Genomic DNA, 72,089 nt, shown 5'->3' with positions numbered 1-72,089 from the left:
CTGACTGTGTCAAGACTCTGCTGCAGTTTCACACAGCTCATTGCTTTCATGCAGATGATTTCATTCATCTTATAGACTGACTGAACCAGTTTTCAATCACTCTATAACATTATACAGATGTATCATAGAAAGATCTGATTGATAAATATAAGAACCTCACTTCTATACAAGATTAGCAGATTACTCTTTCTTGATAATAAGGCATCACTGAGGTATCACTCTGACTATTCTCACTCATGAAATAAGAGAAGAGTATCTGCTCATTGTCTATATAGAATAGCTAGATGCTGACTCTTTATTAAAGAAGTCAGCAATTCATCTTTTTCTCTGACTGAAATATATATGAGAGTTACTGCATGTTTTATACAATCTTCTTAGTATACTAAGTATCATATCTGTGATATTCTTGCAATAACCCTGTAGCCTACAAGCTCGCTATTCAAGCAAGATAGTCAAGCTCACTTATACAGCTTCTCAAACAACTACCTCTACATGACGCCGCTGACTAGCCACCGCTTCGGTTCCGTCACGTTACAGAAAAACAGAATGAATTAATTTCAATTCTGTGAGTAATTTCAACTTATATATCTGCTTACTTATCACTCTTATTACTGAGAAAGATTCTAGTCATCACTCACTGAGCTTCTTACACAGTCTCATTGTCTTGATATTCTTTGCTGAAAGTAGCACTTAATTCTCTATCAAGAACTTCATTGAAAGATGTTTTCAATTATAGTATTTCATCTATCACTTCTAAGCACAGTGAATGCTTTTTATCATCTTCTCATGAACTTTGTTTAAAAGTTTCAATCTTGCTTTTACTTCTAGCACTGAGAAATACTCTGTTCTCTGTATCTGTCTGACATTCTGACTGTCTATTCTCTTCTTTGAAATGTTGTCCATGATGTCACTGAGTAATGAAGAATTATATTCATAATAAGCATAGAAAGAAGATATCTTTAAGATTGCATTCTTTATATTATTATATATGAATTTGATGATCAGAAGATGTTTGAGTCAATCATTCTGATAATATGAATAAAATGCTCAAAGATGCTGTTCTAGTGTCTGATTCTAGTGTTCAGTCTGGTCATTGATCTGCAGATGAAATGCAGTACTGAGAAGACATCTTATTATAAGATAATAACAAAAAGTCAATCAGTACTTGCTGATAAAAAGAGATTCTTGATCTATTATTAACAATTTCAGAGCACTGTGATTATAAATGATGATATCTAAAAACAGATCAGTTAATTCAGAGACTTTAATCTTTTTATGAGTAGAAATATATCTGATCATCTTCATGAAGCAGTCAACAATGATCAAAATCAAGTCATATTCTTTGACTCTTGTTGACTTCAGCAGATTAACTATGAAATCTATCAATAGATTCTGTCATGAGCTCTTTGAAACAGGCAGTGATATCAACTTGCTGTATTACTTATGTTACAGAATCTTTATTCTTTGATAGATATTATAAGTTTCAATATACTCTTTAACATCTGCTCAGAGCTTGTTTCAAATGTATTTATATTTTAGAAGCTTCTCAGTCTTCTCTAATCTGAAGTGTTCTGCATGAGAATTATTATGATGAATTCTCAATAACTTCTAATGCACTGCTCTGCTATAAGAGATGAAGACTGAATTATTCAGCAGTAGAAGTTCATATTCTTCTAGTTATCAGTGACTTGATTTCTTAGCAGCATTGTCTCACTCAAAGTCTGTCTCTTTCAAGTTTAAACTGAATTCTTTCTTCTTCAACTTTTAAATTTAAGCTGTAGTAGAGACATTTCTCTTCTATAACTCTTCAATGAATTTTAAAAGTAGTCAGATTGAAAGATTGTAGACTGTTTCATTCTTTATCAATTCAATAGTTGTAAGATATAATATAAGAAGCTTATAATCTTCAGTATCAGTTCTCTGCAGAGACTCAGATTCTCTTTTATCTTCTATACTGAGTCACATAGCTGTCTCTTCAGCACTGTTTCTGAGCTTTAGAGAATCTCAATTCTCTGCAGTCAGCTTCTTCTGCAGTGATGACAGAGATTCTTTTATAGAATTCTTCTTCACATTAACAATATTATAATCAGACTGTTTAGATAATATGTTGATAAGATTAAGCTGATCTGAACAGTATCAGATATAGAAATCATACTCTGAAAGCAGCTTCACTTATCTGACTTAATGTTCTGTCAAGCTCTTTGTTGTCAAGAAGTAACATAGATTTGTATGATCAGTGAGAACTTGTACTGAGTACTTACTACTCTGAAGATAATGTCATCAGATCTTAAAGAATTTGACAATTACTAATATCTTCTGATTATGAGTATCATATCTTCTCTGTATGAGTGATAACTTCTTGAAGAAGAAAGTCACTGATCTTTATTCACAGTGTCTTATAGACTCTGTGAAAAAGCCTTCTCTCATAGACAATTCATTGTCTATTTTCTCAGAGATGATTATTCTCTGATTCTTTCAATATTAAAAGATCTTCAGTGTCAACTGTGAAAAGATTTCACAGATCTTATTTCTGAATATATTAGTCTCACACTGACTGAGTAAGTCAGAATTAAAGTGATTCAGTATCATGATATCTGTGAAAGCTTGTTTCAATTCTGCAAATACCTGTACAGTGTCTTGAGTGAGAGTAAATGATTCTGTTTTTCTGTCTTTCACACTTCTCTTCAACAGATCTGTAAGAGAAGCAGTAATTCATGAATATACATAGATGAATTATCTGTAGAAATTTATAAATTCTAGAAACACCTGCATCTCACAGTACATCCGCGGCATCAGCCAGTTCTTAATGACAGAGACTCAGCTTCTGTTCATTGAAATATCATTCATTTTAATAATATAATCTAAGAAATCAATCTTCTGCATGTAGAATGAGCATTTTTCAGTGTTTATATAGAGTTAATACTGTCTTAAGTGACTTAACACTTCTTAAACATAGATATCATGTTCTTTCTCTGTTTTTGAGAAGATTAGAATGTTATTCAAGTATACTATACAGAAGATGTTGACAAGGCTCTGCAGCATCTCATTTATATAGATCTGAAAGATGACTGAAGTGTTACAAAGATCAAAAGATAAAACAAGATATTCAAAATTGCTGTACTTGATATAAAAAGTCATTTTTCAAATGTTATCTTTGTTAATTCTGATTCTATGATAGATATTCTGTATATCAATCTTTGAGAATATCTTTGCTTCAGATAATCAATCAATCATCTCATTAATCAATAGTAATGAATAGTGATTCTTAATCATCATCTTGTTAAGATCTCTGTAGTCTATGCATAGATGTAGTCTATCATTCTTCTTGAGTACAAAGAGTATAGATATCTCTGTCAGACTCTTTGATAAATATATTCAGTTCTTTGATTGCACTTCTTCAAGATATTTGCACAGAACATTCAATTCCTTTACAGATAAGTTGTAAAAAGGCCTGTATAACACTGTTACACTGTCTTCAAGACAAATCTTATATTATATCTTAGTATCAGAAAACTTTACTGCTTTTCTTTTCAAAAAGACATTCTTAAAATCTGTAAAGAGATGTTATATACATTCATCTTCAATGATGAATACTGCTGCTAATCTTGTAGTAAGAGTGATAACTTCTTCATCTGTCTTTAAGTCTCAATCTTCTACTATACAGTATATTGACTCAATCTTTTTCTTAAGATTCTTCTGATGAAACTCTTCAGATTTCTCTATTACTATCTCTTCATCAGTGAGATGATATCATCATATCTGAGTGACTCAGTCAATGAGAGAATTGTTTTCTCTCAATTATAAAAGATCTAGAATAACATTCTCATCTATGATATTGATTGTATGAAGAAGCAGACTGCTCTCTTTAAAGATTTCTTCAGAGTCTGTGATCACACACTTCACTTGAATTATGTCAAAATGATGATATTTCATTTCATCAGTAAATTTTGCATGATCTGATGAATCTATCTTCTTTCAACTCTTTATCAAAGAAAAGAAATAGAATATGAAATTAGCATTCATCTCAGAGTTAAGTAGACATCTCACTGATATCTTCTCATTCAGAATATACATTGTGATTGTAATATAAACTCAGAGATATGAGAATTATCAATTCTTCATTTCTTTCTCTTCATTATCTTCTGTGAATATGTTTGTCAGAAGAGAAGTTAACTTTAAGAAGATATCTTCTCAGTTTCTTCTCTTCTTTAGCTTCTTACAATCACTGATATAGTGTTTATCAGCTTCACAGTTGAAACAGAGATCTTTATCAAATCTTTTTTAGTGTTTCTTTACAGTGAGTGAAGAATCAGAATACTTGAAATTCTTCTTTACTTTCTTCACACTGAAGCTGTTATAGCACTGTTTAGATTCTGTTATTAATTATTTAAAAGAGATCTTATTGATCTTTTTCTCAGAGAATTAATTATTTAAATAGATTCAGAAAGCCAGATTGACAAGCTCAGTGCAATTGATTAATAAACTCTGATATTATAATATTATTATTCACACCTTGTAAGTCAGCTTTGTGAGATAAAGCTGCATTTTTAATTGATTCAAATCATCAGTCAGTTTCTCTCAATATTCTTTAAATCTTACATTGAAATTAAAAGAATTCTCATTATCTTATTAATATAATGAGTTGAATCACTATATCACTGTGAAGCTGTGATTGCAGTGATCTTTGATTTGATTCAGTAGAAAGTTCTTGAATTCTTCTCAAGTTACAGCAGTATTAATACACTCAAGCTTTCTCTTCTTAATAGCTCAAGTAGTCACAGAGATGCCTTCAAGAAGGTTGATAATGTATATTACTTATATCTTATGAGTATTATACTGACTCAGATTAAGATGAAATTTTCATTCAAGAGTACAGATAAAGCTGTGAAATTCAGATAAGATGTTTTTCTTATATCTCAGTGAATCTCTGATCTTAATCTCTCTATCTTTATAATAGATGTAGATGTATAGAGGCTGCAGCAGTGATAGAGCAGTTGAAGAGCTCATGTTAAAATATACAGCAGGTTCAGAAATCTTGAATTTCTGCTGAAGTAGAGATGTACACACTCTAGGAAATAATGTAGTGTTTTTCTCAGAGAGTGAGGTCAGATCAGTCTCAGTATAAGTGTATGAGATTATATCAGTCTGTTAGAGCTTAACTGATTCAAATATGTAATCAGGTCAAGTGATTTGAATTGTAACATGATAAAACTGAAGCAGTGACTAGTTAGCAGTATTATATAGAGATAGTTGTTTAAGAAGCTGTATAAGTGAGCTTAACTATCTTGCTTAAATAGCAAGCTCATAGACTACAGGGTTATTGCAAGAATATCACAGATATGATACTTAGTATACTAAGAAGATTGTATGAGACATGCAGTAACTCTTGTGTATATTATTTCTCTAGAAGAAAAAGACAAATCACTGACTTCTTGAATGAGAAGTCAGTATCTAGCTATTCTATATAGACAATGAGTGGATACTCTTCTCTCATTTCATGAGTGAGAATAGCTGGAGTAATACCTCAGCAGCATCTCATTGTCAAGAAAGAGTAATCTGCTGATCTTGTATAGAAGTGAGGTTCTCATATTTATCAATCAGATCTTTCTATGATACATCTGCATAATATCATAGAGTAATTGGAAACCGGTTCGGACGGCCTGCGGGATGGATGGAATCATCCGCATGGAAGCAATGAGCCGTGTGAAACCGCAATGAGGCCTTGGCGCGGCCGGGAGCGTGACACATATTCACATATATCTGATCAGAGATTGTATAAGTAGAGAAAGAATAATTATAGGCTTACAGAGCTGCAGAAGACACTGATAATATCAGAAGCTTTATAAGAACTATTAACTAGAGTCTGTAAGAAATTACTTATGAAAAGACTTACAGTAAAGAAAGAAACTGTACTGCTTGAAGTCAGAGACTGATCTGAAGAAGATATAGAGTGAGCTGCTAATCTGAAGATCAGATATAATGATAGAGCTGAGAGAGATGAAGATGTAATTATAAGTAACAGTGTCTCTACTTCATCAGCCAGTAAAAAGTAATCAGAGAAGTTGTGAGAATACTTATAAAAAGATCAGTGATAATCAGATATCATTTATAAAGATATTGAAATTGAAAAAATTTTTATTCTTGAGAAGTTCTTGAATTAATATATGAATATTATCAGAAATACTCTCTCTCTATCATCTGAGTGAAAACACTTTATAAATAAATAAGAATACTCACAGTTTATAGAGATAAGAGCTGTTATAAAAAAAGAGAAAAGAAGATAAGATTCTGTAGACAGATCTGAGATATTTATACTACTTTAGAGAGATTTACTTACACTGTAAGTGATTTCACAGAATAGTCAGATTACTCTAGTAAATAAGAGTGATTATAAATCATAGATCTGAATCTTTCTATGTAATTATAAAGAATGATTACAGACTGTGAATATCTTGATTCTACAATTCTATAGAGTTAATAAAAGAATGAAAAATTTCTCACAATTCTACAGTATCAAAGAACAATGATTTATAAGAATAAGTGAAAGATTAACTTATAAATACTTCTCTTTGATAAGAGTGATCTTATAGAGAGTAATTTATCTATGAGATAAATCTGTATAATAATCATACAAGAATCTTATAAAAATAATTGAGAGTTAATCAGAACTCTTCTGTATAAAAGATATGAGATAAATCTGTATAATAGTCAGAGAAGAATCTGTAGATTATAAAGAATCTTATGAAATAAGAAACTGAGTAACAGACTCTTTTCTCTTTATAATAATAAGAAATTTTTCCTCACTGAGATTTTTATAAATATAAAGAGTTTTTAGTGAGTATTACTACAGTGCTGAGCTGATTCTATAAAGTCACTTAGTAAAAGACTTCATGAATAAAGTCTTAGAGAGAAGAGAATATATAAGAAATTTCACTTCTCATGAATTCTTTATCTCTATTTCTATCTCTTATATAATTAATAGAGCTAGCAGCTCTTGATTACATACAACTATATAGACTGAAGTTCATGAATACTATTTACAACTTAGCTTAAATACTATTATACATTTAATCTCTACATTTTATCTTTCTACTATGAATACTTCTAGTAGTTAACAGTACATATCACGCCAAGCTGCAAACACCTGAATAATCGCCTGCGAGTACTTATTCTTACAGAAGTTAGTATATCTGTATCTGCGAATCATGACTGTAGTCTTCTGAAGAAAACAGAGCATATCAGACATCTGAATGACAGTATAATACATATTAAGAGATCATACTTTGAAGTTGAAAATTGATGTAAGTCACCTTCTCTTTTCTCTGCCCTTCTCTTGATCACTTAGATATATATAGCATATGCTAAGCCTTGCTCAGGCCTGCTAAATACTGTATTATACAGAGAATCATCAACTAGAAAGCAGGGATGATTAATAGAGAGTGAACAGAAGATTCAATGATCTTGAAGAAAAAGAACTGAGTCAAGTACTGTTTAACAGATAAAAATCTTCAGATACAAGTTCTCTGAGAAATGATTCTGCAGGTCAAGAAAAACCTGTGTATCTCAGACAGAGACTGCTGCATAAAGTGAAAACATTACAGTAAACATATCAAAGTAAAGCTTCTTATTTTCTTATTGACTTCTTCATTATTAATGATGACTGGGAGAATGTAATAGAAACAGTACTTCAGTTTTAAATATATCTGAAAACACTGCTCTTGCCGCTTCAATGAATTCAAAATTAAGTGATTACTAAGAAGATTCTAAATTGTGATGAGCTGCAGTGAGAATTTATCTGCAAGAAACTGAAGATTATTTTCAGAGAAATAATTTAAGAGTGCAAAGTTAATCAGAGACTGTTCACTACAGCTACTGAATATCTAAAATTATGTTCAGAAAATCACTTCATAAGTGATAGAAATTCTCAGTAGTTAGTAATTCTATTATTGCTTAAGTAACTGAAATTGCCTTTTCAAACATGAATGAAGAGATCTTATATATTTCAGGCTAGAGAAGTATTAACAATATTCAGAGTTTCAAGATAAATGTCTTTATATATAAGAATAAGTGCTCGCAGGCGATTATTCGGGTGTTTGCAGCTTGGCATGATATGTACTGTTAACTACTAGAAGTATTTATAGTAGAAAGATAAAATGTAGAGATTAAATATATAATAGCATTCAAGCTAAGTTATAAATAGTATTCATGAACTTCAGTCTATATAGTTGTGTGTAGTCAAGAGCTGCTAGCTCTATTAATTATATAAGAGATAGAAATAGAGATAAAGAATCTGTAAGAAGTAAGATTTCTTATATATTCTCTTCTCTCTAAGACTTCATCTGTAAAGTCTTTCACTGAGTGACTTCATAGAATCAGCTCAGCACTGCAGTGATACTTGCTAAAAACTCTTTATATCTATAAAAAATCTCAGTGAGAAAAAATCTCTTATTACTATGAAAAGAAAAAAGTCTGTTACTCAGTTTCTTATTTTATAAAATTCTTTATAATTTACAGATTCTTCTCTGACTATCATGCAGATTTATCTCACATCTTTTATATAGAAGAGTTCTGATTGACTCTTAACTATTTTCATAAGATTCTTGTGTGATCATTATACAGATTTATCTTACAGATAAATCACTCTCTATGAGATTACTCTTATTAAAGAGAAGTATTTATGAGTTAATCTTTCACTCATTCTTATAAATCATTATTCTTTAACACTGTAGAATTGTGAGAAATTTTCTATTCTTTTATCAACTCTATAGAATTATAGAATCAAGATATTCACAGTCTATAATCACTTTTTATAGTTATATAGAAAGATTCAGATCTGTGATTTATAATCACTCTTATTTACTAAAGTAATCTGATTATTTCACAGAATCACTCACAGTATAAGTAAACCTCTCTAGAGTAGTATAAATATCTCAGATCTGTTCATAGAATCTCATCTTCTTTTCTCTTTTTCTATAACAGCTTTCATTCTTATAAACTATGAGTATTCTTATTCATTCATGAAGTATTTTCATTCAGATGATAGAGAGAGAGTGTTTCTAATAATATCTATATATTAATTCAAGAACTTCTCAAGAATAAAAATTTTTCAATTTTAATATTTTTATAAATAATATCTGACTGCTGCTGAGCTTCTTATAAGTATCTTTATAACTTCTCTGATTACTTTTTATCAGCTGATGAAGTAGAGATACTGCTGCTCACAACTGTATCTTTATCTCTCTCAGCTCTGTCACTGCATCTGATCTTTGAGTCAGTAGTCTATTTTATGTCTTCTTCAGATCAGTTTCTGACTTTAAGCAGTGCAGTTTCTCTCTTTACTGTAAGTCTTCTTATAAGTAATTTGTTACAGACTCTAGCTAACAGTTCTTGCAAAGCTCTCAGTGTTATCAGTGTTTTCTACAGTTTCACAGATCTACAATCATTCTCTCTCTACTTATATAATTTCTGATCAGATATATACAAATATGTCTAGATTTCTCATCAATGATTCTCACACTGCAGCACATTTTCACAATCTCATTATTAATAAGAGATAAGTTCTCAGATACTTATAAAATTCAGATAATTAAGATAATATAAATATTATAAATTTATAACAGAAGTTAATCTGAGTAGATGAGTTCTCTCTCTGTATTTTAATTATTTTCAGACTGAATACTTCAGTATAACTAAGAGAGTGAACACAGCTTTATAAGAGATATCTGATCATATGTATAGACAGTCAGCTTTTAAGACTCTGCTATAACTATATATATTCTGATATTCAGCTTCTCTGAAGTCTGTGCATTTCTAATAATTTTAATATTAAATGTAATAATTATCTATACTATGAGTATAATACTCTCTACTTCTTTGAAGAGAGAAATTGATAGTTGTAAGAGAATTGAGTGTTATAAGTATTAAGAGTATGAGTATAAGTTTTCTTTATTTTTTCTTTATTAATCTCTAAATTGTGTTTACAGCTCTGTTTATTTTCTATTTTTTAACTTTAATAAGAATATGATTTCTTCTTCTCTTATATATATTACAGACTGTTCATCTCAGTAGAAACTTATCATCTTATAAACTAGAATTTATAAATAACAGTATTAATATCTTTATTATAATCAGATTCTTAGTGAAGACTGTATCATTCTGACTTATTAGAATTTATAGTATGAAAGTTATATCTCAGCTTCTACAGATATCTTATCTGCTTGAATAATTCTTAAGTGAACTTATTTATCTTATCAGAATATTCTTATCACTGAATCTTGAATCAGAGCTTATAATCTTACTTCTCTGAGTTAATAATTTCTTTAATCTGATATTCTCTTTCACTCTCTAGTATTTTATAAATAGAGTGATAAGTCACAGAATACTCTTCTGAGAATTTCTTATATTTATAAAGTAAAGAGATATAAAAAACATTATATATCTGTAATTCAGATAACAGTTTCAATCTGTAGAACTGTGAGTTAATTTTCTTCATAATCTTATAAGACTCTATCTGTAAGAGATTCAGCTTCTTACTAGATCTTTATATAATAATATTTTCTAGACTCAGTCAGACTCTATCATCTTTCTTAAAACTCTTTATAATATACTTGAAGTTATAGTATCTCTTCTGATACTCTTAAGTCTTTCTCAAGAATTTATAGACTTTCTTCTGAATCTTCTAAATTCTCTCAGCTCATTCACAGATATCATCACACTCTATAGTATACTCTCACAGATTTATCAAGATTATCTGTGAATAAGTCTCAGTGAGCATCTCAAAGAGGGTTTTATCTATACTAATATACTTTAAGTTATTATATATGAACTCTGTAAGTAATAATCAATACACTCAGTTATTCCGATTGTAATTAATAAAGCACTGCAGATATTATTTTAATATACTTATCAGATATTCTATCTGATTATCTGTCTATTAGTAAAAAGCTGTGCTTAAATCTTATAAGATCTTCAGTATAGTTATCAGATCAGATTAGAACTCTTCTATAAAGATTAATTCTTTATCTGAAATAATATTTATAGATAATTCATACAACTGAATTATATTACAGACAAAGATATGAGTTAAATTCTTTAACTTCAAGTTCTTATAAGTGAGTATAAAGTGTGTTATCTTGATAAAGTAATTCACTATCATCAGCACACTGTTAAAGCAGATATTATATATATTCTTATTTTCAGAGAGACTTATAAAAGTATTTATTTCTAACTATTCTCAAGGTTTCTGTAAAATAAATAGAGAAGTAAGTTCTTTATATAATCTGAACTATATTATCTACAAATTCTAATAAATAGTATAAGAATTTACTATCTTCTTCATAAGTTCTTATATCTTCAGTTAGAAGTATTTTCTTATAAGTAACTCATGAGTTCTAGTGTTTATAAAATGATCTGCTAGAGAAGAGTTATGATATCTTTTAATAAGTTCTATATATAGAAACTTATTTATAAATATATAAATCTGATTCTCTCTTTATAAGAGATTATTTAAGTCTCTTTAACTCTTTATTTCTATAGAATTGATTTCTACTATAAGCAGTTTCTGAATATACTGAGTATATTCATTCTTCAGTTACAGTTCAGACAATCTGAATAGAAGATCTTATAAAGACTTATACTCTATTTTCTCTTATATCAGATCTTTCATAGTACTTCTCAAAGTCTGCAAACTCTTCAGATTATAGATACTCTTTTCAAGAATTCTTACAGAGATTTTCAGAGTGTTAACTCTCAGTATTATAGAGAGTAGTTATACAGACTTCTTTTCTCTCTTCTCTCTCTTCTCTTATAAGAAATTGAGAGACTTTTCAGTTAATCTCTTTACAACACTCAGTCTGAGTATTCTGTGAAGCTTTTTTATCTTCTCTAATCTCTCTATATCTGTTATTCTGATCTTCTTAATATAGTCTGATCTGTGAGAGAGTCTATCTGCTGAGTTCTTAGTTCTCTTAATATATTCTATCTTGAATCAGAACTTACTCAGTCTCTGAGCTCAGTAAACCTGCTACTGTGAGAGTTTCTTGATTAAAGTAAACTATTATAAACTATCATGATCAGTTTTAACAGTAATCACTATTATAAAACTCTTAAAATAGTGATATTAATGATAGAAGAATTTCACTATTATAAGAAGCTTTTAATTATAAATGTTATAGTTAATCTTCACAGATTATATCTTCTATGAGAAAAAGATCACTGAAACTCAGTTCTCATTTAACTATAGTTATAAGACTATTTCTGAAATTGTAAAGAAGAAAGCATCTATCTTTAATCTGATTAAAAGTAAGAAATTAAAATGAAATAGTATCACTATATCTATAAATATCTATTTCAATCTTATAAAGACTTTATAAGCTTCTGAGATAAGAAAATTCTTATAGTTCTTTCTTCTTAACAATCTTTTCATTCTCTATTTATAAGATGACTTCTTCTTATTTTTATTCTTCAGTATATCTGTAAGAGCTAAAAAGATTCTTATAAATATAAAGATAAATTATCTATAGAAATTCACAAAGCTCAGAAAGATCTGAATCTTATAAATACTAGTTAGCTCTGATTATAATAGAATAGTCTTAATTTATAAAGATTTCATCTGAATATTATCTATAGTAATTACATATTTTAGAAAATTAATTTAATAAGTACTGAAGTTATACTTTATAAGCTTAATATACAGTTCTGTCTTATCTAAGATCTTTAATATACTTTATACATACTCAGTGTGTTCTTTCTTCTTTATAAAGTACATTATCACATTATTCAGATATATTATTATAAAGATATTCAGATATATATAAAGTATTTTATTAATGAAAGACTGAAATATTACAGAGATATTAATCAGATTAAAAGATATCACTAGATATTTAAATAATCTTAGTATAGTTCTAAAGATAGTCTTTTATTCATTCTCAGACTGTATTCACAGCTGTGTATATATATTAATTATATTCAGTTATATGAATATAACAGCTTCTATAAGACAGTTAATTATATTCTTAATCAGAGACAGAGAGTAGTGACTCTTTATTATCTTAAAGTTCAGATTATAATAGTTTATATATAATCTAAGATCTTTATTCTTCTTCTTTATAAATATTACAGAGACTTCTGCAGAGATTTATAAAGATTGAATAAAGTTATTCTTCAGATTCTTCTTTATATAGATTTATAAGATCTCTGTCTTATAATAAGAGAGCTTATAGATTAATTCTTAAAAGAGTTTCTACTCTTCTATTAAATCTATTATTAGATTCTTCTTATAATAAGAAGAAAGCTCAGCTATTTTAACTAAGCTGAATATCTCTATAAAATCTCAGTATTTCTCTAATATCTGAAGCTCAGTTTTCATAACTGTGAGATTCTTAGATACTTGTAAAGTTATTATATAGATAAGCTTATCTTCTCTAATTAACTCTATAGTATTAACTGATTCTATCTCTGTAAATAAGTCTATTAACACTGATTGAAAGTATAAATCTGACTTATAAACAGCTATATATGAATTATGTCTTTAAAGTTATACAAGTCTTAAGTATATATTATCTGTGATATTTATAATAATCACAGTTTCTGTAAATCTTCTTCAGATTTTAGAGAGATCTTATAATTTAAAGATAACTCTTATAAGTCTCTCAGTTCTCAGATCTGAATTCTTATACTCTGTTTATTATAAGAGTAGATTCTCAGTTTTTATCTTTCAGCTTATTCACTCTGTAAACTTTAGAGATATTATAGTAATCTGAGATTCTGAGTTTATTAATACTTCTTATACTTACAGAGTAGTAGTACTGTGATATAATCTCTTTCTATAAGTAAGTATTTTCATTGAGAAAGTAACAGATTCAGATATCAGCTTTAAAACTCTTAAGAAGACTGTTACTGACTCTGTCTATAACTTCTTAAATTTCTATTTTAATTTATCTGAATAGTTTATATAAAGATATTCTAGTTTAAAATAGATAAAACAGAGTCTCTTTTTCTTAATCTCTCTATTATATACTCTATTTATAAGAGCTTATAAAGCTCTTTCTCTCTATTTAGTAGTCAGATATAAATCTCTCTGTATCTTATTATCTTTTTTTAATAAATCTATTCTCTATTATTCTGACTCTTACAGAGTCAGTTAGTAATCTACTCTCTATAAGTCTATAACTCTCACAGTAATCTGTAAGTAATAAATAAAAGTTATCAGTTTCTTCAGAGTTAAGAACTTAGAGTCTTACTTAATAAGCTTATTTTATATATTTTTATTCAGCTTCTTTATAAATATCATTATTCAGATCTTATTTTAGAACTTTATTTTCACAGATCTTAATTCATATTATAATTTTATAAAGTACTGTGAGTAATTTTTATCAGATTTCTCATCTCTTTTTCTAATATTAATAATTACAGCTCAGATATTTTCTATTCAGCTTATAAGATCTTTTAACTTATTCTCTAGATAAATCTTGAGAATAGATTAGTAAGATCTTTTATAATTATTCTCTAGATAATTCAGTCAGTTCTTGACTTCAGTATAATAGAGATCTATTATTATATAAATAATAGCTTCTTCATCTTTTATATTACATAGCTGAGCTTGTGAGTTAATTTTAAATACAAACTTGTAAAAGCTTTTATAGATTGTGATTTAATAAGTAATTTTAAGTAATTACAGCTTAAGAAAGTTTCTTTTTAATTTATAAGTATCTCTGAATGTAAGAGGCCTACGCTGAATAGATTGATATAATATTGATAGATCTTATATAACAAAGATAAAAACATTAGAGAAGAAAAGAAAGAGAAAGTGTGAGAATCAGTGATCAAGATGAATATTTATACATATATGTAGTGGTGTACACAGTGAAGCTTCGGAGTGAAAGAATATACATGTGTTCATAGTAATTAAGAATTGATAATTGAGAATGACTGAGAATCAGAGTGTACACTACACATGTTTATAGCAGCTGAGAATTGATGATCAGAAATGACTGAGAATCAGAGTGTATACTATGCATGTTCATAGCAGCCGCGGATCAGTGATCAGGAATGAAAGAATCTATGAAGTGTAATGAAATAGTCTATATAATTGATCAGGCGCAGCCTGTCATATTAGTTCTCTCTTTTCAGAAGCAGTTCTCATCAGTCAAGAGCTGCTGTTTCAGATAATATGAAACTCAGAGTTCAGATCAGTTAATCATAGCTGATCTATTTCACAAGATATTATCAGTTATGACTGTGAAATCTCTTATCAAGAATATCTTCAATCTCTCACTCAAGCTCATTATCTTCTTCTATGATACCTGGTGACTGTCAGTCAGATATCAGCTGAGAAGAGAACAGATCAGTGACAGCACAGCAGAGTAAGCTCATGTGAAATATATCATGAATTTCTGATGATGTGTTAAGACAGTAGTTGTGACTATCTAGAACTTCTATCACTTTATATCTAATGTGACAGTAGTCTAGTGTATGAGATGAATATGTGATTTGTATATTCTTGAGATTCAATTATACAAGATCTTCTATCTTATACTGCTCTGCAGAATCTTGTCAGATATTAATTTAATCTTCTTAATCTTGTTTCACAGTTGTCATGAAGACCTCTGCTCAGTCACAGATATCTCAGAGCTTTATTATTATATTATCAGTGATATGAATCAGACTATGAGAGTTTGATATGAACTGTGTAATCTCTAGAAGATTCAACACTTTCATATGATATCTGTGTGTAAGAAAGAACAGGCTTATCCCTGTTGAAACAGTATCTTGATCATTGATAGTGATCTCTGCATGTAGAAGAAGATCATATCAATCATCTTATAAGTAATTGCAGAACTTATAAAGATAATTCTTTATAATTTGAATTATTCATTCTGATGTATCATCAGTCTCAGAGTGATAGACAGTTGACAGACAGTATGTAATCTTGAGAACTTGACAGATTCTTGTTCAGAGAGTACTTATGAATTGACAGCTCTGATCTGATACTATCAATCTTGACAACTCATGCATTTAATAGAATAAACTCTGTAAGAAGGCTTCAGTGACTTGTTCAGTGTTCATCTTATCATAAGATTTCAATATTACACTCTTACTTAGTTAGTTAACAATGATCAGAATGTTTCTGCAGCTCTTACTCTCAGATAGATTAATAGTGAAGTCAATTACTACATCTTATCAGATTCTATCAGAGATATTAAGTGATTTCAGTAGATCTTTTCTACAGTTCTTTCATAAGATAATAGAAGAACAGTGATTGCAGTTTCAGATGAAGTGTCTAATACTATTTAATATTTCAGATCAGTAGAATTCTCAGAAGATCATTTTATACAGTTGTTTACAGCTCAGATAATAGATTATATGTAAATCATGCATCTCTTGCATTATCTGAGTGTGTAAGAGTTCAGAGTGAGAGACTCAGTGTCATTCATAGAATTGTAGAGTGTTATTATCATTGATTAAGTATTCTGAGATATCAGTTCTTATATATAGTTCTGAAGAGAATTGAGATGCTTCTTGATATACTGCTTCAGTGAGAATCTGAAGAAGTTCATCAGTCTGAGCTGCTGTATATCACAGTTCATTCAGTGTAGAAGAAGTGAAGATATCAATATTAGTTCTAATTGAAGAAGTATATATAATGCTGTGAGCTGTTTTATCTTAATTAATTAATATCTTCAGATTCAAGAGCTGATGCTCTTGATTCATTCAGTGAGTATCTGTTATATCAGATGATATATCTTACTCTCATTATAAGAGAGCATCTGTCATTGAGTTCTGACTGTCAGAATGATAGTGTATTGTAAAATAAAAGTGACTTAGAAACTCAGATTATTACATCTGTCATTTGATAAGTTTACAGATAGTTATGAAGTATTTGAGATTCTTATGATCTGTAACTATCTCAAATTCAGAGATACTTCAGAGTTCAGAGTCTCATTCTTTTAAACAGTATACAATTGTAAGAAGTTTCTTATCATAGATCTTATAATTGTATTCAGCAGGACTCAGTTTCTTAGACATGAAGATACATAATTATAGAACATCTTTATCATCATATTACAATATCACTTCTTCTGTTATATAGTCAGAGAAGTCAGCTTCAACAACTGTCTTACAATCAGAATTAAATATTATCAGTAGAGAGATATTAATGAATATCTTCTTTATCTGTATAAATACAGCTTCAGTGTTCACTGATTATTGAAATACTGAGTCTTTCTTAGTGAGATCTGTAAGTGATCTTATGATATCTGAGAAGTTTTATATAAATTACTGATAGAAGTTAGTAAATCTGATGAAGTTTTGTATATCTTTCACAGTATATGAAGCTTCTCATTCAAGAATGACAGAGACTTTCTCAGAGTTCATTCAAATTCTCTTGTCAGCTTCTATAATAAAACTCAGATACTTAATACTCTTGACTTCAAAATTATACTTATCAATATCTATTAGTAGTTCTGCTTCTTATAGCTGTTATAATATCTTTCATACATGTTCTTGATATTCTTTTCTGAATTCATCAGTGAAGATGAGAATGTCATCTAGATAAGTAGATACAAACTTATTAAGAAAATCTCAGAGTGCTTAGTTAATATACTTCTGAAATATACTAGAGACATTAATCAGTTCAAAGAGTGTGACTATTCATTCAAAGAGGTCATAATATGTTCAGAATACTGTAAGTCATTCATCTTCTTCAGTGATACAAATCTTATGAAACACAGTGATAATATCTAGTTTTATAAACTATTGAGCTCATCTGATCTGTGCTAGAATTTCATTGATAAGAGATAAGAGATATTAATCTGTAAGGGGCCTGCACTGAATAGATCGGTATAATATTATAGGTCTTATATAACAAAGATAAAAACATTAGAGAAGGAAAGGAAGAGAAAGTGTGAGAATCAGTGATTGAGGTGAATATTTATACATGTATGTGGTGGTGTATGTGGTGGAGCTTCAGAGTGGAAGAATATACACGCGTTTGTAGCGGCCGAGGATCGGTGATCAGGAATGGCTGAGAATTGGAGTGTACACTACGCGCGTTTGTAGTGACTGCGAATCAGTGATCGGGAATGGAAGAATCTATGGAGTGTAATGGAATAGTCTATATGATTGATCAGGCGCAGCCCGCCACATTAGTTCTCTCTTTTCAGAAGCAGTTCCCATCAGTCAAGGGCTGCTGTTTCAGATAATGCGGAACTCAGAGTTCAGGTCAGTTGATTGTAGCTGACTCATTTCATCAGATATTGTCAGCTGCGGCCATGGGATCTCTCATCAAGAATATCTTCAATCTCTCACTCAAGCTCATTATCTTCTTCTATGATGCCTGGCAGCTGTCAGTTAGAAGTCAGCTGAGAAGAGAACAGATCAGTGACAGTGCAGCAGAGCAAGCTCATGTGAAATACATTATAGATCTCTGATGATGTGTCAAGGTGATAGTTATGACTATCTAGAACTTCTATCACTTTATACCTGATATGATAATAGTCTAGTGTATGAGATGAATGTGTGATTCATATGTTCTTGAGATTCAATTACACAAGGTCTTCTATCTTATACTGCTCTGTGAGATCTCATTGAATGTTGATTTGATCTTCTTGATCTTGTTTTATGATTGTTATGAAGATCTCTGCTCAATCACAGATATCTCAGAGCTTCATTACTATATTATCAGTGATCTGAATTGAACTGTGAGGATTCAGTGTGAACTGTGTGATCTCTAGAAGATTCAACACTTTCATATGATATCTGTGTGTAAGGAAGAATGAGCTTATATCTGTTGAAATGATATCTTAACTGTTGATAGCAACCTCTGTGTGTAGAAGAAGATCATGTCAATTATCTTATGAGTGATTGCAGAACTTATAAAGATAATTCTTTACAGTCTGAATTGTCTGTTCTGATGCATCATCAGTCTTGAGATAATAGGCAGTTGACAGACAGTGTGTAATTCTGAGAACTTGACAGATTCTAGTTCATAGAGTACTCATGAATTAACAGCTCTGATCTGATACTATAAATCTCAGTAATTCATGCATCTGATAGAACAGACTCTGTAGAAAGGCTTCAGTAACTTATTCAGCATTTATCTTATTACAAGGTTTCAATATTATATCTTTGCTCAATCAATTCATGATGATCAGAATGTTTCTACAACTCTTGCTCTCAGATAGATTAACAGTGAAGTCAATTATCACATCTTATCAGATTCTATCAGAAATATCAAGTGATTTCAGTAGACCTTTTCTACAGTCCTTTCATAAGATAATGAAAGAACAGTGATTGCAGTTTCAGATAAAGTGTCTGATGCTGTTTAATATCTCAGGTTAATAGAATTCTTGAGAGATCATTCTATATAGTTGTTCACAGTCTGAATGATCAGTTATATACAAATCATGCATCTCTTGCATTATCTGAGTGTGTAAGAGTTCAGAGTGAGAGACTCAGTGTTGTTCATGAAATTATAGAGTATTATTATCATCAATTGAACATTCTGAGATGTTAATTCTTACTTGTAATTCTGGAGAAAATCAGAGTGCTTCTTATTGTACTGCTTCAGTGAGTGCTTGAAGAAGTTCATCAGTTTGAGCTGCTGTATGTCATAGCTCATCTAATGTAGATTCAGAAGAAGTTAAGATATCAGTGATAATTCTAATTGAAGAAGTATGTATAGTGTTGTGAGCTGTTTTATCTTGATTAACTAGTATCTTCAGATTCAAGAGCTGATGCTCTTAGTTCATTCAGTGAGTATCTGTTACATCAGATGGCATATCTTGCTCTTGTTGTGAGAGGGCATCTGCCATCGAGTTCTGACTGCCAGAGTGATAGTGTATTGTAAAATGAAAGTAGCTTAAGAACTCAGATCATTGCATCTGTTGTTCAGTAAGTTTATGAGTAGTTGTGAAGTATTTGAGGTTCTTATAATCTGTGACTATCTCAAACTCAGAGACACTTTGAAGTTCAGAGTCTCATTCTTCTAAACAGTGTATGATTGTGAGGAGTTTCTTGTCATAGATCTTATAATTGCATTCAGTGAGACTCAGTTTCTTAGATATGAAGACATATGATTGTAGAACATCTTTATTATCATATTATAATATTGCTTCTTCTGTCATGTAGTCAGAGAAATCAGCTTCAACAACTGTCTCATGATCAGAATCAAAGATTATCAGCAGAGAAGTATTAATAAACATCTTCTTCATCTGTGTAAATGCAGCTTCAGTGTCTGCTGATCATTGAAATACTGAGTCTTTCTTAGTAAGATCTGTAAGTGATCTTGTGATATCTGAGAAGTTTTGTATAAATTACTGATAGAAGTTAGTAAATCTGATGAAGCTTTGTACATCTTTCACAGTATACAGAGCTTCTCATTCAAGGATGATGAAGACTTTCTCAGAATTCATTTGAATCCTCTTATCAGCTTCTATAATAAAACTCAGATACTTGATACTCTTGACTTTAAAATCACACTTGTTAATATCTATTGATAGTTCTGCTTCTCATAGCTGTTGTAATATCTTTTGCACATATTCTTGATATTCTTTTCTGAATTTATCAGTGAAGATGAGAATGTCATCTAGATAAGTAGATACAAACTTATCAAGAAAATCTCAGAGTGCTCAGTTGATATACTTCTGAAATGTACTGAGAGCATTAGTCAGTTTAAAGAGTGTGACTATTCATTCAAAGAGGCTATAACATGTTCAGAATGCTGTAAGCCATTCATCTTCTTCAGTAATACAAATCTTATGAAATGTGGTGATGATATCTAGTTTTATAAATCATTGAGCTTATCTGATCTGTGCTAGGGTTTCATTGATGAGAGATAAGAGATATTGATCTTTCTTTGTCAATCTGTTCAGATCTCAGTAGTTCACACAGAATCAGAGTTCTTCATCTGATTTCTTTGTAAAGAGAATAGAGGCTGTGATGAAAGAGTTGCTAATATATATGAATTCTTTATTCAACAGATTATTGAGTGTCTTTTGAAGAAGAAGGAGTTCATCTTGAGACATGTTATAAAGAGAGTCTTATGACAGTTCAGAGTTCTTATCATCTTTTTTCTCTAACTTGATACTATGATTCACTTCAGAACCTTATAAGAGAGATATATTTATAATATTATCTTATCAGAAGACATCTAGATATTCATGATATTATTGAGAGAGTTTTGTACAAGAATCTGTTATTGTAATACAGAATAACTTTTCTAGAGTCTTTCTGATATCAGTCAGACTGATAGAATAGATTGATATATGATCTTGCTGTTAATGACTCTGTTGATGATTTTGATAATGACTTCTTTTTCAGAGTAATTTGTATGTGTTGACAGAGATCTGTGTCAGATTCATGATCTTGTAAATGTCATCTTTGTGAACTCTATCATTGTTAGAGAATATCAAGCTTCTGTTTCAAGCATTTAACAAGATGTCTTATTCAGATAGCCAGGCAAGTTCTAACATAAGATTATAATCAAGATTATCAACTTCATATATGTAGGCATCTTCACATTGATGTTCTTCTACATCTATGATCAGCTTCATCATATAACAAGTACAAATGTCTTTTGAATCATCAAATCCTGCAAGGAGTCAGAGTTTTGATAGAGAGATATGCTGAAGATTATGACATCTTATGACTGAAGATTTTATCATTGCATAGTGACATAGATCACTGTCTATCATGATCTTCATATTATACATGTTATTAATCACAGTGAATACAAGAATTGCATTCATTGTCATCTTCTCTTTAAATTGTTGTTGTTCAATCTCTTCAAGCTTCTGTTTACAAATTTGAACAGAAGCTAATCTTTTTTCTGTTTCACTGAGATATTCTCATAGTTATTCTCTGAATCTTTCTCTAATGCAATGTGGTTGATGTGGACAGATGCTGATTCATTCTTTGAATGAGAAGACACAAAGATCAATCAGCAGTTAAAAGCAATGTGTTCTGATTAATTACAGTTGATGCATACTCTACATTGACATCAATCAGTGACTTCTTCAGGAGTGATCCCAGGGACTTGAAAGCCTGTTCAGATGATGAAGACTCTTGCTTGTGTGTAGATATTTGAGTCTACTCAATTCATAGCATCTGCATCATTGTTATTCCTCAGTGCGGGTGTATGAGTCACTGAGATGTAATGTCTTCTGTCACTGTTCTGTATATTCTTGAGCTTGATAAGACAGTCATTCATTGTCTGAAGCTGTGTGCAGAAGCCTTCATAAGTTGAGTCTTTATCTGCACTTATAAGAGTCTGTAAGAGTTTGAAAGTTAATATCTTCTTAAGCATGCTAATCTTCATTCAATTCTTTCAAGACTGATCACCTGCTTCTAGAATCTTAGTGTTGAAGTCAGGAATGAATGTTATAAGAGAAGTGTTTCTCTGTTGAGCACTCTGTAATCAATCTAATACTTTCTGTTGCATGGCAGTGTCTCAGAACAGAACATCAAGATATTTCATAATGTTATCAGGTATTCACAACACTGATTTGCATGCTTTCATTCATGAATAGAACTTCTGTTTTGTGCAATTCTTCAATCATTCATTGATATATCAATCTTGATTGATTAATAAACTGATGAAATCTTCATCTACACTCAGTTTTGTAAGCATTTTCATCCTTCATGATGAGTAGAGAGTGAGATTGAAAGTATTGAAATATGCAGAAACATCTAAGCATTCTTTCAGTGCTTTTGTATTCAATTCTGTAGATGTTGGGATTGTGTGAGTTCCTTGTTGTAATAATTGTTAAATCTCTTTATATTGGTGTTGTTGAGTTGCATGCATATCAGCTATTTATTGTTGTTGTAGTTTCAACATTGCTCAGAGTCACTGTGGCACTGTGTCTATGTTCATGTTTGAGAGTTTTATATTATCATTAGACATGATTATATTAATTGTCAGATGTATGATATCTGTGGAATCTGAAGAAGTGTAATTGTATTTTTATATGTCTGAGTGTCAGAACTCTCAGGTCTTTCACTGATATTCTCTTGTAAGATCTTATTCTCTTCATAAGATCTTGTTACAGGGTCAGAGTGACTGATGAGCAAGCTTCTATCTGAGAACTATCTGAGGACTCAGTGTCTGCTTAACTGTTTGACTATTTCTCTATTTCTTATGTATTGTTATGTGTTCAGATATCTCTTGATGAATAATTGTTTCTAATAAGAAGACAATGAATGTTTTTATAGTGTAAGAAGCCTGCACTGAATAGATCAGTATAATATTATAGATCTTATATAACAAAGATAAAAACATTAGAGAAGGAAAGAAAGAGAAAGTGTGAGAATCAGTGATTGAGGTGAATATTTATACATGTATGTGGTGGTGTATGTGGTGGAGCTTTGGAGTGGAAGAATATACATGCGTTTGTAGCGGCCGAGGATCGGCAATCAGGAATGGCTGAGAATCGGAGCGTACGCTACGCGCGTTCGTAGCGGCCACGAATCGGCGATCGGGAATGGAAGAATCTATGGAGTGTAATGAAATAGTCTATATGATTGATCGGGCGCAGCCCGCTACATAATCTTTCTTTATCAGTCTGTTCAGATCTCAGTAGTTCACACAGAATTGAAGTTCTTCATCTGATTTCTTTGTAAAAAGAATAGAGACTGCAGTGAAAGAGTTACTAATATATATGAATTCTTTATTCAACAGATCATTGAGTGTCTTTTGAAGAAGAAGAAGTTCATCTCAGAATATATTATAAAGAGAGTCTTATAACAGTTCAGAGTTCTTATCATTCTTTTTTTCTAACTTGATACTGTGATTCACTTCAGAATCTTGTAAGAGAGGTATATTTATAATATTATCTTATTGAAAGATATCTAGATATTCATGATATTATTGAGAGAGTTTTGTATAAGAATCTATTATTATAATATAAGATAACTTTTCTAAAGCCTTTTTAATATTGACTAGACTGATAGAATAGATTGATATATAATTCTACTATCAGTGAACTTATCAGTGACTCTGTTAATAGTTTTAATAATGACTTCTTTTTCAGAGTATTTTATATATGTTGACAGAGATCTGTGTTAGATTCATGATTTTGTGAATATCATCTTTGTAAACTCTATTATTGTTAGAGAATATCAAGCTTCTGTTTTAAGTGTTCAATAAGATATCTTATTCAGATAGTCAGACAAGTTCTAATATAAGATTATAATCAAGATTATCAACTTTATATATGTAGACATTCTCATATTGATGTTCTCTCACATCTATAGTCAGCTTTATCATGTAATAAGTACAAACATCTTTCAGATTATCAAATTCTGTGAGAAGTCAGAGTTTTAATAAAGAAATATGCTGAAGATTATGATATCTTATGACTGAAGCTTTTATCATTGTATAGTAGTATAGACTGCTGTCTATCATGACTTTCATATTATATATATTATTAATTAAAGTAGATATAAGAATTACATTTATTATTATCTTCTCTTTAAATTACTATTATCTGATCTCTTCAAGCTTCTATTTACAAATTTGAATAGAAGCTAATCTTTTTCCTGTTTCATCAGAGCATTCTTATAGTTATTCTCTGAATCTTTCTCTAATTTAATGTGATTGACGCGGACAGGCACTGATTCATTCTTTAAATAAGAAGATATATAGATTGATCAGCAGTTGAAAGTAATATGTTCTGATCAGTTACAGTTGATACACACTCTATATTGACATTGATTGATAACTTCTTCAGAGGTGATCTCAGAGACTCAGAAGCCTGTTCAGATAGCAAAGACTCTTGCTTATATATAGATATTTGAGTCTACTCAATTCATAACATCTGCATCATTGTTATTTCTTGATATAAGTGTATAAGTCACTGAGATGTAACATCTTCTGTCACTATTCTGTATATTCTTGAGCTTGATAAGACAGTCATTCATTATCTGAAGCTGTGTGCAGAAGTCTTCATAAGTTAAGTCTTCATCTGCACTTATAAGAATCTGTAAGAGTTTGAAAGTCAATATCTTCTTAAGCATGTTAATCTTCATTTGATTCTTTCAAGACTGATCACCTGCTTCTAGAATCTTGATGTTGAAGTCAGAGATGAATGTTGTAAGAGAAGTATTTCTCTGTCAGATACTCTGTAATTAATCTAATACTTTCTGTTACATAGCAGTGTCTTGAAACAGAATATCAAGATATTTCATGATATTATCAGACATTTGTAATGCTGATTCACATACTTTCATTCATGAATAAAACTTCTGTTTCATGTGATTCTTCAATTGTTCATTGATATATCAATCTTGATTAATTAATGAACTGATGAAATCTTCATCTACACTCAGTTTCATAAGCATTTTCATTCTTCATGATGAGTAGAGAGTGAGATCAGAAGCATTGAAATATATAGAAGTATTTAAGCATTCTTTCAGCACTTTTATATTTAATTCTGTAAATGTTGAGATTGTATGAGTTTCTTGTTATAATAATCATTGAATCTTTTCATATTGACATTGTTGAGTTGCATGCATATCAGCTATTTATTATTATTATAGTTTCAACATTGCTCAGAGTCACTGTGACACTGCATCTATACTTATATTCAAGAGTTTCATATTATTATTAGACATGATTATATCAATCATTGAATGTATAATATCTGTGAAATCTGAAAAAGTGTAATTGTATTCTTATACATCTGAGTGTCAGAACTCTCAGATCTTTCACTAACATTCTCTTTTATAAGATTTTATTCTCTTTGTAAGATCTTGTTGCAGAGTCAGAGTGACTGATAAGTAAGCTTCTATCTAAGAACTTAATATCTGCTTAACTGTGTTTTCTCTTTCTTATACATTATTACACATTCAGATATCTCTCAATGAATAATCATTTCTGATGAGAAGATGATGCATGAATAATTATTTTCTAATAAGAAGATAATAAACATTTTTATAATGTAAGAGATCTACATCAAATAGATCAGTATAATATTAATAGATCTTATATAACAAAGATAAAAATGTTAAAGAAGAAAAGAAAGAGAAAGTGCAAGAATCAGTGATCAAGATAGATATTTATACACATATGTAGTAGTGTACGCGGTGGAGCTTTGAGATGAAAGAATATACATGCATTCATAGCAGCTGAGGATCAGTGATCAGGAATGACTGAGAATTGAAGCATATGCTACACATGTTTGTAGTGGCCGAGGATCAGTGATCAGGAATGACTGAGAATCGGAGCATACACTACGTGCGTTCATAGCGGCCGCGGATCGGCGATCGGGAATGAAAGAATCTATGAAGTGTAATGAAATAGTCTATATGATTGATCGGGCGCAGCCCGCCACACTGAAGATTATGTTTAAAGACTCAGTTCAAGAGTGTTTACAGATAATAAGCATTTCTTATAGAAAAATAACTTAGTTCTATAGAAGATGCTTAAGAATATTCTTCACTGAAATTAATTTATTTATAAATTTGAAGAGTTTCTCTATTATAGATATAGAGAATAATATCTTATAAGTAGTTAATAAGTTCTCTGAGACTTCTTTTATAGAGATTATTTATAATTCAGATAACTACTTCTGAGTATCTAGACTGATCATGTGACCGTGTCTGAGATCAGAATCAAACTTTACAGTTGTTATATTGTCTAAAAGCATTACTTCTGATCATGATTTGTGTTTATCACATTGATCTCAAATCCTGTTATTTCAAATATTAAAGATCTCAGATTCACTTTTCAAATAAAAATCTAGTCTCAGATAAAGAATATATTTGAATTCTTAGTCACATTTTCATTCTGATCTCATTATTAAAAATGATATTAAATGAGACTATGAAATCATTTCTCACTTACATAATATCATAACATAGTACTCATTTATTGAAAATTCAACAGAGAGTATTATTAAATATCATTACTTTTCTAAACATAGATTATAATTAATATCATTTTAATTAAAAAAAAATGTAAAATATAAAAAATAATAAAAAAATAAAAAATAAAACAACAAGAAAAAATCACAATAAAAAAAAAAAAAAGAGAAAGAAAAAAAGAAGAGAAAGAAAAAAAAAGACAGAAAGAGAAAGAAAAATAAAAAAAAAAAGAAAAGAAAAAGAAAAAAACAAAAAACAAAAATAAAAAAAATCAAGATCACAGAGCTGTAGTACTCTTAAAATACTTACTTCTCAGAGTCTTTATAATATTCATTATTAACTGTGTATCTCTCACAGTGAGAGTAACACAGCTGTAATAAGTCATTATCTTAACATTATCTAATAAATAATCAGTATATATCTATATAAATGTGAATAATTAGAAAACATACACTTAAAAAGTGTGATCAAAGTGAACTCTGCTATCACTTGAATGATATTAAGAGCAGAATACTGCAATTGATGATTTCTCTCATCAATTTCATAGACAAGGTATATAAAGATGATCTTGAGAAATATAAGATTCTCTGACTTCTGATAGAAATGAATCTCATAAAGAGACTCTATTTTCATTATATCAGAGACTGAGTGTTATCAAAAAGTATTACTTCAATGCATATACACTTACTACAGTAATTCACTCTCTATATATATAACTGAGAGTTGCAGCTTTCTCACACTGCACAGCTCTCTCTGAGATGCTGCTGTCAGTTTGCAACTCATGCAGTCTCTCAGTTCAGTACACACTGTATATATACAGCTCTGCATACTGAGACTGTGTTGATTATTATGATCTGACATGATACTTGCTTTTCACAGGTCATGTTTCATTTAATTGAGAGAGAGAGAAACACAACTGCTATTTTATTTAAGAGAAAATGAGTAATTAAATCTGTAGAAGATAATTTGATTTCTTCTGTATTTAAAATTTAATTAGTCTATACTCTTCAATTTAAGAGTTTCTGAGAGTGTTTTAATAGTTTTCATATCAGCTTGAAATTAGTGATTGATTGAACAAGAGAAAAGAGAGAAGAAAGAAATGAGAACAACTTATCTTTATAATATAAAAACAGAGAATTGCTGCAATCATTTATTCTAGTAATAAAGATCTGTTTTCTGCATGTATCTCTGATACAGATTATATAATAACTGCATATAAAGAATATTAACAGTGCATGTATTGAATGAAGATGATGTTGTTATATAACACTGTAACTGTTTCTGTACATCACTGAAAGCTGTTAATATTTTCTTTAAGTCTCTTTATATTTAGTAAGTCAGTAATATATTTCAATGTACTTCTTCTTTCATCATCATCATTATCATTATTATTATTATCATCATCATTACTATTATTATTATTATTATTATTATCATTATCATTATCATCACTATTATTATTATTATCATTATTATATCATTTTTAATTATCTCTTCTATCTTCACTTCTCTTCAACACTCACTGAAATCAATTATATTATTTCTCTTCAAACATTCTGCGGTTCTGCGGATCATCAAGGCGCGTGAGCACTGTCACAGATTAAAGAGAGAGAAGAAGAAGGTATTTAAGTAAGAGAAGACAGATTGTAAGACATATTATAATGCCTTGAAGAGGCTTTATAAGAGAGTAGAATAATAATAATTTTAAGTAACACTTCTGATAGATTTAGACTGAACTAAGTATAGAAATAATACAGATGACACTATCTGTAAGAGATTGAAGAAGAAGACAGTGAAGAGTCTTATACAGTAGTGATGAAATCAGAAGAAGTTCTGAGAATGATTTAAGATCAAGATAAAGAGAGAGAGAGAGAAGAAGAGTATTACTATAAATAAACAGCAGCAGAAGAAGATTAAGAGAGTATTAAAATAAAAGATAAAGAAGTTAAAACTGATAAGTTTTTTATTTATTAAGAGATAATGATTTTTGATAACACTTCTGTTCTCTAATTGATTAGTAGAAGCTGGCAGAGAAGAAGAGAATTGAGATCTTATTCAGATCTCAAATACACTTCATGATTCAGAATATTGAGAAGACAGCTCTACTCTCTGAGCATGTCAATCTGCTTACTGCTAAGATGAAATTCAAGACAGCAGATCAGAAAATGCAGGATTTTGAAGTACAGATTAATCTAACTAAGAGAGAGCAGTGAAAACTCTTCTCTGAGAAGACAGCAGAGAGAGATTTTGAGATGATTATTATCTCAGATAAGAAGAAGAAGAAGAAGAAGAAGAATGAGAAATGAATTATAAAGAATGATAAAAAAAATGAGAAAGAGAAGAAAGATAATGAGTAGAAAAAGTTTTTTTCTTTTTATATTAGTTAGTTATAAGTTCATAATTATTAATAATTAAAATTAATTTTGAGTTTTTAAAAATTATTGTACAAGTTGTAATCAAGTCAGGAACAATATATATATATATATATATATTTAACTATCATTATTCACAAATCACTATAATGTATAAGTATCAACATTTTTTCAATATTGATATTCACAATATTAATATATTTTTAATGATATTATCTGATAATATAATTTAGTAACACTCTCTTTCACAATATTAATATATTTCAAGAAATATAACAGAGATTAATCAAGATTGTTTATTTACTTTTATACATTGATAATATTCAATCTGAGTTAGTATTAAAATTATAACTAAGCTAAGAAACAAGATTATTTTCTCTTATATTAATTCTTCTTACACACATCAGTGATCAGTTATTGAAAATAAATTATCATCTTTTTTAAATTATTATTATATCTTCTGAATTCACTTCTTTCACTTCTTTTACTTCTATTGAAGATTTACAAACTCTTCAAGAAATCACTGTGAATTATAAAGTCTATATTATTTATAATTCAATACAGAATACTCTCTTTCAATTATAATGAATAATTACTTCATTCTTCATATCTGATTTCAGGCCATGAAATTTATGAAAAACTCAATACAAACATTGAGATGAACTATGAAATAATTATTAACAGATTATATTATAGATTACTGAAGAGTTATCTCTCTGCTACAATCACTATAACTTTATTCAGAAACATTCATTATAAACTAATCATGACTCTGAAGAAATTTTCTGACATCTGAAGTCATCAGAATGCAGATAATAAAAGAAAAATAATCAGAAAATTACTACTGAGCTGATAAGTTACTCTATCAGATAACAATTTTTAATAATACTAACTTTCTAATTTGAAGAAAATTATGTAAAAACAACTCTGTATCAGTACTCTGATTTCACAGCTCTCATCTGATAACTTCTGTGAATAATTACTTTACATGTATATATCTCTGAATCTTTCTCTTTAATTAATTAAAAACTCTGAATTCTGAACACTTCTTTAAATACTTAATTCAAATCTTTATATTTCATATCAATTCTGTCTTCAGTTCAATCTTGAGATATACTACAAAGTCAATATGTAATATCTAGAATCAGAGTTAAAGAATTATCAAAGAGTGTCTCTCATAGTGAATGCATGAACTAGTACAAATAATCTTACATTTATAAGAGTTACATGTTATTACATTGATGAGAACTGAACTTATTAAGAGACATTATGTAAGAAATCCCGCTCCTTGCAGATTCTTTACCCCTATTCCTATCTCTCATGTAATCAATAGGGCTAGCGGCCCTTGGCTACACACAACTATATAGACTGGAGTTCACGAATACTATTCACAACTCAGCTTGAATGCTATTATACATTTGATCCCTACATTTATCTTTCTACTATGAACACTTCTAGTAGTTAACAGTACATATCACACCAAGCTGCAAACACCTGAATAATTGTCTGTGAGCACTTATTCTTACATTTCAAGCTCAGTCAGTCAGCAACCGCCTGTTATGACTGGAAGAACTAGAAACTCACATGCTTCAACCCCTGCAAACCCTACTGCAGACACTCAGGAGCAGCCACCTGAACCATGAATAACCTCTGTGAAAGAAGTCTCAGAGAACTTATTAATCACTCATGAGACATCATCCTCTGCATCTGTGACAGAGGAACCCTTTGAACCCACAAATGAATCAATCTCAGTGAAGAACATTCTTGAGCATCTTTCACAGAATCAAGCTATTTTTCTACAAGGAATGCTTACTGCCTGCAAACACTCTTGAACTGAGTCTCTAGACATGATCTTCAGAGACACTCACAAACTGAAAAGAAACTTCCTCAAGTCACAACCACTTAAGGCCACCTATCAAACCACAATCTATAAAAGCTTTTGCAAGTTTGCATTTGAAATTGACTCACAAGCCCGGCTGTGTGACATGAAAGATGAAGAAGCTGTCATCTACACAATGACAGACCTCTATTACACTGAAGCCAAGAACTGGCTGAATCATCTAGAGAATGATCATGAGAGATCTCAATGATCTGTTCTCAAGACCTATCTAGAGAACAAGTTGAGAGACTTCACAAGCCAGACAGAGAACACCTGAGCCACAATCATCAATATTAGAAAAAGAGGTGAGAAATCTGATGAAGACTACTCACAGCACTTCATGAAATTGTGACATGAATTGAGATCTGTGAAAACAGAGTCCTGAAACAAGACCTGAATGATGATGTTTGTAAAGAGACTGAATAAAGACATGCAGAACAAGCTCATTAAGCAAGGCTCTAAGTCCTTGACTCTGAAGAAACTGATGACTCTTATTCATCACTTACAGATCACTGTGAGAGCCACAGACTCACAGAGAGCAGATCATTGACCAGCCCTGCAAGAATCAGAACAACAGAGAACAGGTTTGTCAGAAAAAGATGATAAGACACAGAGAGATTCATATCTGACTGCTGAGCAGAGAGAGAGAGCTTCACAAGCTCCTGTGAACAGAGTGTATAACAGAGAGATTAAGAAAAAGAGACTCTGCTTCATCTGTTCTAAATCAGGACATCTCCGCGCAAACTGTTCAGACAAATCAAAATAGAAATTTGAGAAGTCACAGACAGAGTCAGCAACAGCCTTCTTAAGAGCCTTGAAGCTGACATCTGAATCTGTTGCTTCTTCAATGAAAATGCTTACTCACAGAGAGAGACTGCACTGCAGTACTGCTGTCTCACAAGTATGAGAAGTATTGATGAACTCAGAATCCCAGGTCACTGTGATGTCTCTAAAGCTCACAGAGTGAATGAGCTGAAAGGTGAAGACTGAGAACCTGCTCTTACAACAAGCAGGGTGTGAGAACTCAGATCTGAGAACTGAGAGACTTGTGAGAGTCATCTTTGAATTACAAGATCTCTCTGAAACCTGAAGAAGATTTGCAGAAACTGTGATTATCATGAACATCACAGATGACATGTATTTGAGACTTGCATAACTTCAAAAACACAATCTGCACATAGCTGTTCATGAGTCAGGTTTATACTTCTGATCAGTGTTAACAGACTCACTTACAGAGGTAGAAGCAGTTGATGCTGCAGAGTTGATTAGAGAAGACAAGCTCATCTATATAATGACTTTGTAAGTGTCTGAGAATCTCACAATCATGAAAACTGAGCTTCAGATACCAGAGAAATACTGAGATCTCACAGAGATGTTCAGCTCAGCTAAGGCAGCTGAGCTTTCTTCTCATCACAAGAAGAATCTAGTAATAGATTTGATAGAAGAGCAGAAACCCTTCTGAGAACTAATCTATAAGCTCTTCCATCATAAGACAGAGGTCTTGCAGACCTATGTGAAGAAGAATCTGAAGAATGACTTCATTCAATCTTCACAGGCCTTCACAGGAGCCTCTGTGATATTCATGAAGAAGAAGAATGAAGATCTCAGATTGTGTATAAACTATCATGATCTGAACTCCAAGATAACAAAGAATCACTATTCTCTGTCTCTGATTGAGAATGTGATCAACTGTCTCACAGAAGCTATCATATTCATACAACTGAATGTAATCAATACATATACACAGCTGCAAATACAGTCTGAAGATGAATGAAAGACTGTCTTTAGAACTGCACTGAGATTATTTGAATATCTAGTGATGTCTTTTGATCTGACTAATACTCTCACAGCATTTCAGTCTTTCATCAACAAAACACTTCACATATATCTGAATATCTTTGTGATAATATATCTGAATGATGTGATGATGTACTCCATGAAGAAGGAAGAACATACTGAGCATGTGTGAAGTGTGTTGAAGACCTTAGATAAGGCAGGACTGTATGTTAAGCTTACAAAGTGCAACTTCAGTGCTCACTGAATTAATTTCCTAGAATATGTAATCACTGCAGATGATATTCAGATGAAACCTTCACAGATTGAGACTATTCTATCATAGTCAGAGTCAACTAGTATTTATGAGATTCAGATCTTTCTGAGCTTTGTGAATTTCTATAGACAGTTTATCTTTGCATTTATGAGAATCTTCTTGACTCTTACAGACATACTGAAGAATGAAAACAAGAAGAAGTCATCTCACAAACAGAGAATGAAAAGATTGTTGAGAAGAGAGAACTGTGAGAACTTTCTTATCTCAGAAGCTCACAGGGCCTTTGTAAGATTGAAACAGATATTCATAGACACAGTGATACTATTTCACTTTGATTTCTTACTCTTAATCAGATTAGAGACAGATGTCTTCTTCTTTGCAATTTCAGAAATAGTCTTGCAACTACAGTCAAATGAGAACTGGGTTTCAGTGGCCTTTTTCTCACAGAAGATGCAACCTGCAGAGATCAACTATAACATTCATGATCAGAAGCTTCTCATAATAGTGAAATTCTTTCATCACTGATATCACTACTTCAAGAGTCTTATAACAGTGATTAAAACAAATTATTAAAAGAGAGTGTATAGCTGTTTTAACAGACTATATCTGATTAATTTCCTCCTCTTCATACTCAGATAATTCTGAATTTAGTCATTTTCTTATAGCTGCTTGAGTTTCTGATAGAAAGGCAGATAAATTCTCTCACAGATCAGACTATGTTAAGAAGACCAGGATGACAGATACAGAGAAGCTAGAGAAGGCAGAAAAGCTTCACAGAATGCTCAGACTGAGTATTGCAAAGAGATTGACTGAAGAGTCTCTCAATCCCCTGTGAGAGAAGAGAGAAAAGAGAGGGAAGAAGCCTGCACAACTACTTTCTATGACACTGAGAGTCAACACTCTGAGAATCTCCATAAGAATCCTTGAAGAGAGTACCTATAACCTGAAGAATTTGCAGGCTTTGAGAAGCACTGCAGAAGACCTGATGTAAGAAGAAACAGAGCATAAGTCTTCACAAGATCTTCTATTCAGATTGTCTGAACTACAACTGAAGAATGAATATACTCAGCATATTCAGAAACTGCTTATAGCAGAGATCAACTCTGCAGAAATAAAGAATTAAAGAAACTTAAATAATCTCTTACAAAGAGAGGGTTGAATTTATATGCCTGTAAATGAGTTTCTACATGTAGAACTCATCAAAAGATATCATAACTCTTCTCTAGTAAGTCATTTTACAGATACTAGAACTCATGAGTTGTTTGTAAGAAAATACTTCTGACTGAAGATACAAGAACTTATGAAGAAGATAGTGAATTCTTGTACTGTTTATCAGAGTTCATGAGTAGTGCAGTTCAGGTCATATGAAGAACTTACTTCTCTATTCATCTCATAGAAACCTTGAGAACAGCTAGAAATGAATGCTCTTGTGAGCCTCTCTGAAAGTAAGAACATATATAATACCTGCTTTGACAGTGTGCTGATGATAGTGAATCACTTCATCAAGATGACACACTTTATACTCATCTGTAAGAACTTGAAGTTAAAGAATTTAACTCACATCTTCATTCACAATGTGATCTGATTGCATGAATTATCTGTGAACATTGTCTCAGACAGAGAATCAATCTTCACAGAAGAGTTCTGATCTGATCTGATGACTATACTGAAGATCTCATGAGATCTAAGTATGACTTTTCATCAACAGACAGATGATCAGATAGAATACCTGATAAGTATATTGAAACAGTATCTGTGATACTTTGTTAATTACAATCAGAATGACTGAGTGCATTGATTATCACTCACAGAGTTCATGTACAATAACTTAAAGCATGTCAGCACAGATAAAACCCTCTTTAAGATGCTCACTGAGACTCATTCATGAATGATCTTGATGAATCTGTGAGAGTACACTATAGAGTGTAATAATGCTTATGAATGAGCTGAGAGAATTCAAGAGATCTGAGAGAAAGCTCACAAATTCTTGAAAAAGACTCAAGAGTATTAGAAGAGATACTATAACTTCAAGTATATTACAAAGAGTTTCAAGAAAGATGATAGAGTCTGACTGAGTCTAGAAAACATCACTATGCAGAGATCTAGTAAGAAGCTGAATCTCTTATAAACAGAGCCTTGCAAGATTGTGAAGAAAGTTAGCTCACAGTTCTACAGATTGAAACTGTCATCTGAGTTGTAGATATATAATATTTTTCATATCTCTTTACTCTGTGAATATAAGGAATTCTCAGAAGAGAACTCTGTGACTCATCACTCTATTTATAAAGCACTAGAGAGTGAAAGAGAATATCAGATTAAAGAAATTATTGACTCAGAGAAGTGAGATCACAAGCTCTGATTCAAGGTTCAGTGACAAGAATATTCTGATAAGATGAATGAGTTTACTTAAGAATCATCTGAGCAGATAAGACATCTGCAGAAGCTGAGACATGACTTTCATACTATGAATTCTGATAAGTCAGAATGACACAGTCTTCACTAAGAACCTGATTGTGATAAAGACATTAACACTGTCATTTGCAAACCCTAGTCTACAAGATAATAAGTTTCTACTGAGATGAACAGTCTACAGTGTACACAAGGAAAGAAGAAAACATATTCTCATTAAAGTTAAAAAATAAGAAAACAAACAGGGCTGTGAATATAATTTAGAGATCAATAAAGAAAAAATAAAGAAAACTCATATTCACATCATCAATACTCACAACACTCAATCCTCTCACAACTATCAATTTCTCTCTTCAAAGGAGCAGAGAGCATCATATTCACAGTACAGACAATTATTGCATTTGATGCAAAGACTGTCAGAAATGCACAGACTTCAGAGAAGTCAGATACCAGAGCATGTACAGTTGTAGCAGAATCTTGAAGACTGGTCATCTGTGTATGTGACCAGATATCCCTCACAAAGCTGTGTTCACTCTCTCAGTTGTGCTGGAGTATCCAGCCCAGAAACAATGAGAATGTGAAGAGAAGGCTCATCTGCCCAGGTTAACTCTCATCACAAATTCATGGCATTCACATTGCCTTGATTACCTGGATTTTGCAGGTACCTGAGAACCCATCTCCCATTGACAATGGGATTGCAGAAATGCGCCGCGGCGCGAGGATCATTGATAGAGAACCTAGGCATATTCACATATGCCTGGTCAGAGATTGTGCAGGCAGAGAGAAGATGATCATAGGCCTGTGAAGCTGCAGAAGACACTGACAACATCAGAAGCTTCACAAGAACTGTCAGCTAGAATCTGTAAGGAATTACTTATGAGAAGACTTACAGCAAAGAAAGAAACTGCACTGCTTAGAGTCAGAGACTGGCCTGGGAGAGGGATGAGGTGAGCTACTGGCCTGAAGATCAGGTGTGATGGCAAGGCTGAGAAGAATGAAGATGCAGTTGTAGGTGGCAGTGCCCCTGCTCCACCAGCCAGTAAAAAGCAATCAGAGGAGTCACAGGGACATTCACAAGAAGCTTAGTGACAGTCAGATATTGTTTGCAAAGATATTGAAATTGAAAAAATTTTTATTCTTGAGAAGTTCTTGAATCAACATGTGAATATTGTTAGAAACACTCTCTCTCTATCATCTGAGTGAAAACACTTCACAGATGAATGAGAATACTCACAGTTTGTAAGAATGAAAGCTGTTACAGAAAAAGAGAAAAGAAGATGAGATTTCACAGACAGATCTGAGATATTTATACTACTCTAGAGAGGTTTGCTTACACTGTGAGTGATTCTGTGAAATAGCCAGATCACTCTAGCAAATAAGAGTGATTGTGAATCACAGGCCTGAATCTTTCTATATGACTACAAAGAGTGATTGCAGACTGTGAATATCTTAATTCTATAATTCTACAGAGTTGATGAAAGAATGAAAAATTCCTCACAATTCTACAGTGTTAAAGAGCAATGATTTGCAAGAATGAGTGAAAGATCAACTCACAAATGTTTCTCTTTGATGAGAATGATCTCACAAAGAGTGATTCATCTGTAAGATGAATCTGTGTGATGATTATACAAGAATCTTGTGAAAATGATTGAGAGTCAACCAGAACTCTTCTGTATGAAAGATGCAAGATAAATCTATGTAATAGTCAGAGAAGAATCTGTAGATTATAAAGAATCTTACAGAATAAGAAACTGAGTGACAGACTCTTTTCTCTTCATGATAACAAGAGATTTTTCCTCACTGAGGTTTTTTATAGATGTGAAGAGTTTTTAGTGAGTATCACTGCAGTGCTGAGCTGACTATGAAGTCACTCAGTGAAAGGCTTTGCAGATGAAGCCTTAGAGAGAGAGAGATATGTAAGAAATCTCACTTCTTGTGAATTCTTTACCTCTATTTCTATCTCTCACATAATCAATAGGGCTAGCGGCTCTTGGCTACACATAACTATATAGACTGGAGTTCATGAATACTATTTATAACTCAGCTTGAATACTATTATACATTTGATTTCTACATTTATCTTTCTATCATGAACACTTCTAGTAGTTAACAGTACATATCACATCAAGCTGCAAACACCCGAATAATTGCCTGCGAGCACTTATTCTTACACATTAATTAAATTTGAATCATTGATCAGTAGTCATACTGAGAATTATATAACAGAGATATTAATAACTGTGATTAAAAATAACTATTGAGATATTAGTCTCAGTCTTCTTATAATTACAACTGATAATACTGTGAATAACTACACTATGATGAAGAGCTTGAAGTAAAAATTGACTTTGCATTTCTGAAATAATAAACAAGATTATATTCTCTGCATTGCTCATGTGATTCAACTTGTGATATAAACACTGATAAAGAATCTTAACATTGAGATGAAGAATAATGAGATGACTGATTCTTGAGATGAGAATAAGATGAAAGTAATTACTTAAGTAACTTTTACATTCACTTTATAAAAGATAATGTTTTTTGATAACACTTTTTAATATTGTTTTTTAATAATGCTTTTTAATAACACTACTGTTAATTTTAAATAGATTGACTAATAATTTAAATATCATAGATTTGAAACATTGTTAATATGATTTATATCTCTTCTAAATAATAACAATGATTTCATGATATTCAATAAATAAATAAATCAGTCACATCACTGAATATGATACAAAATATTAAAATATGATGAAGTTCAATATATAAGATAACTGTTCAGACTCTTTGATTGTATCAGATAATTGATTATTAAGTGCAATACTCTGATTAAGAAAAGATTCAGATATTGAAACTTTCTGATATGAAGTGAACTCAGTTGAAATATATGATTGATTTACTGTTTCAGTTTTATAAGATAATAAAGACAGTCTTAATCACTTATACATCAATGCTGCAGTCAGTCTGATGAGTATATAACAGTTTATTTACTTATCTTGAGAAGCAGTTGAATCACTTAAAAAGAAATTCAGTCTAAGATGATGCTATAGCACAGACTATTATTACTGTAAGAGATAAACTGATATATTACTACAGTAAAATAGAACAATCTTTTACAGAGTACTATACTGTAGCAGCTCTACTAGATCTCTTCTATTAAGTTAATATCTACACTTCTTAAGATTGAACAGAGAAGAAATGAGACTTATATATTAAATTAATCTGAGACTACTATAATGTCAACTATCAGAGATTTGAATAAGCAGATATTTGAGATGTGAAGACAGTGAAATACAATTCTCTAGTAAGTAATAATCTTTAATAACACTTCATATTATATAGAACTATAATACTAACTTTGAAATAGAACTTACATACATTGATTACAATTAAAAGTCAGGCAAAACTACATACTTGTAAAACTGAATTTGATCACTATCTTCAAGATGATCTGATGAATTTACACATCAAATCAATTCTAGAGTTATGAAAAATTATTGAGAGTATATATTCAACTGTTACACTGATAGTACATGATATTCTGATAATTTCATTAACAGAGATGAGAATGAAGTGAAAGTTCAACTCAAGTCAAGATATTTATTACTAGACTGACCATGTGACCGTGTCTGGGACCAGAACCAGATTTTTTGATAGTCTCATTACCAATTCAACTGATCCCATTACACAGTTTTAGCATTAGATAGTAGTCTCATACTGTTTCAGTGAGACTTACTGTCTACTCTTGTCACATTTTTCAAATGAGACCATGATTTCCACTTCTCAATTTAAATTATTTTTATTACTTTAAATGACTTTAAATCTCATTTGAGCATTACCAAAAAGTGTTACTTTTTAAAAAATTAAAAATAGTCTAAAAAAAACCTTAAAATGTCTAAAAATAGTAACTTTATGCCAAGAATGAGACTAAATGGAATCAAATGAAACCACTTTCTCATTTTTTTCAAGTCATGATTCCATTTTAAGATCTGATATATAGTCACTTTACATGTTTTTTTGATAGCCAGTCTCAGCGGGATTCACGTCAAGAAATGTATGAGACCAGATCAAATGAGATCAAATGTGAAATTCATGATTTCAGTGACCAGTCTATTTATTACTATCACTGAGAACAATTATAAGAAGAAACAATTAAGAAACTCATGATTGTAAAATATGAAATTATCAGATAGTTTAATATCTCTGATCACAGTTTATCAGAAAAGTGTAGTTTTCATGAGAAAGTGAAGAATAAACTTGTATAAGAATATATTTAGTTATTTCATAAGTGTTATCAATAATCATTATCAAATTCTGATTATATAAGCAATCACTGAATGAACTGAATGAGACTGATTTTAATCTTCAGTCTTAGTCTTATTCTGATTTTGAAAGAATGATTATCTTTCACAGTTTATTCTGGAAAATTACTCTCATTTCACTGTTCTTGAATTAAATCTGGTCATTTTTCACATCATTTCTCTCAGAAATAATTCATTTTCAGATTTTTTTAAGACTTAGTTCTGATGAGACTTATATCAAGAAATGTATGAGATCAGATCAAATGAAATTAAATGTGAAATTCATGATTCTAGCAGCTAGTCTAAGAGTATCTATAGTAGAGTTTACAGAGATTGAAGTATATAAGTTTCTAGTTCTTTCAGTTATAACAGATAATTACTGACTGACTGAGCTTGAAATATAAGAATAAGTGCTTACAGATAATTATTTGAGTATTTATAGCTTGATATGATATATACTATTAACTACTAAAAGTATTTACAGTAGAAAGATAAAATATAGAAGTTAAATATATAATAGTATTCAAGCTGAGTTATGAATAGTATTTGCAAACTCCAGTCTATATAGTTGTGTGTAGTCAAGGGCTGCTAGCCCTATTGATTACATGAGAGATAGAAATAGAAGTAAAGGATCCGCGAGGAGCGGGATTTCTTACATTATATTACCTCAACAGAGTGTCCCAGCTTGGCTCTACATGTCAGATTATAGTCAATCTGATATCACACAGTCACTAATTTGCCAAGTATCTGTTGTAGCCTAGAAAGTATATCTGTAAAACATTAGCTGTTAGGGTCGTTAGCCTTTGAAGCACGGTTAATGAAGGATGAGCCAGAAGGATATCACTTGGCACCATCTCGGGATTAAGTAATTCCTCCCCCGTACCCGCGCCCGCCTGGGCTTAGGGTCTTGGCACATCCCCGAAGGCTTCTGGTTTGCCAGGGCTGCCTCTTCAAGCAACTCTCTCAATATTCTGTGACAGCTCGCGTCGCAGGTATGGCAAAATTATCGCAAGCCGAACTCTCTATCATCACAAAATATCCTTTGGCTGACTCGCTCGATCGTGTACGTGACTTGCTCCAAGATGCGGAACGGCTATCCCTAACATCCTACGACGGCGCTGACGATGACCCTGATGATATCCGCCAAACAGCGATATCAAAGCTTTTAATCACTTTAATGGATGAAAAAGCTGCTTTAATCTCCGACCCCCGATAAGCAAAAGAGATGTTGCTTCTGAACTATCAAGGCTGTTCACACATCTTCGGTCCTCGACCTTATCACCAGTATCTCTCGAACCACCCCCCCGACGAGCATTCCTCCGTCATTTGATGGCACGTCGTTCAGATCTACATCATCATCGCAGAAAGGGTCAGAGCAGACGCGTCGGCTGGTGGAAGGAAGACTCTTCGAGGAGATTGAGGGCTGTACTCACCAGGATGTTGAGGGTTTCTTCAAAAAATATTTTGAAGGAAAAGACTGGAACACACGGGCAGATGATGCCACTCGCCGCGCGCTTGGCTCCGGAGCTGACAGTGGATGGTCGGGCTTCCCCGACCCGCCAACAGAGAAAGACGCCCTCGACTGGTGGTTTGGATTCCAGGACGAGTTCCTGCCGGATGCACCAAGCGTCTATTTCACCACGGCGAGCAAGAGCGACGGAGCGACAGATTGATCTCCTCCTCAGGGACCGAAACGCGAGTGACATCAGTGGAAAGCACAACTGGAAGGATATCCGGGTCGTCGGTGAGTTGAAAAAACCCAAGGATAAGATCAGGAGCAAAAGTGCGCTGCTGCAGATGGCGCGCTATGTGCGGGATGTAACGATGCCAATTCTATTCGACCTAACATACAAATAGAGCGCAATATACGAAGATTCAAAGCTGAAGAAGAAAGAAAAGGATGAATGCTGCTACGCGAAGTGTTGCAGATAAACAAAGGAAGCCCTAAGGTCGTGCCCTAGTCCTTGTCCATATCTGGTAATGAGGTCAAAAGGTCGGCGCCGTCACACGGGAGGTCTTCAAGGCCCAGCCGACGCGTCGATTGTCCATGCGTTTGCAGTCTGTGGAATGAAGGCGGAGGCGTGGATATATCAGTGAAGACCCGAAGCATTTTTTTTGGATGATCTTGGGCTACGCAATGATGACAGACGAGGAGCTGGGGCTGGATACCTTCATCACACGGGATGGTAGCGGTGCCAACAAGATCACTGTTGAGAGCATAAGTGGTGAGGAGACAGTTGTGCAGCTGAACCCGAAGCTGCTCAGCTATCAGAGCGCCATCATGTGTCAGGGTACATTGTACGGTTCGCCTACTGAGCTTTTGAAGTCCCTCCGCGACGCGATCAAGGCGCATCGGTGAGTTCGATTCCCTGCCCAGCGCCTGGTGGTTGCACCTCTGCAAGGCTGTATGTATCAACAGGGCTTAACCCTCATGTATAGACCTAATCAAAAACAATGTTATGCTGGACACGAGAAGAGGAATGCAATGGTTGTGATGATAATAATGGACAAAATCGTGGGGTGCGAGGTGCCATTTTTTACTGTGCCGACCTGGCAGAGTAGTGGTTGAACTGCTGCTTAACAAAGGAGAGGTGCTACATGAAGCTGGGGCCTAATCCCCGCCTGCTTGAGCATGCCAATCTCAGGATGGCTGCCTTGGAATAGAACATGACAATGACCAACACAGTATGCCCTTCTGACTGTGGACGTGCGGTGTGCAAGCATGATCTATGGAACCACATTGGCAGAGTGATACAAACAAAGGATGGACTTTCAGAAATTAGGGGCTTAGTCATTCCAAGGTTGCTTTAGAGCCCCTGGAGCCTAACCCAAACTCTAGAATGTCACGTGACATGGGAGCTCACCCCCTGCATTTGTTCTCGCAGAAGAGCAAACAACAAGGCTGCAAAAAACATGGGTTCAGATGCTTACAACATTCTAAGTTCTTCTTGCCATTCTCCCACAAATATTTTGGTCTCTAGAATCATCCAATTATGGATCAAATCACAAAGCACAGAGTTGATCAAGCTGCAGAGGAGCTTATAGCTTCCATTGATCCTTCAAAAGTCTGTAAGCTGGCCACATCCTTTCATCCTGCCAAAAGTCCCTGTCGTATCTTTTCGGACTGGAAAAAGGGTGGCTTTAACGTCTGCTTTCCTGTGATCTTTAACCAGGATGCTGAGAGCGTGGAAGGTGAGAAGTGGATGGTCAGGATTCCTCTTCTCCCCCGACTAGCATTTCCGGAGGAGAAGATGCGCGGCGAAATTGCAACCATGAAGTAGGCGGGCCCCCTCCCAGGTGTTTCGTGGAAATTGATGGTAGAACTACAAGTGAAGCTAACATCAACTAGGTATATTGCAGAGAAGACCACCATTCCCATTCCTCGTCTCCACGGCTACTCCATACACGGCGATGACAACGTCCTCGGCCTTCCATTTATGCTTATGGAGTATACTGAAGGGAAGACATTGGCTGGCGTTGTGCTTCCAGATCTTGAGAAAAGTACAAGAGAACATTTGTACACCCAACTCGCTGATGTCTATATCCAACTCTATCACCAACAATTCGACCGAATCGGAGCTCTCACTCTGGATGAGAATGATGAGAACTGGATATTTGCCAACAACCGACCTCTATCAGTCGATATCAATGACCAAGAGGTCGGTGGTTTTGACTTTTGTTCGCGTTTTCTGCCTCCTCAGCAGACATTCACCTCCGCAATCGATTATGTCTACCTGATTTTCAGACTCATCTACAACGACTACTCCCGATGCCCGGATTCAATAATGGGGGAAGAGGATGCACAACATTATCGATACAGTATTTGGGCTGGTCAGGGTGTTGTGATGAACTGGGTTAAACCAAAGTACAACCATGGCCCTTTTATTTTGATGCATGGCGATCTCCGCCCGCCCAATATTGTTGTTGATGACAACTTCAACATTACTTCTATTCTGGATTGGGAGTGGAGTCATACTCTCCCGGTTCAGTTGTTTGCGGTTCCCCCTTACTGGCTCACCAATCTTCAGGTGGTGCAAATTGCCGAGCCCTTGCTCGCTTTCCCATTTATGATCGCAGCTCGAGACTTCATTAACTCCGTGTGTGAGCATGTGCACACTTCATACAACCCTCACCGACAACTGCGATCAGAGCTTCCCGTGGTGAAGGTCTGGCGCCAGCAGGCATACGAGGACCAAGCTATTGCTCACGGACTTTTGAAACCTCACTCCTTCGGAAACGTCTACTGCCATGCTCTAGATTCCCGCTACTACGATTGGGACCGTAATCAGAGAGTGGAAGCATTTTTTAAATTGACTATTTGGCAACCTGAGCTTGACATTTTGAAGCAAAAGGTAGTCGAATTGGCATGCTTTGAAAAAAAGAGACAAGAGTTGGGAGTACAACAACGTGTGACTTTCTCGAGTCCAACTTTAACGCCAGAACAGGAAGCCAAGCTGGGGTTGAAGGACCCGGGCGAAAAAGCCGAGAAGGTCTTTGGGGATGGAGACGAAACGGAGGGTGATCTCTTCGCAAGAGTTGAAAGTGAAGTCCGAAGAAAAGGGGAGCTGAAAGCTGAGCTCGAAAGACCACACACGCGGTGGCCGCTTATCGCGATTGGGGCAATATGTCTAGTGTACCTGGTCAGCAGGGATCGGAGGAATTGAGTTGTATACACTACCTCGTGGATTTACTATGGACTACTGAGTAATTCAATCGTGCTTCGCACAACCTCTACCTCAGCTTGGATTCTGGCCACTTCTGTCATCTGGTCTTGAACCTGTTGCGCCACCGTCTTGCCGCTAGTCTGTACTGCACGGGCCGCTTGAACCTCCCTGGCACTCGTGTTCAGCTGTTGTATTACTCGTGCCTGAGCCTGAAGTTCCTGCATGTAGGATAGCGCCTGGACCTCTTCTTGTTCCAGCAGCGCGAGTCGTTGTTTTTTGGCCTGCAGCTCGGCTTGGATGCCTTGAGAAAGACTCTGCTCGTTGGGGGGAGCCATTTTATGTAGATGGATCCTCGGCTTTGGGGATACGGTAGGGAGATCAGGAGCTTGATTGATCAGAAATAGATCTTTCGGGCATTTGCTTGCTGTTTAATTCTAAAATTCAAAGGATGGAGGGGGGAACGACACGAGGTTTATATAGCCTTGTAGCACTCCCTCCCAGTTCAAGAAAGTAAAGAGATGCAGCGAGGCTGAGATCCTTGATCTGCCCCTCTTGCCAGTACATCGCCTAATGCATGTACTTGCAGGCGACGGTTGCCTGATTTGGCATTTTTCGTGTGGAAGCAACCCTTTGAGGCCAATGGCTCTGGGATGAGCCAAGGGAAGTCTGGTATTTGCTTTTCTTTTTGCGCAGTTCAGTGAGTCAGGATTTAAGTACCAATCAGTCCTTCCAGCCTAGGAAGATGTGTGATAGATCCAAGGCACTTGCAAGCAGATAGTGTCTTTGACCACCTACACGTTATTTACCACGTACCCGTTATTATCCTCCACCAGCTACCCAACGCCTTAAGATCTTGACTTTTTATATATCTCGGAGGGAGTACTCATATTATCTAAGCTCTGGAATAAAAAAATATTAATCATATCTATCCTAGGAGTGGTGGAATTTGGGGTGGGAAAAACCAGTCAACAATCAAGAGAATGGACCAACGGGTACGTGGTAACTAACGTGTAGGTGGTCAAAGACACTAACATGGATATGCTTCCTCCGCAAACCACACCACTTCCCCATATCATCCCCTGCATGATATCCGAGACGCCTCTTAATCTACCCGCGAACTACGCTTCTTCCACCCTGAATCTTACCTCTGATGGAATTCTCGTTATCCAGGAGGTGTCTACTGAGATAACCGAGCGCAAATCAGAAGAATCATGCACCCTGAACTATTCCTGGTGTCTGCTGTCAGATGGTACCAATGGGGATGGACATGGTAAGGACTGGTTGTTACGCCAGCGGTTTATGTTCCACTGTTATCAATAGCATTGGAGAATTAGTGTTCACGTTGTATGGAATTTTGAGATCCCGGCACCGGCTGGACCTGCTGATGAAGCGAGCGAGGTATTTTACAGTGGAACCGTCATGCTTCCGGGAATGGATGCAGTATAACCTCCCGATGGGCACATTACATTGATCACATTCTCTTGCTTTCCTTCGTTAATTATTGGACCACCACATACGTTACCTCTTCGCGGATGATTATCAGGCACGGGTCCTGGCTTAGCTTTACATTATTCCTTTTCTTTCATTTGTTTCTTTACACCCTAAGATTCGTGAATCGAACATGCCGCACCGTTATTTCCTAGCTTCAATGCCTCCTGCTTTCAAAGCTCAAGCCATTAATCAGTACATAAATAGTCAAAGATGCCTGCCCGGTTGTCTCTTCATGTTTCAATCTAGCTTTGCCTCCACGATCGAGCTCCTGAACAAACCTCCTCACTGAGCTGCGGCTTATTGAACATTTGAACACGACTCACTGAGATCATGGTAAGGAGTAGTCTCATAGCTGACCACCAATGCTAATGAGACTTAGGCATCTCCGCCTAGTACCGAAATCAACCAAATTTCTCTGATTGAGGGGCACTGGTTCCGTATCCGTTGGCCGCCATGCCGCCAATGAGTGATAGACCTGGAACCTAGCAAAGAACGCGACGCCCTGGAAGATTTCATTGCCGACGCCGGGTTTGGCAATCGCAGGGCTCCAGCAATTTGCAATATGAGATGCCAGTAGTATGAGATTTTCGTTTGTAGCATGTCAGCGGCATGCTTTAAGATTGTGATCTCCCGCGTGAAGGAGCACCTTGGAGGTGATATTCCAGTAGCTGTGCAAGGCGTCTGCAGCTACACCGTCTACGCTGGCCCTAAGAGTGACTTCGTCGCTCAGTTTCGTCTCAAGTTTCTTCAGCTGACTAATGAAGAGGATTTTTTTGAGGGGAAGCTGCTGCGACGGAAATCCTCACAGGCGGATTCCTCTTGTGAGGATTTAGCTCATTACTTGGGCGACACATGAGCAGTTTAGCTTCAAGAGGGCCAACCATCTTCACCTGATGAGCAGTGCTGCTGGAGCAACACGCACCGCTGCCGTAGAGCATTCAGTGTCCGGTGCGGGAACCGTCTCTCGATGTCCGGCCAGTCGTCATCCGCGTTTCTCATACGACGAAGGCGCACGTCCTCGTTTTCGGTCCACCTCCTCTTATTCCCAGCACTCGGCCGCCCGGCTTTGCCTGCGGCCCCCGGAGGCGGGCGCACCAGAAGGCCGTACAGCTGGGATGCGACAGCGAAGCTCCAGGGATGCAAGGTCAAAGATGAGTTTATAGCCGAATCAAACACTGCTCAGTGTCATCTGGATCGTCTGTTTGGGAGCCTCAAAGTGCGAAGAACCGGAAGCTGGTACGCTCACGTCAAGCCTCTTCAAGGGGCATGAGGTGGCACAAGTCAAGTATCAAGTCCCCACGCAAGAAAACGATGACCGAACGGGTGATGGGAACGTAAGTCTGGTTGGCTACACGAGAATCATGGACGACAGTACTTTCATGGAACAAAATTGTATACTAGCTTTAATAAATACACCATCTACTGCTGTTTCCGCGCCTTTCTTAACCTGTTCGCACTCTTTGGCCCTCCTTCACCCTTCTTCAGCGGTAGATGTCTCGCCTCCTCCACTTGGGCGGAAGGAAACTCTTCGGCGGGTTCCCAGGTGGGGTGCCACGCAACACGTACCCACGGCTTTCCATTCCTCAGCTCATATCCGACAAGGCCTCGGTAGTTCCAACGCCGGGTCGCTTGAGCAGCTGGAGCACGGCGACTGTTGGTGCCCTGATGCTTCACTATCGAAGATTGAGGCACTGTCTTTTCCCGCCTTTTTCCAGGTCTCGGGGAGGCGGTTATGTCAACAACCTCAATAATGTCAAGGTAATCTTCGTGCTGGTATGGGCGGCGGCGGCGTTTCGACGGAAGGCTGGCACCGCCGATGTCTGATTCACACTCATTCTTGATGACAGCGCGAGAAGGTATTTCGGCCTGCTCAATAGCAATAGCACCAGGTCGGCTTGAGGCATCCCCTGAGGCGGCGCCAGACCGCGATGGGTCTTCCCGGCTGGTGGAAGTCAGGAGCCCGATGAGCTTACGCCTCGCCCCCCTCCGATATTGCAGATCCCCGAGCGACGACAGGTTGTGGAAATCGCTTGCAGGCCCCAATCTGGTTTGACTCCTGGTGATATCTTCCGACGGCGGTGCGCCTTCATCATGGTGCTGGTCCGTCTTCAAAGCCGGAAAGAATCCGGTCCCCGGGGTCGGCATGCACGTCGGAACGTTCTAGAACAGAATTCTCAGGAACAACTACTATAAACTTGAATATTAGTACGGTAGAATTTTGAGGATAACTACGGAGTACATTCGATACTCTTTCGGAATTATCTACTTGTGTTAATTGTTATATTTCTATTAGATGCCCCTTTAACGGATAACATGATGCTTGAGTGCCAGTTTCGACCCTCCAAGTCTTGTGAAACACTCCTACGAGCAACTTTCTCTCGAAGACACGCAACCGCCAACTTCCTTGCTGCCATCGCCTCGCGCAGCAGTAATGCATTGTATGTACATACCATCTCATCCCATCCCATCGACCAACTTCTGATTATCATCCGTGCCCAGTCGTTGAGGACTGGACGACACACTGTCTCTCTCTCTCTCTCTCTCTTTTTTACCCCGCCTCCCCCTTCCTCCCTCTTCCTCCTCCTTCCCACTCCCCGTACTTTGAAAACACATCAGAGAATCCGTAAGATGCACCCGCTCTGCTTGCCGGGAAATAGGCCTAACATGAGAGCAAACAGATTCAGGAGAGCGGGTACATCCATGCTCGGTCCGCGGGTGTGAAGCAGTATTCTACAGAACAGATAATTTGAAGAGGCACTTGATAGTCCGTGAGAGAAGCATCTACCTCCTCTTCAAGAAAGAGGGCTGACATGAAAGCAAACAGATTCAAAACAGCGGGTACATCCATGCTCGGTCCGCGGGTGTGAAGCAGTATTCTACAGAACAGATAATTTGAAGAGGCACTTGATAGTCCGTGAGAGAAGCATCTACCTCCTCTTCAAGAAAGAGGGCTGACATGAAAGCAAACAGATTCAAAACAGCGGGTATATGCGTGCCCGGTTCCCGGGTGCGAAACAGCGTTCAGTAGAGAGCATTTGAAGAGGCACTTGGCAGAGAAGCACCTACCTCCTTCTTCAAGGAAATAGGGCTGACATGAGAGCACACAGATTCGGATTGTCGACCACATGTGTGTTAGTGCGGAAGAAAATACAAAAAGAAGTCTGGTCTGAGGTCGCATCAGAGATTCGCTTGTTTACATTGGGCCTGGCGGCATATGAATCCCCTTCAACCTCCACCAGCGCCAGAGGAGGACGGTATACAGTTAGCTTCCTAGCAGCGAAATTTTATCATGTACGGAGCCAATGGGAAGGCATCCAGGCTCTCTCGCGGGGGAGAGGAGGAGCAGGCTCATACAGGCAGTTTGTAATCATCCTGATACATGAATTCAAAAGTTTGAGTTATTATAGCTGCCTGTCCGAGCTCAGGAAATGATCACCACAAGAAGCAAGGTGAAGAGAAAAAGGGAGAAATATTGGAATTTCTATCTAGTCGAGGCCCGTGCGAGATGAATATAAGAAGGCTGCCTCCCCAAATACCACTGCCCAATTAGCTCTATCTTTTTTTCCTGATGATTGCGTTCCCACATGCTGAGGAGGGTCAGCTAACATGGAAGAAGGTACGGACGGGTAAGTGGGACAATCCAATCTCGGGGAGTATAAGGCTTACGTCCAAAGAAGAAGCATTCGCCGTCAATCCCGGGTACAATAATGGAGTGTTTCCACAAAACATGTCCATGCAAGGCCCATATTATGCTGGATACATAGCGCCCGGGCAGGGTGCGCGATGGTCCCCCCCAGGGCTAGAAGCGCGGCCAAGGGAGGGGCCACCATCTGGAACTCCCAACGCTGTCGTCGGGTGGCCTGCGACCACGAATGATTCCTATGTGGCCGTTGTGAGGGGCGACCACCTAGGAAATACTGGGACGGTGAGGAGACGATGGCATAGTACAATCCAGAAGGGGAAGGGGATGCCTTGTGCTTCGGTATGGTTTCTTCCAGCTTCAGTTTCGCAGCTCTCACCATCCAAAAAGTCCACAAACACCCATATTCGGCCCTGCCCATTGGCCACTTTGTGCTCTCCCAGATTGATGTTTGAAAGCGGAATCTGAAATAAATTATGAGCAAGCAGCCCTTGCTCAGAGAGCACATGACGCCGACTACTTAACTTATCACCAAAGACGCCTCAATCATAGTTATTTATCTAAGGCTCCGCCGATGATGCCCCTGATCGGCCCGGAATAACTATTTCTCGGGGCTATCCGTGAAGTCCGAAGGGTTTGGCTCGTAGTTCTTTACACTCTCTAATAGTTTCGCAGCCTTCGCTGCCCCGAGACGCTCGAGAAGACGCAGCGAGTCGCATACACGTGAAACAATCTTTTTGTCAATGGTGTCGACAGTGTCAAGTGTCGCCTCTGCATTTTGTCGATCCTATAGATGAATATTTGTCGATCCTATAGATGAATATAAGTGATGTAGCAGCAATGAACGGGGAATGACTCACCGAGAATATAATTGAATAAACACTCATATTGTAGGCAAGCATAGACAAGGTAGCAGATGACAGCCAAATCAGGAACAAAGTAGTTGCCTATGTTGCAGAATTTAAAAGATGGACAGCGGAATAAGTCGAGAATGAGGAACAAAACAGAGTCTTGAACTAAGAATCAAATGGAATTCCAACGAAGGGTTTGCTCCCCGCCTCGAAATGCGATGAGGTCAGGTACCTGACAAAGCTAAGAGTCCAAGGCCACGATAAACATGGCCTTCGAAACAGAAACACCACGATTTAAAAATGTGGCCGTGGCCAGAACCTATTTAGGCGCGCAGTCCTTTTTTGCTTTGCAATCTCTGCTTGGAACCCTGCATGTCTGTTTCGTGCCTGCGCGTGTATTTGTCCATGAAATGGCACGCACCACCAACTCGACACGGCCACCATTCTTGGCTCCTGTCAGAAGTTCATTCAATCAAAGATATGTGAGGTGACGTCACCCATCAGAAATAGCGTGCACTTCTGATTAGTGTGGCGGGCTGCAACACCTAAATGATATTGTGAATTATTAGTTGGTTGGTTCAGTCCATTCCTTGTCGGACAGGTGCCCAAAGAAGATGAGGAAAGATGGGTGAACTGAAGAAGCTGATTGAATTCCATGAGTGTAGCCGCCCGCCTGGAACCGTGATTTTGCTTTGGGTCGTCAGGGACCTGGCGCCAAGCCGGGGATAAATCTATCGATCCACCTCTGGTTGGGAGGATTCAAAACAGGAACACAGGAGTCTATTTTAGGCGCCCAACCTTTTTTCAAAGGGTGTATACAGAAAACTTGACCTCGCTAAGTGCGCCACTTGACCTCGTTATGTAAGCTGACCTCGCAAAAGTGGCCCGTGCCACTACCTGACCTCGCTCAATACATCTTTTCTTGTAATTTGAAACCACTCTTTCTTTCTTAATTATTTACCATCAATTCTACAATCAATTCAAAATCAATTTAAAATCAATTTAATACTGAAATTATTCTTGAATTTAATAATAAAGTAAGTATTTATATAATTTACACTGAATTGATTATCAACTGATTTTCAATCAATTGTTAATTACTTAAATATACAGATTGAATTTATTTTATTACTATAATTAATTAATAATTAATTAACAATTAATTCAGAATCAATTCAAAATCAATTTAAAATCAATTTAATACTAAAATTATTCTTGAATTTAATAATAAAGTAAGTATCTATATAATTTATACTGAATTGATTATCAACTGATTTTCAATCAATTATTAATTACTTAAATATATAGATTAAATCTATTTTTATTACTATAATTAATTCAGAATCAATTCAGAATCAATTTAAAATCAATTTAAAATCAATTATTAAATATTTTTATCTTGATATATTTTAAAATTCTGTAAAATATCTCTTTATATGTGATTCAAAGGTTGCTTAAGCCAGCGTATAATTACAGGCGTACGCCGGCTTCTTATATATTGAATCTTGTACGCTAAATTAATTAGTGGCCGCTAGGGCCTTCTTTACATTCATATGTGTATGCTAGTAGTTCGGAAGCAGCTGTGTTATTATCTGACAGTTGTATGTTCTTCTGAATCACATCCTCTCTCATCAGATTTGATCACACTCATGTGACTATGTTATACACTCTAGCTTCATACAGATTAGCTTATCACTAGCATTTCATAATTGTATGATCTATCTCTGATTCAGCTAGCATTCTGCATACACTCTCACAAAGAAACTTTCACTATATTACATTACTCATTCACTAACTTTTCTCATTCTTCAATCATCATCTTCATCATTGTCATCATTAAATGTCATCATCTCATTTAAGATTTCTATCTCTTCTTCTATTCAACTCTTTTCATTTATTCACTTATTATATTATACATATTTCTGGTGATGACTCTCTGTTCTCATAACAAGCATTCTCATAGTGCTCATACTGAGTAGTTTATTAGTAGTAAGTGTAATATGTTGTGAAATGTGATCAGAACTTGTTTATCTTCTAACAATCACTAGAATATACTATCATGAATGACATATCTTCTTCATCTTCTTATACACTCTCTTCATCTTCTTATATATTCTCAACTGTTTCTCTTCTCAGTGAGTTTCTGATTGTGTTTTCTGGCATGATTTTGCATAGATGCAGATGCTGATATGTTGTTTTTATTTATATAGAATCTTCACACATTGACAGATCTGTGTTCACTGATGATAGTGAACTCAATATTAAATCATTGATCAAGAACCTGAAGAACATGATAATGAAGAAATTACTCATGTTATATGTGACTGAGTCTTCTATATTCTCTCTTATCTCTTCTACTACTTCTCAATCTTCTACACTTGCCTCTGTGTCTGATTCTCCTACTTCTGCTATTTCTGTTCCTGCGACTTCTACTGCTGCTACTTCTGATTTTACTGCCTCTGCCTTCATTACTAGCTCTCTCCATTTCAAGAAGATGTTGTATAGACTCAGTGAATCATGTTTCTCAGTGTGTATACTCTCACTCTTCTTACTAATCTCTAGAATGATTTATTGTATAAAGACAGTATATAACATGACTATCTGAAGTTTGATTGTGAACACTGATTATTATGTTTGTTTTAAATATTTATGATGAGATAATTGTCTATTCATTTCAGAGAATCACTCTCTCTCTCAACAGTATTGAGATTGTAAGTCTTTTTCTTTTTCATCTTTTCTTTCTAACACTGATTTTTCTATTCTTAGGAAAAATTATTATGAGTTTTACTGTGCATAAAGTCATAGTGTTCACAGACATCAAGAAGCTTTTCATAACTGTAAAGTTCAATATCACAGAAACATCTACTCTGATGAATTTCTTCAGAATGATAGATCTGTATCAGTCTATTCTGTGATATCTGTTATTCAACTTCATAGTGCAGGTGAAAGATATCTGTGTTTTCAGAAACAAGAACATAGATGTTGTACTCTTTTACACTCACAGATGTGAGACTTATACACCTTGTCTGAAGTGTTATTGTGAGAATGAGCTGTTCACATGCTGTGTTCTACTTTCTGCATTTCTCTGTATCTCTCTCTCTCTTTCTGAGAAGTCTCATGTGTGTTGTAATTGCATGTATAATTCTAAGGTCAGTGAGTGTTCATTCAATAATTATTATCTCTGCTTTTATAATTTTCATATACTAACAATGATTCTTAGTTGCTTCAGCATCAGAGATCATTCTGATTGAAGATGATAACACTGCTGAGACTATTCTCTCTCATCTTCAAGCTTCTTCTGTCACTTTCTCTCTCTTTCTCTCTTCTGTGAGAAAGGTTGTGCATACACTGAGTTGTAAGTGTTTGACTCTGAGTGACTCTCATCATTTGTCCGGTTCTGTGCCTCTCTCTTCTATTTCTTCTGTCTTCTGGTTCTGTGAGTTCCATGCTCTTCTTCAATTTCTCTATGCATACATGTACACATTCCTATATTAGCATTTCAGTCAATCTTGTGATAAATGACATTAATGTTGTATGCAGAGTGATAGAGAAATCAGAGATGTGTATAATATTGTTATAAGAGCAGCTTGCAGCCCTTGAATCTCTTGCAGACCTCAAGTTTTAAGATTTCCTTTGTTTTTGATGTTTTTCAGGTGGTGTGGTGTTGGAAATAGATTAAATATGTGATGTATGAAAATGAATGAAGTGTGTATGATAATATTTATCTTTTTACAGTCAATTCTTACAGTTGATGATCAATTCATTATCTCTTTTCTTTTTCTTACACTTTTTCTTTATCTGCTAGTCACTACTCTTATGTGATCTCTATATGATACAGTGTTTAATAACTAGATTCAGCAGCTTTTATCTTTGTGATTCTGTCTCATACATTATACTGTCTCTCTTCGCCCGCTCAGATCACTACAGTGAATGACTCATTGAAACTAATCTCATCTGATCTCTGAGTGTTCTCAGAGATTGAGATGACTTAATCTTACATGTTCACAGATGTTTCAGATAGTTTATTCTCTGTGATCTCTGTGATTGAACTGATATAAACAGTTGAATTCAACTCTGAATTCCTTTTTCTTCTGTGATCTGATTCACATGTAAGTCTGTTACTTTAAAACTGCTCTTTATCATATTATACTCACTGTCTGTGACATATTATTGTATGATCAGTTACAGTCTTATCACTTATTGAAGTGTGATATTTATCTGATTTCTTCATTACTTCTCATTCTTTTCTTATAATTATAAAAAGATCAGAATAAGTGAGATCATCTGATTTATAAGTGTCTATGATTTCTCTTACTTCATGAGGCTTTTTAATTATAAGTTTCTTCTTTTTCAACACTGATGATAGTGCTGTGAATAATCATAATCTGCTCAGATCTTGCATCTTTACTTTCATAAGTTATGAATCATTGATTAAGTTATGTAAGATCTGTTTCTCTGATTCTTTCAATGCATACATTCTCAGAGAATGTGATTTGAGTATCTTATATAACTTAAATCATCTAGATTGAAACTTCTCAGAACTCTCATTGTGTATGAGAACTTATATTTCTATCTTGAGACTTGATTTCTTAACAAGTGAGTCTTGTATTCTTTTTGATTGAATTGCTCAGTTCAGGAGTAACTTGTTAGCTTTTACACATGTGTGGCTGATCTCTTTCAATCTTGATTCTGTGTCTACAACTGCTGTGTCTGCAACTGCTGTTTCTGCTGTATCTGTAACTGCTGTTCTCTCTTCCACCTTTTCTGAAGCATTCTCTGAAATGCGCGGATGCAATTCATACAACAGGTAGAATGATGAACACTTGAAGACTGCATACTATTGAATCTATGTGGTTAATAGCACCTGTCTGAGATATTCATTTCATAGTCTCATAGGCTTACTCACTAGATATTTTATCAGCATGTTACTTAAGATTTTATTCAAGTGTTTCATTTTTTCATTTATCTGTAGATGATATAATGTTGTTCTATGATGTCTTATCTATAACTGGTTTATGAAATGCCTTACTGCTTCTTCTACAAGATTTGCACTGTTATCAGTTAGAATCTCACATGATATTTCATAGTTAACATAGATCTTATCATGTAGAAACTTCATCATCATCTTCTCTGTTATCTCTGAAACTGCTCTTGTGACTGGCCAGTCAGTAGTGTAATCAATAGCAGTGATTATTCATTGATTTTCATTTGACATTCACAGTAATATATCTATGAGATTCATTTCTCATTATTCAAATGATTGTATTATATACTTCATCTGATGTTATGCTTTCTTGTGTTCTAACTCTTTCTTAGATTCTTTTGTGACCTGGCAATTCAGGCACTCATGAGTATACATCTGAATGTTCTCAGTCATGCTTGGTCAGTATACTCTTGATTCAAGTACACTCATGAGTTCAGGGCTTTCTAAGTGACTGAATTTCTTGTGCATGTGAGTTATTAAGTCACATCTAAATAAAGATTCTAGATAGAGAGCTTCTGTGTATTCTAGATTGCAGTAAAGCACAACATTGTTTTTATTTCTCAATTTTCTCAGCTTAAAGTTCAGAAGTATCTCTTCTACTACTCTTATAAAATGCTTATCATTCAACATCTTATCATTCTTCAAGTGAGAGATCATGATGTTCACTCATTCTGATTTCTTACATTCTCTCAGTATATTTAACATGAATGTCTCTTGTGTCTGATTTGCAGAACTCTTACTTATGAAATCAGATCTGTGACTGATTGCATTCAGTATTACTACATCTGATTTCTTTTGATATTTGATATGAAGATTGTATGCTTGAAACTCTGAGATTCAATGTGCTAAGTGTTTAAAAGGTTTTATTATTAATTATAGATAGATGAGGCTTTTGTAATCTGTGATCACTGTTATTGTATATCTGTTATCAATATATCTATTTTATAACATCAGTGTGTGCTTAATCACTAGCAATTTCTTTTCATATACTGAGTAATTGAGCTCAGCATCTGATAGTTTTCTATCATTATATGTCACTGAGTGCAGCTTGTCATTCTTGCTTATCTATAGAAGAGTGTCTCTGATAGCTCATTCAGATGCATCTGTCTCAATGTAGAAAGGTTTATCACAATCTGATTGAATAAGCACTGAGAATATTATTACATATTCTCTCAGTATGAGAAAAGCCTCTTCACATACAGCATTTCAGATGATTGAATAAAACTTCTTCTTTTGCAGATTTGTATTCATTTCTCTTAAGAGATCTGAGAGTGATGCAGATATTTGTGTGAAATCCTTGATGAATCTACAGTAGTATGAGACCAACTCAAGAAACTGTTATACATAGTGTATATTTCTCAGCCATGGTCAATTCACTATGACATTCAATTTCTTCAGAATGAGGTATATACAGTCATCACTCACTACATGTCTCATGAACTTCAACTCTTTCATTTTAAACACATACTTGATTAATTTAACATAGAGCTTATACTCTATCAGAGTTGTAAGCACTTTATTAAGATACTTCAGATATTCATCATATGAGTTTAAAAAGACTAGAATGTTATCAAGATATACAAGATATGAGATTTCATTCTGTTTATAAAGAATTATATTCATCATTATTTAAAAGATGATGAGTGCATTTATCAGACTGAATAATATTACTAGGAATTCAAACTTCTCTCATTACATATTAAACACAGTTCACAGAACTGACAGTTCATCTACACAGATCTGTCAGTATTCTAAGAGAAGATCAATCTTTGATAGATATCAGATGTTTCTGACTGTATTCAACTGTTATTGAATCTGTGACAGTGAATATTCATTCTTAATTATAAGCTTATTAAGTGCTTGATAATTAATACATATTCATCACTCTTCACTCATCTTTTTCACAAATAGAACTGAAAAGTCTCACATACTTGATAAAAATTGTATAAGATTATGTTCTAGAAGATCTGTGATCTGATGCTTCTGTTCTTCAAGATATATTTGTAACAGAGAGTATGCATTCTGATTGACTGATTTTGTGTCTCTCATGTCAATCTCATGTACAAATCCCTGTTCCAGCAGTAATTCTGATGAAAGATCTGTTTAAAAGATCTTCTCATGCTTCTTCAGAAGCTTCTTCATACACTTATTCTCTCATATATTCTTTATCTTAGTTTCTTCTGCTTCTGAGTTTCATATGACATATAGAATGCTTTCAGATGAGGTCTTACAAATCATTCTCTTTACTTATTAATGTGTAAGCAGATTTAATTCTTCTATATCAGAAGTGTGAAATGTTCTTCTCATATCAGTTAATAGAATTGTATGAATCATTTTCTTTCTATCAGTCAACTGTATATGACATGTATATCATTGAATCTGTGAATTGAATCTTTGAAATTAATTAAGTCTGAGAATAAGGTTGTATTTCACATTCTGCAGCTCTCATACTCAAATATAGCAAGATCATTCTCTGAAGTGCAAGAGAACTCTTACTTTTACAGATGATATCAGATATTGATTATCAGATAATCTTATATATTGAAGATTCTTCACTCAGCAGACCTCTTTCAATCTTCAGATTATATAATTATTAATATATTGTGTAGAAGCTTCTGTATCTGTTAATACTTTTACAGCTATCTCTTGATTCTTACTCAAGTACTCTCTATACATTAATATTTCAGGTCTCAAGGTATTGAGATAAGTGTTCACTTCATTCTCATCTACACCTCAGTCAGAAGCCTGCTTTCTCTTTATATTCACAGAATTCAGAGAGTCATCTAATGCAGACATCTCTTTCACTTTGAAGACTTTTTATAGAATATCAGTAAGTGTCTCTGAGCTCACTGATTCTGTTAGTTTTTTGACTCTCTTACTTCTCTTGACTATACACACTGAGTGTAATCTTTTGCATCATGATTTTAACATCTGCTATTAAAGCAAGCTCAATGCTTATAATATCAAGATTTTCACTTAGAGAATTTCTTTTTCAGAGAATTCAGTGCTTTAGCAATGACATTCAGATCTAGATTCATTGTATTCAGATATGTAACTTGAATCATAGAAGTCTGATTATTTATTCTTCACTGAGATATACTCAATTGCAGTATTTTCTGTTATAATTGACTCACTTATTCTTGTATAATGAGAATATTGTATACTTTCTTCACTGTGTCTGACTGTGAGGTTAAGCATTTTCATTTCACTCTTAACTCAGATATAAGACTATAGATGAAGATCTGTAAATAAAAAGATGTTAAAAGCTCTTCATTCAATGTGAGATAGTGTAAGCTGAAGTGTGTAAAGTATAATATAAAATTACTCACTTATCTACACTCAGTGAAGTGTTTATAACACTTGTCTTATATATTCACTTTCTCAAAGTTGTGCAAGATTTATTTGAAAAACTCATTTCATGTTTATAAGAATGAATATCACTCTGAGTCTGTGAGATTCATCTTTTCATCAGTCATTCATAATAACTTCACTTTTTCATATAGAAATGCAGCAGATCTTAAGACTTGTTGAAATTCTGTTAACTATCTGCTTATGAGTTTATATTCAATTTGATAATATAATTACATCTGACTTAGTCAGCTGATTGCAGCATTATTTTTTCAGTTACTATTAAAGCTTAATAACTCTGACAGATCTTCTGACTTGATGTATTTCATACTTAGATTCTCATTCTATACAGTGATCTCTGATAATGTGTACACTTCTGAAGAGATTATGAACAATTATGATAAGATCTTCAGATTCAGTGTAGTTATCTGTCTGTGTAAATATTTAATCTCTCACTGCAGGTCTAAGATCTGATTTTCTCTATTTTTATTAATAATAATGATTGTGTCAGCAAAGCTCTTCATAGTAAATACCTGATTCATAGTAAATGTCAATTATTATTTAACTTCTGTCTCAGTCTGTCACTGTATATGCAAGGCCTCAATCTCATTTAGAATTCTTATACATATATAAAGCTTCAATTTCAGTTCAGTGATCTTGACTGCTTTTCTTACTGTTTTAAGTAAACTCTCTAAGAGATTCTGCATATCTTCTGATTCAGATAGTAGAGAAGAGTGTTGTTCATATTAACTAGAGAAGATATTCATTTCAGTGATTTCTCATTGATTATACAATGTCTATCATTATCACTGTATTATTATATTGCTATATCACTGTATTATTATATTACTATATTATTATATTACTATATCACTCTGTTATCATTGTATAACTTCAGTAATGATCACTCTCTCTTTTTATTCTTCTTTTGAGTAGAAAGTGAACTTCTTTGAATCTGATTCACTGCTTTCATTCTCTTTCTCACATCTCATCTGTTTGTATCTCATATGTGACATGTATCTGAGCATGGAGTTTTTCTCTAACAAGTGAAGCAGTATTAATTGAATGCTCTTTCACTCATCATTCTTTATACACTATCTTTTGAGGCATTTCTAGAACCACACTGGTATGATAACTATAAATCACTTTGTAGATGGAATTATCACACTCTGAAGAAGCCTGCACTTCTCACCAGTTTTTAGACATGCTATCAGATGTGATTCAAAGATTGCTTAAGCCAGTGTATGATTACAGGCGTACACCGGCTTCTTATATATTGAATCTCGTACGCTAAATTAATTAGTGGCTGCTAGGGCCCCCTTTACATTTGTACGTGTACGCTAGTAGTTCGGAAGCGGCCGCGTTATTATCTGACAGTCGTACGTTCTTCCGAACCACATATATTCTATATGAATTTATCTATTTATTTAATTGATTATGAATCAGCTATACATGCTTTGATTGATTGATAAGCTGAGTGAATGAATGAATTGAAAGATTGAAAGTCAATTACCAACTGATTATTACTGTATTGTGCAAGGTCGGGGTCATGATTATGTAACGAGGTCAAGTGGCGCACTTAGCGAGGTCAAGTTTTCTGCTTCCTGGGTTACTGTATTGTGCGAGGTCAGGGTCATGATTATGTAACGAGGTCAAGTGGCGCACTTAGCGAGGTCAAGTGACGCACTTAGTGAGGTCAAGTTTTCTGCTTTCTGCGCTTCAATTCAGGAAGCAGAAAACTTGACCTCGCTAAGTGCGTCACTTGACCTCGTTATGTAAGCTGACCTCGCAAATGTGGCCCGTGCCACTACCTGACCTCACACAATACATCTTTTCTTATAATTTGAAACCACTCTTTCTTTCTTAATTATTTACAAGCATCAAATGCTCGCTTACTGTAGCGTACGCCGCTACGTAGAGTCAGATATAAGGGTAAAAACTTGTCTTATTCTCTAAAAGATGAGAGATGAGTGTACACTCTTATATATACAGTGATTGTTTTATAGAGATTAGCTCTTGTAAAAGAAGTAATCATCTATGAAGAGAAGAATAGAGACTCTGTAGAGAAGAAGTAAACACTCTTATAGAAGAAGTAATTATATATAAAGAAAAGAATGAAGACTCTGTAGAGAAGAAGTGAAAGCTCTCATAGAAGAAATAATTACATATGAAGAGAAGAGCAGAGAGAGAAGATAGAAGTAGAAGCTTTAAAAAACAGTAAGAAATGAAGTAAAAGCTAAAGCTGAATAGAGAATTAACTTGAATAGAGAGTGAAAGTATGTCACAGTCTCTCTATTTGAAAGAATGCATTCACAGAGAAGAAAAAATAATGTTGAAAAAAGATAATAGTGTAAGAAATCCCGCTTCTCGCGGATTCTTTACCTCTATTTCTATCTCTCATGTAATCAATAGAGCTAGCAGCTCTTGACTATATACAACTATATAGACTGAAGTTCATGAATACTATTCATAACTCAGCTTGAATACTATTATATATTTAATTTCTACATTTTATCTTTCTACTGTGAATACTTCTAGTAATTAATAGTATATATTATATCAAGCTGTAAACATCTGAATAATTATCTGTAAGCACTTATTCTTATATTTCAAGCTCAGTCAGTTAGTAACTGTCTATTATAACTGAAAAAACTAGAAACTTATATACTTCAATCTCTGTGAACTCTACTATAGATACTTAGAAGTAGTTATCTGAACTATAAATAATCTCTGTAAAAGAAGTCTCAGAGAACTTATTAATTACTTATAAAACATTATTTTCTATATCTGTGACAGAAGAATTCTCTGAACTTATAAATAAATCAATCTTAGTAAAGAACATTCTTGAGTATCTTCTACAGAATTAAGCTATTTTTCTATAAGAAATACTTACTATCTATAAACATTCTTGAACTGAGTTTCTAGACATGATCTTCAGAGATACTTATAAACTGAAAAGAAACTTTTTTAAGTTATAATTACTTAAGATTACTTATCAAATTATAATCTATAAAAGCTTTTATAAGTTTATATTTAAAATTAACTTATAAGCTCAGCTATATAATATAAAAGATGAAGAAGCTATTATCTATATAATAACAGATCTCTATTATACTGAAGTTAAGAACTGATTAAATTATTTAGAGAATAATTATAATAGATTCTACTGATCTGTTCTTAAGATCTATTTAAAGAATAAGTTAAGAGACTCTGTGAGCTGAACAGAGAATATCTGAACTGTGATTATTAATATTAGAAAAAGAGATGAGAAATCTGATAAAGACTACTTACAGCACTTTATAAAATTATAATATGAATTGAGATCTGTGAAAACAGAGCTCTGAAATAAGATCTGAATAATAATATTTATAAAGAGACTGAATAAAGATATATAGAATAAGCTTATTAAGTAAGACTCTAAGTTCTTGACTCTAAAGAAACTGATAACTCTCATTTATTACTTACAGATCACTGTGAGAGTCACAGATTTATAAAGAGTGAATCACTGATCAGCTCTGTAAGAGTCAGAATAACAGAGAACAGATTTATCAGAAAAAGATAATAAAACACAGAGAGATTCATATCTGACTACTAAGTAGAGAGAAAAAGTCTTATAAGCTTCTGTAAACAGAGTATATAATAGAGAGATTAAGAAAAAGAGACTCTGCTTTATCTATTCTAAATCAGAATATCTTTATATAAACTGTTCAGATAAATTAAAATAAAAATTTAAGAAGTTACAGACAGAGTTAGTAACAGTCTTCTTAAAAGTCTTAAAGTTAACATCTGAATCTGTTACTTCTCTAATAAAAATACTTACTTATGAGAAGAGACTGTGCTGCAGTGCTGCTGTCTCATAAGTATAAAAAGTATTAATAAACTCAGAATTCTCAGTCACTGTGATATTTCTAAAGCTCACAGAGTGAATGAGCTGAAAGATGAAGACTGAGAATCTGCTCTTATAATAAGCAGAGTATAAGAACTCAGATCTGAGAGCTGAGAGACTTATAAGAGTTATCTTTGAATTACAAGATCTCTCTGAAATCTGAAGAAGATTTATAAAAACTGTGATTATTGTAGATATTACAGATAATATGTACTTAAGACTTGTATAACTTCAAAGACACAATCTGTATATAGCTGTCTATAAGTCAGGTTTATACTTCTAATCAGTGTTGACAGACTTACTTATAGAGATAGAATCAGTTAATACTATAGAGTTAATTAGAGAAGACAAGCTTATCTATATAATAACTTTACAAGTGTCTGAGAATCTCATAGTCATGAAAACTGAGCTTCAGATATCAGAGAAATACTGAGATCTCACAGAGATATTCAGCTTAGTAAAGACAGCTGAGCTTTCTTCTTACTATAAGAAGAATCTAATAATAGATTTAATAAAAGAGTAGAAACTCTTCTGAGAATCAATCTATAAGCTCTCTTATTATAAGACAGAGGTTTTACAGATCTATGTAAAGAAGAATCTGAAGAATGACTTTATTTAATCTTCACAGATTTCTGCAGAAGCCTCTGTAATATTTATAAAGAAGAAGAATAAAGATCTCAGATTATATATAGACTACTGTAATCTGAACTTCAAGATAATAAAGAGTCACTATTCTCTGTCTCTGATTGAGAATGTGATTAACTGTCTTACAGAAGCTGTTATATTCATACAACTGAATATAATTAATATATATATATAACTGTAAATACAGTCTGAGAATGAATGAAAGACTGTCTTTAAAACTGTACTGAGATTGTTTAAATATCTAGTAATATCTTTTAATCTGACTAATGTCTCTGTAGTATTTCAGTCTTTTATTAATAAAATACTTTATATATATCTGAATGTCTTCATGATAATATATCTGAATAATATGATAATATACTTCATGAAGAAGAAAGAACATACTGAGCATATGTAAAGTATATTAAAAATCTTAGATGAGACAGAACTGTATATTAAGCTTACAAAGTATAACTTCAGTACTTATCAGATTAATTTTCTAGAATATGTAATTACTGCAGATGATATTCAGATAAAATCTTCACAGATTAAAACTATTCTATTATAACTGAAACTAACTAGTATTTATGAGATTCAGATCTTTCTGAGCTTTATAAATTTCTATAGACAGTTTATCTTTGCATTTGTAAGAATCTTCTTGACTCTTACAGACATACTGAAGAATAAAAATAAGAAGAAGTCATCTCATAAGTAAAGAATAAAAAGATTATTAAGAAGAGAGAATTGTAAGAACTTTCTTACTTCAGAAGCTTATAAGATCTTTATAAGATTAAAACAGATATTTATAGATATAGTGATGCTATTTCACTCTGATCTCTTGCTCTTAATCAGATTAAAGATAGATATTTTCTTCTTTATAATTTCAGAAATAGTCTTATAACTACAGTTAAATAAGAACTGAATTTCAGTGATCTTTTTCTTATAGAAGATATAACTCACAGAGATTAACTATAATATTCATAATTAGAAGCTTCTTATAATAGTGAAATTCTTTCATCACTGATATCACTACTTTAAGAGTCTTATAATAGTGATTACTATTAGAATTGATTATAACAGCTTACAATAGTTTACTTCAATTAAGAAACTCTCACAGCAGCAGGTTTACTAGACTCAGAGACTGAGTAAGTTCTGATTCAAGATAGAATATATCAAGAGAATTAAGAACTCAGCAGACAGACTCTCTCACAGATCAGACTATATTAAGAAGACTAGAATAACAGACACAGAGAGACTAGAGAAGATAGAAAAGCTTTATAAAATACTCAGACTGAGTGTTATAAAGAGATTGATTGAAGAGTTTCTCAATTTCTTATAAGAGAAGAGAGAGAAGAGAGAGAAGAAGTCTGTATAACTACTCTTTATAACACTGAGAGTCAACACTCTGAGAATCTTTACAAGAATTGTTAAAGAAAGTATCTATAATCTGAAGAATTTACAGACTTTGAGAAGTACTGCAGAAGATCTGATATAAGAGAAAACAGAGTATAAGTCTTTATAAAATCTTCTATTCAGATTATCTGAACTGCAATTGAAGAATGAATATACTTAGTATATTTAGAAACTGCTTATAACAGAGATTAATTCTGCAGAAATAAAGAGTTGAAGAGACTTAAATAATCTCTTATAAAGAGAGAGTCAGATTTATATATCTGTGAATAAGTTTCTATGTGTAGAACTTATTAAAAGATATTATAACTCTTCTCTAACAGATCATTTTACAGATACTAGAACTTATAAGTTACTTATAAGAAAATACTTCTAACTGAAAATATGAGAACTTGTGAAGAAGATAGTAAATTCTTATACTATTTATCAGAATTCATGAGTAGTGCAGTTCAGACTATATAAAGAACTTACTTCTCTACTTATCTCACAGAAATCTTGAGAATAGCTAGAAATGAATATTCTTATAAGTCTCTCTGAAAGTAAGAACATATATAATGTCTGCTTTAACAGTGTGCTAATGATAGTGAATCACTTCATTAAGATAGCACACTTTATACTCACTTATAAGAACTTGAAATTAAAGAATTTGACTTATATCTTCATCTGTAATATGATTCAGTTATATGAATTGTCTGTAAACATTGTCTCAGATAGAGAATTAATCTTTATAGAAGAGTTCTGATCTGATCTGATAACTATACTGAAGATCTCATGAGATCTAAGCATGACTTTTTATTAACAGACAGACAGTCAGACAGAATATCTAATAAGTATATTAAAACAGTATCTGTGATACTTTATCAATTACAATCAGAATAACTGAGTGTATTAATTATCACTTACAGAGTTCATATATAATAACTCAAAGTATATCAGCACAGATAAAACCCTCTTTAAGATACTTACTGAGACTTATTCATAAATAATCTTGATAAATCTGTGAGAGTACACTATAGAGTGTGATAATATCTGTGAACAGACTGAGAGAATTCAGAATATTTAGAAGAAAGTCTGTGAATTCTTGAGAAAGACTCAAGAGTATCAGAAGAGATACTATAACTTTAAGCATATTATAAAGAGTTTCAAGAAAGATAATAAAGTCTGACTGAGTCTAGAAAACATTATTATACAGAGATCTAGTAAGAAGCTGAATCTCTTACAGACAGAGTTTTATAAGATTATGAAGAAAGTTAGCTTATAATTCTATAGATTGAAACTGTTATTTAAGTTACAGATATATAATATTTTTCATGTCTCTTTACTCTGTGAATATAAGAAATTCTTAGAAGAGAACTCTGTGACTTATTACTCTATCTGTAAAGCACTAGAGAGTGAAAGAGAATATCAGATTAAAGAAATTATTAACTCAGAGAAGTAAGATTACAAGCTCTGATTCAAGATTCAGTGATAAGAGTATTATAATAAGATGAATAAGTTCACTTAAGAATTATTCAGACAGATAAGATATGTGCAGAAGCTGAGACATGACTTTTATACTGTGAATTCTGATAAGTTAGAATGATACAGTCTTCATTAAGAATCTGATTATAATAAAGATATTAACACTGTCATTTATAAACTCTAGTCTATAAGATAATGAGTTTCTACTGAGATGAACAGTCTGCAGTATACATAAGAAAAGAAGAAATCATATTCTTATTAAAGTTAAAAAACAAGAAAAATAAACAGAGTCATGAACACAATTTAGAGACTAATAAAGAAAAAATAAAGAAAACTCATACTTACATTCTTAATATCTGTAATACTCAATCTTCTCACAACTATCAATTTCTTTCTTCAAAGAAGTAGAGAGTATTATATTCATAATACAGATAATTGTTGCATTTGATATGAAGACTGTTAGAAATACATAGACTTCAGAGAAGCTGAATATCAGAGTGTATACAGTTGTAACAGAGTCTTGAAGACTGACTATCTACACATATAATTAGATATTTCTCATAAAGCTGTGTTCACTCTCTCAGTTGTACTGAAGTATTCAGCCTGAAAATAATTAAGATATGAAGAGAGAGCTTATCTACTCAGATCAACTTCTGTTATAAATTCATAATATTTACATTGCCTTGATTACTCAGATTTTGCAGATACTCAGAGACTCATCTCTCATTGATAATAAGATTATGAAAATGTGCTGCAGTGTGAGAATCATTGATAGAGAATCTAGACATATTTATATATATCTGATCAGAGATTGTGCAGGCAGAAGAGAGGTAATCATAGACCTGCAGAGCTGCAGAAGACACTGATAACACAGAGAGCTTTATAAGAACTGTTAGCTAGAGTCTGTAAGAAATTACTTATAAGAAGACTTACAGTAAAGAAGAAGACTGCACTGCTTGAAGTCAGAGACTGATCTGAGAAAGACAGAGAATTAACTGCTGATCTGAAGATTGAGTGTGATAACAGAGCTGAGAGAGATGAAGATATAGTTGTGAGCAGTGATATTCCTGCTTCATCAGCTGATAAAAAATGATTAGAGAAGTTATAAGAATACTCATAAGAAGCTCAGCAGCAGTCAGACATTATTGTAAAGATATTGAAATTGAAAAATTTTTATTCTTGAGAAGTTCTTGAATTAATACATAGATATTATTAGAAACACTCTCTCTCTATTATCTGAGTGAAAACACTTTATAAATGAATAGAGATACTCATAGTTGTAAGAATGAGAGCTGTTACAGAAAAAGAAAAAAGAAGATAAGATTTTATAAACAGATCTGAAATATTTATACTACTCTAGAGAGATTTACTTACACTGTAAATAATTCTGTGAAATAGTCAGATCACTCTAGTAAATAAGAGTGATTATAAATCACAGATCTGAATCTTTCTATATGACTATAAAGAGTGATTGCAGATTATAGATATCTTGATTCTATAATTCTATAGAGTTGATAAAAGAATGAAAAATTCCTCACAATTCTACAGTGTCAAAGAACAATGATTTATAAAAATAAGTGAAAAATTAACTTATAAATACTTCTCTTTGATAGAGATAATCTTATAGAGAGTGATTCATCTATGAGATGAATCTGTATAATGATCACACAAGAATCTCATGAAAATAATTAAGAGTCAATCAGAATTCTTTTATATGAAAAATATGAGATGAATCTGTATGATAGTTAGAGAAGAATCTGTAGACTATAAAGAATCTTACAGAATAAGAAACTGAGTGACAGACTCTTTTCTCTTTATAGTAATAAGAGATTTTTCCTCACTAAGATTTTTTATAGATATAAAGAGTTTTTAGTGAGTATCACTGCAGTGCTGAGCTGATTCTATGAAGTTACTCAGTGAAAGACTTCACAGATGAAGTCTTAGAGAGAAAAGAATATGTAAGAAATTCTGCTTCTCACAGATTCTTTATCTCTATTTCTATCTCTTATATAATCAATAGAGCTAGCAGCCCTTGACTACACATAACTATATAGACTGAAGTTCGCGAATACTATTCATAACTCAGCTTGAATACTATTATACATTTAATCTCTATATTTTATCTTTCTACTGTGAATACTTCTAGTAGTTAACAGTACATATCACATCAAGCTGCAAACACCCGAATAATCGCCTGCGAGCACTTATTCTTACAAATAGATATCACAGGCACTAGGCTCAAAGAGGTGAATATTATTCAGAAGTACTAGTCTGTTTACATATACTACAGATATCATAGAAAAGAGAAGACTGAGTAATAGAATCACTTATTCATACAAAGAGTGATCAGATGTAAGAATTGTTTATCTCTATAAAGAATAAAAGATGTAAGAATGACTTGAAAAGAAATGATAAGAAAGAGACAGAAGTTCTTTAATCTAAAAACAGCTGTAAGAAAAGAAAGAGATTGTAAAGAAATTACAAGAAGCTTGAATGAGAAAGAGTTCTTTAATAAGATAGATAATAGTGAAAGTTTCATTATGATGAGAGAAAGATTCTGTGAGTGATAGAGATTAGTGTAGATGAATAATCACATTAATATATATATTATAATCACTTTCTTCTTATTCTTCTCTTATTTCTCACACATCTCACTAAAATTTAATATAGTGAAATTAGTGAAAATCATGACATACAGAAGATTAAATCATAAAAACAATGAGTCTCAAGAAGAAGTTGACAGCTGTGAAGACAGGCACAGTGAGCATGATGAAAAAGACCTTAATCTTAGAGAAATTATTTCAGTTGTTAAGTCAGAAGAAGCATGATACTCTTCTTCATATAAGTGATAGAGAAGAGAAGACAGACAAGAAGACTAATAAAAAGAAGATAGATGAGAATGAGATGAAAGAAAATAATGAAGATAAAGAGTTAGAATTTCAGATAGATAAGCTTCTGACACTATTAACTTATCTTTTCACATATGAAGTAATCAAAGATTAAGATAAAGAAAAGACAGTAATATCTCATTATTACTCAGCTAGACTGCATGATGCTATCATAGAAGAGTCAACAGATGAATTGCATAATAGAAGCTTGAAAAGCTAAGAAGAATCTAAGACTGTAATATGAAAGCTTATAACATCATTTACTTATTTGAAAAAGTCATAGTCATTCACATACTGATTTTCAGAAGAAGACATTGAGATGAATGAGAGAGAAGAAAGTCAGAAGACTGCTGTGAGAGCAGCTGATGATGAAGAGCTATATGTAGAATCAAAAGCAGAAGCTAAACAGATAGATACAGATGTTGAAGAACTATCACTGATAAAAGAGAATAAGAAGTACTGAAGAACTAGTTAGAAGCAACATGAAACTCTGAGTGATAATGTTTTAAGAAAGTCAGAGTGAAAGAAGAATATTAAGAGTGATCAGATGCCTTGACTGTATGACATGATATGTATAAAACATCTGTATTATAATAATAAGACTGACTTGCACTTCTGACAGAATGATAAGCTTACTTATCTGAGTGTGTTAATCATGCAGAATCTGACTGTGAAGAGGCTTGCAGATACTGTCTCAATTATTGAAAGACTTATGAAATGTAGTGAGAAGATGTCATTTATCAATCATGAATTTTTCATTTTACTCAGTCAGTGATTAATTAAAGATTTAAGATAGTTATCTATCAAGTGAAAGTTATGCTGATAAATAAATAATGATGAGCTAATTACTTCACAGATCATCAATTCTAAGAATTCTACTAATTAGAATGTCATTATTCTGCAGATCTGTGAAGAAATAGCTTCTATGTTATATCAGTGTTGTATAAAGAATCAGTGTGGCGGGCTGCGCCTGATCAATCATATAGACTATTCCATTACACTCCATAGATTCTTCCATTCCCGATCGCCGATCCGCGGCCGCTACGAACGCGTGTAGTGTACACTCTGATTCTCAGCCACTTCTGATCACCGATCCGCGGCTGCTACAAACGCGCGTAGCATACACTCTGATTCTCAGCCATTTCTGATCACTGATCCTCAGCTGCTACAAACACGTGTATATTCTTCTGCCCTGAAGCTCCACCATGTACATCATCACATACATGTATAAATATTCATCTCAATCACTGATTCTCACACTTTCTCTTTCTTTTCTTCTCTAACATTTTTTATCTTTGTTATATAAGATCTATCAATATAATACTGATCTATTCAGTGTAGACCTCTTACACTATAAAAACATTCATTGTCTTCTTATTAGAAAATAATTATTCACACATTATCTTCTCATCAGAAATGATTATTCATTGAGAGATATCTGAATACATAACAATGTGTAAGAAACAGTTACATAGTTAAGTAAACACTGAGTTCTCAGATAGAAGCTTACTCATCAGTCATTCTGACTCTGTAACAAGATCTTACAAAGAGAATAAGATCTTATAAGAGAATATCAGTGAAAGATCTGAGAGTTCTGACACTCAGATGTATAAGAATATAATTACACTTCTTCAGATTTCATAGATATTATATATCTGACAATTGATATAATCATGTCTAATGATAATATGAAACTCTTAAATATGAGTATAGACATAGTGTCACAGTGACTCTAAGCAATGTTGAAACTACAATAATAATAAATAGCTGATATATATACAACTTAACAACACTAATATGAAGAGATTTAATAATTATCACAATAAGAAACTCATGCTATTTCAGTATCTACAGAATTGAATACAAAAGTATTGAAAAAATACTTAGATACTCTTACATATTTCAATACTTCTGATCTCACTCTCTACTCATTATAAAGAATGAAAATGCTTATGAAACTGAGTGTAGATGAAGATTTCATCAGTTTATTAATTAATCAAGATTGATATATTAATGAATGATTGAAGAATTGTATAAAACAGAAGTTTTATTCATGAATAAAAGCATGTGAACCAGCATTGCAAATATCTGATAATATTATGAAATATCTTGATATTCTGTTCTGAGACACTGTCATGCAATAGAAAGTATTAGATTGATTATAGAGTATTTAACAGAGAAATACTTCTCTTACAACATTCATTCCTGACTTCAATATTAAGATTCTAGAAGCAGGTAATCAGTCTTGAGAGAATTGAATGAAGATTAGCATACTTAAGAAGATATTGACTTTCAAACTCTTACAGACTCTTATAAGTACAGATAAAGACTTAACTTATAAAGACTTCTGTACACAGCTCTGGACAATGAATAACTATCTTATCAAGCTTAAGAATATACAGAACAGTGATAGAAGATGTTACACTTCAGTAACTTATACACTCATACTGAGAAATAACAATGATGCAGATGCTATGAATTGAATAGACTTGAATATCTATATATAAGCAAGAGTCTTCACTGTCTGAACAGGCTTTTAAGTCTCTGAGATCACTTCTGAAGAAGCTGTTGATCAACATCAACATAGAGTGTACATCAACTATAACTGATCAGAACACATTGCTTTCAACTGCTAATTAACCTATGTATCTTCATATTTAAGAGAAGAATCAGTGTCTTCTCATTTAAAGAATGAATCAGTGTCTGTCCGCGTCAATCATGTTGTATTAGAGAAAGATTCAGAGAATAACTATGAGAATGTCTCAGTGAAACAGAGAAAAGATTAGCTTCTATTCAAATTTATAAATAGAAGCTTAAAGAGATTAAATAACAATAATTTGAAGAGAAGATGACAATGAATGTAATTCTTGTATTCACTGTGATTAATAACATGTATAATATGAAGATTATGATAGACAGTGATCTATGCTACTATGCAATGATAAAATCTTCAGTTATAAGATATT

At 33.4% G+C, this 72,089-nt stretch overlaps 9 protein-coding genes across 9 annotated transcripts; 7 read left to right on the top strand and 2 right to left on the bottom strand.

Moving 5' to 3' along the window:
• Nucleotides 1–31,081: 31,081 nt before the first annotated feature.
• BDCG_17945 (uncharacterized protein) lies at nt 31,082–31,324 on the top strand (the record flags this gene model as incomplete). The annotated part of the gene is made up of 1 exon (XM_045426985.1): nt 31,082–31,324. The coding sequence occupies one exon, from the start codon at nt 31,082–31,084 to the stop codon at nt 31,322–31,324; it is 243 nt and encodes an 80-aa protein (XP_045282866.1).
• A 9,546-nt stretch (nt 31,325–40,870) lies between these two features.
• On the top strand, nt 40,871–41,092 carry BDCG_17944 (uncharacterized protein; the record flags this gene model as incomplete). Its single annotated transcript, XM_045426984.1, has 1 exon — nt 40,871–41,092. One exon carries the CDS (start codon nt 40,871–40,873, stop codon nt 41,090–41,092), a length of 222 nt encoding a protein of 73 aa, XP_045282865.1.
• Nucleotides 41,093–41,205: 113 nt separating this feature from the next.
• BDCG_17943 (uncharacterized protein) lies at nt 41,206–41,733 on the top strand (the record flags this gene model as incomplete). The annotated part of the gene is made up of 1 exon (XM_045426983.1): nt 41,206–41,733. One exon carries the CDS (start codon nt 41,206–41,208, stop codon nt 41,731–41,733), a length of 528 nt encoding a protein of 175 aa, XP_045282864.1.
• Nucleotides 41,734–42,016: 283 nt separating this feature from the next.
• On the top strand, nt 42,017–42,235 carry BDCG_17942 (uncharacterized protein; the record flags this gene model as incomplete). Its single annotated transcript, XM_045426982.1, has 1 exon — nt 42,017–42,235. One exon carries the CDS (start codon nt 42,017–42,019, stop codon nt 42,233–42,235), a length of 219 nt encoding a protein of 72 aa, XP_045282863.1.
• Nucleotides 42,236–42,869: 634 nt separating this feature from the next.
• BDCG_09259 (uncharacterized protein) lies at nt 42,870–44,540 on the top strand (the record flags this gene model as incomplete). The annotated part of the gene is made up of 2 exons (XM_045425044.1): nt 42,870–43,153; nt 43,226–44,540. 2 exons carry the CDS (start codon nt 42,870–42,872, stop codon nt 44,538–44,540), a joined length of 1,599 nt encoding a protein of 532 aa, XP_045273625.1.
• A 1,032-nt stretch (nt 44,541–45,572) lies between these two features.
• BDCG_17941 (uncharacterized protein) lies at nt 45,573–45,986 on the top strand (the record flags this gene model as incomplete). Its single annotated transcript, XM_045426981.1, has 2 exons — nt 45,573–45,835; nt 45,875–45,986. The coding sequence occupies 2 exons, from the start codon at nt 45,573–45,575 to the stop codon at nt 45,984–45,986; spliced, it is 375 nt and encodes a 124-aa protein (XP_045282862.1).
• A 61-nt stretch (nt 45,987–46,047) lies between these two features.
• On the bottom strand, nt 46,048–48,176 carry BDCG_09257 (uncharacterized protein; the record flags this gene model as incomplete). The annotated part of the gene is made up of 1 exon (XM_045425043.1): nt 46,048–48,176. The coding sequence occupies one exon, from the start codon at nt 48,174–48,176 to the stop codon at nt 47,451–47,453; it is 726 nt and encodes a 241-aa protein (XP_045273624.1). The 3' UTR covers nt 46,048–47,450.
• On the top strand, nt 46,630–46,887 carry BDCG_17940 (uncharacterized protein; the record flags this gene model as incomplete). Its single annotated transcript, XM_045426980.1, has 1 exon — nt 46,630–46,887. The coding sequence occupies one exon, from the start codon at nt 46,630–46,632 to the stop codon at nt 46,885–46,887; it is 258 nt and encodes an 85-aa protein (XP_045282861.1).
• A 2,096-nt stretch (nt 48,177–50,272) lies between the features above and the next one.
• On the bottom strand, nt 50,273–50,558 carry BDCG_17939 (uncharacterized protein; the record flags this gene model as incomplete). The annotated part of the gene is made up of 2 exons (XM_045426979.1): nt 50,273–50,458; nt 50,532–50,558. The coding sequence occupies 2 exons, from the start codon at nt 50,556–50,558 to the stop codon at nt 50,273–50,275; spliced, it is 213 nt and encodes a 70-aa protein (XP_045273623.1).
• Nucleotides 50,559–72,089: the final 21,531 nt, after the last annotated feature.

The sequence above is a fragment of the Blastomyces dermatitidis genome (genome assembly GCF_000003525.1).
Source record: "Blastomyces dermatitidis ER-3 genomic scaffold supercont1.14, whole genome shotgun sequence".
Taxonomy (NCBI): Eukaryota; Fungi; Ascomycota; class Eurotiomycetes; order Onygenales; family Ajellomycetaceae; genus Blastomyces; species Blastomyces dermatitidis.
Note: the sequence above shows the minus strand (reverse complement) of the source record. Positions and strands in the feature narration are given on the sequence as shown.